At 42.0% G+C, this 50,960-nt stretch overlaps 1 protein-coding gene across 1 annotated transcript; it reads left to right on the top strand.

Annotated features, from left to right (window-relative positions):
- Positions 1 to 18,742: 18,742 nt before the first annotated feature.
- LOC104018684 (visual pigment-like receptor peropsin) lies at positions 18,743 to 49,818 on the top strand. Its single transcript, XM_009471847.2, has 6 exons — positions 18,743 to 19,321; positions 28,160 to 28,365; positions 43,146 to 43,245; positions 45,411 to 45,515; positions 48,488 to 48,711; positions 49,381 to 49,818. Exons 1-6 carry the CDS (start codon positions 19,201 to 19,203, stop codon positions 49,816 to 49,818), a joined length of 1,194 nt encoding a protein of 397 aa, XP_009470122.1. The 5' UTR covers positions 18,743 to 19,200.
- The last annotated feature ends 1,142 nt before the right edge of the window (positions 49,819 to 50,960 follow it).

Raw genomic sequence — 50,960 nt, 5'->3', positions numbered from 1 at the left:
TTTGCATTCGGTGCAGTGGGCGATTCCCCTGTGACCATTCTGGACATTGAAGCACAACGTGGCACTGCCGTTGCCTGTTACGCCGAACAGCACAAGAGCGAGCTGTGCTGCATAAGCACTTGGTACTGGAGGAGGCTCTTGCAGAACCACTGCACTTTCCGGTGGTGACAGCTTCACTACCTCAGAGCCCTTGACATCCTTAAGATTTCTATAGGGCATTTCAGCCATGAAGGATGGACAGGGAGGTCTTTTTTCCTGTTTCTGTAGACATTGCTTTTCCAGTGCTTTGTAAATTTTTGTACTGCTCTGAACTGACTTAAGTTGAAGTATGACTTTGCTGGCTTAGAACAGTATGTGCTGGAATTTGGGGTAAAAATCAAGTAAAATCCTATAGTCTCCAGGGTAATTTTAAGAGCCCAGTACTTAATACTGCATGCTTGGGTTAGCAAACTATTAATGATCATTCTTTGTCCTGTACCCTTTGACACAGAGAATAGTTACTGATAGTGACATTTTCTTTTGAAGTGTTAATAGCTCTGTTGGCTGCCTACAGACAATTCTGCACTGTCGTACAAATGGACAAAGTTCACCTATGTAACCAGAAATTTTTTCAAGAAAAGCTCGGTGTTTTGAAAAGCCTATTTAAACAAACAAGTATCTGAAGAACACAGAACGGATTTCAATGGACTTTACGTTAGTATTATCCCTAAACAATTCACAAGCGTGGTTCAGTAGCGAGAGCAGCACCAGGAACGTGAGATGAGAACATACCACACAGACCATACCTTTAGCATTGTCTTGTAGAAACGTAATTCCCTGGAACTGAGAATCAGTCCCCTTCTCACAGCTGAAAGCAATCACAGAGGTGCTGGAAGATCAGGAGACAGCCGTGTTCTTTGCCACCATGGAAGAGCCCAGGAGCAGGTGGAGATCAGCTGCAGATGGATGTACCTCAGAAGGTAAGACCAGGTACTCGGTGTTACCAAAAGCAGTGACTTACTGACTCGGGAGATGAAGCAGCTGGACCAGCTGGAAGGTTTTCACTGCTTCCTTCTGGCCTGTGTTCCCCGTGTTCCCACAACAGCCAGCTTTCCCTGCCTCTGCCCATGTTCCCTTCCAGGTGGCCCTTCCGCTCCTTCCCTTGTTTGTGCTCCTTCCTACACCTGCTGCTCCCCATTTGCCTGAGACCACCTTTCTGGTAACCCTTGCTCCGTGCCTCAGTAAGAGGAGCATGATGGGCCCACTGTCCTCCCCCTGCTACTCCAAACCAATGTTTTTCTATTCCTCCTTTCCCAGCCTGCTGGTGCTTCGTTTGTGTTACCAGCTGTAAGCCCCTTCGTGCTTTTAAATACCCCATGGAACATAAGTAGTTAAGATTCATATCTTTGAAGAGGGGGAAATTCACAAGGAGCTGGGTGTTGGGGAAATTGCCTCTGAGTAAGTAAAAAAGCATCTCAGAGACCGAGCAAGTATGTGTTGGGGGGTGGTGACAACACTGAGGGCAAAGATGGAGTTGCAGGGCTGGCTGGCTGTGGTGGGCTGCTAGCATAGAGAAGCACTGTCAGAGCCAGAGCCAGAACCAGCTGCTGATGCAGTGGGTGTGAAGCTGATGGGCACAAACACAGCCTGGCTGCTGCAGGCTATTGAGTACTGAGCCCAGAAGAAGGGAAGGGGCTGCTGAGAAGGAGAAGGTCTGGGTGAAAGAGAGGAGGTTGTCACTGAATGACACAGAGTAGGAAGGAGTGTGCTGGGAGACTGAAACTCCCATTTTGTCTGTGTGGGTATAAGTTGGTTTGTTTGTGGAGGCTGTTATGGTCTAGTTCTCAGTTAGCTGGGTATAGAGGGACTCCACTTTTTTTCTGCCTGCTCTGTCATTATGTGCTAAGGGGAAAACAAGGCTGGGCTGCATGTGCATCTGTGGGACGCTGTCCTGCAGTGGTCTGTAATGGCTTCTCATCATCTTTGCACAGACTCCACAGTTCACAGACAATGCACATCATATCAACCTTCCTAGTGTCTACCTGTCCTTTAGGTTTAACAATCTGGCTGAATGCCTGTCCTACTGAGATCTTGGGCAGCACAGGAGAAGTTAGCAGGAGGTAAGTGATATTTACTCTGCATGAATTGGACTTGGACCCCCACAGAACCTGGTATCTGCAAGGTGGAAGAGAATGTGCCCTCACTCTTTGAAATTGAAGCATTCATAATAGTTGCAGGATGTACAGGAGTCCTGCAAAAGTTGCTAAATAGTGGTGTGAATCCTTCAGCGTGTTGCTTCATGGCTTCTTCAACAAGTGGATGCAGTTTTGCCTGTGAGGGACACGTGAGTGTGGAGAGTGTCTTGCTGGAGGAGACTGGGGGTGACTAGGTGCAAAGTTTCCTGGGGTCCACTCTGTCCCAGGGCCCGTCCCAAGGATGCAGCACAGCCTGCTGTAGGACACAGCAGCCTTGCATAGGATACCAATTAGTTTTCGGTTCCTGTGAAGTCTTTGGCTCTCTAATAAGAATACAGTTCTAGAAATCTGGGTCTCGGTTGTGGCCATGTTTGTCAGGGCATGCAGAGTGTCAGGCCTCTTTAAGCCTCCCTGCTTCTCTCTGTTCCAGTCAGGTTTGGTGTCTTGGTCCCACGCCATGTTTAGTCTTGGCCAAGGGTGGGATTTAAGTGCCACACCTCAACAGTTCTGGTCTTTTCTGCAAACTGGTCCTTCTCCAGGATTGTGTGATCACCATACTGTTTCAGGGGGCTCCAGTTTTTTTTTCAGGCTGGGATTTCTTAAGCCTTCAGTATGTCCGTTTCTGGAGTCTCCAGCTCATCTGGAGTTAAAAAGCATGTTGCTGTCAGTCTGCAAGTTCTCACATGTGTTCCCAGGTGCCTGGGTCTCATAGCCATGTTATAGAAAATTATATTTCTCCCCCAAAAGACTAAAACTGGGGACAAGTTTTGAGAAATAGATTCTCAGAAAGTAACAGCCCATTGGTCATCCACTGATTTATTTGTATTCCCCCCTCTCCTTTAGATTCAGTGTTAGGAACAGTGCTATTGTGTTGTGTTTGGATGCGATCTTAGCAAAGGGCTCACATTATTTGAGCCCTCTGATGGCTTTTCCAGTTGAGGACACCATCAGAGTTACTACCAGAAACAGGGTGATCCTTGCATTTATGTGCATTCTGGAACTGGCAGTCTGATGTGGTTAGGGTTAGAGCTGGGTTAGGGTTCGTATCCTTCCTGGAGTTAGACTGCTAAATACTGCAATACCTCTCCATTTAAAAGGGGGACATCAGCCCCTTCTCACCTGGTCCTTATTTTCTGCTTAGGAGAGTCATTTCTGCTAGAATTGCTGTAATGGCCCATGGCTTTCGAAGATCTGAAGATGCCGTTTACAGGCGACTCGCTTTTCTTCTGTGGCATTTAAGAATAATATGAGTAAGAGTTCTTTCTAAAATGACGCCTTTAAAGGAATATCGTCTCTCTGGCAAGTGTCAGTCTGAAATACGTGTGCCTGCCACAGGATGGCAGCAATCGGTCACCTTTGAAGCATCCTCTTTCAGTTCGAGTATTCGGTTTCAAGGTGAAGTCCAAAGATAACTATTCACACTAGATCACTCTGTGGAGACGATATGACAAACACAGGAAAGCCTTTGTGTATTCTTATTCATTATTAATGAAAACCATGTTTTACGAAGTTTATTACAATATGATCATTTGCTTAGCTACAAACGCTGGCGCCGGGGATGAGCTCTGAATACCTTATCATACAGTAGTTTGTATGGGAGTTCATTCTTTGGGGACTTAAATACTGAGGGTGAGGTATGTAATCTCTTTTTACTGCTTCCCAGTGAGTACATATTTAATTCTTACCAAAATCTGAGGGGTTTCCAGTGCCTGAGGTCATTTAAACTAAACAATCCATCGCTGCAGTGTGATGCCCAGCTGTGAGGTACCTTCAGTTTCCCTGGAATTCGGTGCCTGTTTGAAGGAATTCAGTGCCTGGAGCCAGTCTTCAGCATTTTAATGTTCATGTACATTTACTTACAGCTAGTTTGCTGTCATCTCATCTGAAACAATAAATTAATTTTTTACTCCAAGGTTCTTTTAAGTCACTTGTAGTGGTCCCCAGTTGGTTCTGTGGTCAATGTCATCAGCTGGGATCAGTGACCTGCCCCAGCACTGAATGGTAAAAGCACTGTATTCAGTAAGACTCTGTGTGAAAGCTAAAGAGGTTTTATAGCCTTTACCGTGTAAAGGATTTGGTGAAATTAAATTGTTCTTTCAAAGTCCTACTTTGTGAAAGCTGAGCCTTTCCTTTAGAAAACACAATTCTAAAAATCAAAAAGTGCAGGGGTAAAAGCGGATTTGTAACCAGCGAGCTCTCCGCCCTGGCAGGCAGTATGTCCTGCTGCCTCCAGCCAGGGAGCTGCATCTCCAGCTCCACCACCGCAGGTGTGTGCCCCAGCACTGGAGTGCAGGGCCAGTCTCTTTTTCCCCCCAAGACTAATAAGGTTTAAAACGTGAGTCACACTAATCGGGACAGTGCTGCTGAAGAGGTGTTTGGGATGCTCGCAGAACCAGTGGGGGAAACAGCAAGAGCTTCAGCCTCTCTTCTTACCAGCTTGGGTGTCTCTGCTGCGAGTCACCGGTTAACTCAGTCTCTTCCCTCTTTTGGTCGAGGTGTTGTGTTTGTAAGTCTCCCTCTTTCCCTTTTTTTCTTTCCCTCCTTTAACTTGGAATATTTGGCAGGCACCCCAGGTGCAGCCCTTCCCCGTGGGGTCAGAAGGGCAGGACGCGTGTCGGTGGGGCAGGGCACAGGAGGCGGGAGCGTGCAGCACGCACGGTGGCACGCCTGAGGTGAGCGAGCCACAGCTGGGAACCACAAAACAGTGGGAGACATGTCCTCTGGCGGGGAGGAGGCTTACCTGATGCCTAGGGAGCACCAGAGACCAGAAACTCTCCCAAGAGGGCATAAAACCAGGGGTGAGGCAGTCATTGTGGTGGCAGATGTGAATGAAGGGGGGTGTGAGGGAAGGCGGCAGAGAGAAAGCCCTGGACTTCAGGAGAGCAGACTTGGGCTCCTTCAGGCAGCTTGTAGATGGGGTCCTCAGCTTCACAGTGACAGAGGTAGCAAAGTAGAAGAGTAACATGAAGGAAAACCTCAGCCTTACAACGAGCAAAAAAAAAAGGGTGCTATAAATTTCAAGTGTCTTGCTAAAATAATAAGCTGCTATGACTCAGTATTGGAGAGCCTAGTACCAGACAAGACACGAGACTCTCTCAAAGCTGTTAATAGCACTCTGGCAGGTAGACTTTCCTGGCTGCCTCTGCTAGCCCACATAGCAATGTATTAATTGCTCTTCTGGAGCAGTCTGCCAAAAAATATGCTTGTTTTTGTCCATTCTTTTCCCTGCGCAAATGATGGAAAGTGTCCTGCGTGTCTTTGCCCAGCAGTTTGACATCATGTCCCTTTGGAGTCTGAGAAGTCATTTTCGGTATTTGAAGGAAAATATCCTGAGCCAGTATAATACTGTGATGACACATTTTTATACCAGAGGTGGATAATCTGAGGCTGTGCCAGAAAGAGTACTTGGAGATGAAGCACTTCTGCTCCTCTTTGCTGCAGAATTGTTTTTGCCATGGTGTGGGAGACAGCCTCCTTCCCAGCACTGGCTGTGTGTGATGGGGTAGGCTGGGGCACATCCACATCTGAGGTGGGGGAAAGCATACTCTCTGATGCCTGGTGCGGAGGGGCTTGGCATCAGGAAACAAACCCGCATGTGGAAAGCCCTGAGCGGGCGAGAAAAAGACACAGCCCAGATCTACCATCATTGAAGGCGTCAGACCAGAGGCAGGATCAAGAACCTATTTATCAAAGCATATCTCCTCCTTACCCCTGGGATTTTAGCAAGTGTATGTAAGCAGAGGGAACAGTGAGCTGTTGGCAGGATCTGTATGACCTCATATGGGACACAGATTTAGGTTACAGATTTACAGATTTAGGAGGATAATTCTGAATTAGATGTGTCAGTCAAACTCTCTTCCCATCATTTCCGCAGTGCCCGTGCAGACTCATGAGCGGCGTACTGCATCACGGGAACAGCGTCCAGAAAGAGTCTGAAAGATGTTTTCCCTCTGCTGTTCATGCAGGTCAGAAGATTTTCATTCTTGTCTAACAGCTGGGTATGGTCTTCGTATTCATTCATTCTCCGTCTCCTGCTGACAGCAGCTTTTCCTCCCAGAAATCCCAAACAGGGTGAAAAATCTAGCATTTCTGCAGAGAAGCATCTCAGCTGCTGTGCTGTAAATGACGTGGCTGGCTGTTTTGCTGTGGGGAGAGAAGGAACCTCTCAGAGAAGGGAGGCACGACCTTGTGTCTATGACCGATTGCTATCACTTTTCTGAGTTTGTCTCTGTCACTTGGAATAACCTGGATGTCTTTCAATGTGGCTTTGTCTTGCCCTAAGTGGAAGTGAACATTGGTTTATCAACAGCGTTTTCAAATCAAGAATTCTGCTATCAGGAAAAGCATGTCACCAACTCTTTTAAAGATTCCCTGTGCTGGTGTATTTTCTTTTTATAACTAATCCAGCTAAAACCAACAGCAGGCCTGTGAGTGGCCATAGTGTGATGGCATGACATGATAGGCAAAGTTTAATATTTTCTTTATGGAGACAGAATGTAAATTTGAAGGTGAAATAAATTCTTCAGTCCTGTCTTATAGGCTACTGGGTTTTTGGCATCCTGAGCCAGCTCTTACAGCTGTATCACCCTATCTCCCCACATACAGGGCTGTATAGGTGTATAAAGGCACAGTTTTTATAATCCAGTTTATATCTCTAAAACACTGTCCTGACTCATGGTTAATTCCTTGCTTAAAGATGACTTTGAGATATCTAACGCATGCCCCAAGTGCAGTGAATGCCAGTATGCTCTTTCTGGGGAGCACAGCAATGGGGCACAGCTGGCTGTCCACGTTTTTCAACTTCTAAATAGAGGAGATACTGAATTTCATGCACAAACACAGATCTGGTGAGCAGTGCCTGCAGATGTGTTTTGAAGGGGTATGGTGACAGAAGAACAGCTATGAAAAGCTGTGGAAAGATGGAGAGGGCTACATGTCTTTTATTCAAGGAATAAAAACTTTCCATTAATGTTTGGGAGAAGAATAGTAGTAGTACTGCTACAGTATGGATAGCTTTACCGGCTCCTCTTTCCAGCCACACTGTTAAAGGATCAGTTTTTGTAGGCTTTTAGAGAAAACTCTCAGCAGCCTTGAGCTTTACAATTCTCCTTCTCAAGGAGATCTCATTTTATCTGTTGGGTTTGCCTGGGCAAATAAAATGTCCTTTGTGGAAAGCCTTGGCACCCTAATGGTGAAAAGTGCTTTTCAAATTTTAGGCTTTATTTTTCCAGTTTGCATTGGTAAAGTGACCCGAGGATTGGCTGACAGCATTTTGAAAGCTCACTTTTTGTGCATCTGTGAACAGTGATGGTCTCTGTCTTCCTCTCAGCAGATGCAGCCCTGGCTGACCTGCTCGAGGGATTATGAGCAAAAGTGGGCAGTGTGGTGCATTGCCCAGCTCCTCAGTCGTGTTGTCAAGCTGCACGATTTTGACGTAACTCCTCACCTCTTCTGACCTCACTTGGCAGCGTGTGCTCTTGCCCAAATAAGCAGCCCGTTTACTTATATACCAAGCAAACAGCCCTGAGAAGCCGATACTGCTCCTTTTGAAGTGCTGAAGAACTTTGCCATTCATTTGCAAGATCAGAGAGGCTGTATTTTTCAGGCAAGCCGCTCTGGAATCCCTAATGGAGTTGTTTGCTCCTGTTTCTTCTCTGAGAAGTCATCCGCTTCCGTCCTTTCCCTAAAGGGCTGTCAGAGCAGAGTCCCTGCAAACAGTACTGATGTTTTAAAACGTTCCAGGGAAAGAAGAGACGATGTTTTCTCTTCTCTAGGGCTTGCCTTGTGCTGAGTCTTATTCTCTTGTAGGAATGCTAACTTTATGCAGGCACTCAGTCACATGGAAAATCTGTTTGTAGCCCTGTATGGTTCTTCAGCAGAAGCTACTGATACCTATTACCTATCCTAAACAAGCCCTGACAAAGTAACACGAGAAATTCTCAGATGGCGTTGTTGTCAGCCTTTGGATTTGAAGTGGCAGTGTAAATATCCTTTTGTTAAGTAGATCAACTTAGGAATGTGAAATGCTTGAAAGTTTAAAAAATAAAAAATTAGGAATATTTTTATCTTTAGATATGTCTTGTATCAATGCTTACCATGAGAAAGGCTGGCATCTATAGCCTTTCTGTGTACCACTGCAGCATCTCGAAGATTGCCGAGGTGATGGTGTCTCTGTCTTCTGTAAAACTGTTGATCCGAACCTTGGGGTGAAGGACACAGACAGATATCACTATTGCCCTTTCTTAGTGTCCTTTTAACAGAAGAGGTTAGGAAAGCATGTTAGTACCTCTCAGATGGCATTATTAAAGGCTGAGAAAGCTTTTCCCGAAACCTTTTGCAATCCATACATCTGAAACAACTTGTTCTCTGTTGCAGGTGGTTGGGACTAGCACATAGCTTCAAATTTGCCAGGGAGGGGCAGGCTGATAGAGTGATGGCACGCATGCTTTTTCTCTAGGAAACGATGCTGAAAAGCAGCCAGCTTCAAAAAATCCAACGATGTGAGAGGATCTACTTTCTGGTTTTGTACAAGCCCTGGGTTTTGGATGGGAAAGAAAATAAATGAGCATTTCGACTCCATGAAATCCTTACAGAAGAGACCGTAAGGAGAATCAGCCTTTCCGTACAGGCAAAAGGCTCAGTAAGAGCGAGCGTGTGGCACAGGTGGTGATGATGGGGGGAGATACGGGCTGAAGTGCTATGACAGACAGAGACGTCTGCCTCTGTGCTCTCACCGTCCCCTACAGACTTCCTTGGCAAACATGTATGGCTGCATGCACACTTTATCCGTCTTTAAGGCAAAATCTGGAGCTCTTGCATTGCAAATTTGCAAGGCATGAGCTGTTCATTGCAGGTGCCAGGCGTGAAGCGTGGCTGGTGGTGTCGTTTACAGGGCTCAGGTATAGGAAAGTCAGTGGAGCAGCGATGCTGCCTCTCCTCACCTGACTCTGAGGTGCACTGGTTTGAAATCATCAGCTGGTTGTGTTTTATCTATAGGGTAATCTATAAGGTACCTATAGTGCTTCCAAAATATTCTTAGGCAGAGGCAGGGAAGCCTAAACCCTAACGTTTGACAGACCTTTCTGGCATTACAAAATATACAGGGATTGTGACATTTTTCTCTTTCTTTCGCCTGTCTTGTTGCAAATGAGCATGAGTCTTGTCTTTAGTAAATAAAAGTTTAATGGGATCAAAGTTTCTTCTGTAAAATCCCACTGCTTACATGGATATGCAGCTCTTTCCCCTCTAATAGAGTGAGTATACATTAATTTTGGTTATAAAATACTGTATATACTGTATATTGGCAGAAATCTGTCATAAAATGCCAACCTAAATTCTGAGCCAGAATGGAGTCCCTGCACAAAACACTTGTAGTCTGTGACATAATGATGCTTCTGTTAAAACCGTTCATGTGAGGAAATAACATCTGTGATAAAACTCATGTTCTTTACCACGTGGCCCAGATACCTGGGATTTATACAGAATTCATTTGGCAGTCACATAAAAGAGCCAATAGGTACCTAATAGTAGTCCAAACCTCAGTTTGCTTTTCCAGAAATTGCACTCCTGATTCCTTCCCCAAGTTTGGAAGAGAAACTGAAGTGGCTTGTCCAAAAATAGTGGTCCCACTAACTTTCCAGAATGTGGACATTAATGTTACATGTGTATATCCTGTTCAACAAGCGACCTTTACCATTGCTTAAGTAAGAGTATAATGTTTGGGTCTGTTTTTAACATATTTTTGATGTATGGAAAAGTACTATCCTGAAGTAAATTAATTCATGCAATGGGAAAGGGTTTTCTATTTTCCTCTTTTTTGGGAGCTTAGACATAAGGTTTGTGAGTGCTGATATTTTAATGTATGAATCAAAACCTGGCATAGGAGAAAAATAAAGGGGTAATATCTGATGGCAAGGAACAATGCGTAGGAGGTAAGGAGAAGTGTCTGGTTCTCCATAAAAACTTTATACTGCTGACTTGAGTATGTATTGTTATATAGCTTGTGGAGAGTTCTCTGACCGCTTGTAACTGTTTCCGACTCTAATCTCATTTGGGGAAGTGACATTCTTGGTACTCTGGAAATATCCTTTAGTCCTGTTAGTCCATGGGCTGTGCAGGAGCATCTTGCCTTTTCAGCATCCTGAGAAGATGTGTTCTTTCTGATTTCCAACTACAGAAAAACAATAGCGGTGTTACAGAAAGTTCAGAAAAGGTAAGAGCAGAAGAAACTAGCATGTCTAGAATTCCTCTGCTATCACAGTCTCTGGGACTGGTCCTTGTTATGAGACACTTCTATTATCGGCTCCCAAACCTGTTGGAATGCTAGTATTAAAGACTTCACAGGAGTCTATGGTACATAGTTTATAATAGCAACCAGCACCTGAAAACAAGTAAGTGGATTCAGCTGACAAGCATAATGCCAGGTTAAGATTATATGTGTTTTCAGTGATTTCCTCCTCCTGCATTGTATTCTCTTAATCCAGGATTAAATTCTAATTGTGTCTAAGTCCTTGGAAAGCTCATCAATTTGAATGGAAGTTTTAGGAAGCCAACGTATCTGAGGTTTGAATGGGAAGTTGTGGGGTGCGAATCTTACTACCTTGTAATTTCTGGACATTTTGTGCAAGGCAAGCACAAATTAAATAAAAGGAATGAAGAGGGAATCCTTCCATGCTCTGTTCTCGGACATGATGGCAAAGGCAATGGAATGAAAGCACAGTGCTTTGGGTTTTGCTCTCATTTATGCTGCCTGCACACAGTCTCATATGAACACATGAAGATAAAAGTCTCTGTTGTTTTGCTCGTTTGGATGTTGGAGCTGAGCATGTAAAGCAAAAGCATCGTCAAAAAAGGAAACCCACGCTTTTTTCAAAGTGGTCAGAATCAGTCTGTGCATAATTTGATGCAGGACAAGAATAGATGGAGTTAAGCAGGAGGTTTGCTTTGTTCTATAATTTTTATATGAATGAACAAAACTTCACTGAAGCCAACACAGCTCTATCCAGCTACTGCCTGATCTGTGTAACATGTAGCCCCGCAAATACAGTTATTGCTATTGCTAGTTATATGCCACAGGCTATGTACGCACATTGCAGTATTAAGGCATGTCAGGCTTGCTTTGCCTCAAATTGCCTTGGCCCACCTGGAACTTTGTTTTAGCTGGTTTAGCTGTGACAGCAATTTTTTTTAATTAGCAGGTGACTATTTCCTGATTTGTTTTACTTGTTTTTTTTTTTTTTATAATCATGGGATATAACCACAATTTTTGTACAGCTAGGAGTAGCAAGTAGTTATTCTGTGTAGAATGAAATATATATGACACCCTCTTAACGTAGCAATGCAGGAGAATATAGGCCTGGCCTGGCAGTGGAGGGCTTGCCCATGGCAACCCACGGGGCAGGGGAGAGGAGTGCAGACATGGGGGGATAAGGCGAGAGGGCACAGGGTGTCAGTTCAGGGCTATGAACAGCTCAGCAGCAAACAGTTACGTGTAAAAGTGGGAGCAGGGCAAAACTGGCTTACAGGTAGCAGAGAAAATAGATAAGAAGTATGCAATATATATGTAAGATACTTTTCGTATAGGACATTCAGGCATAATGTGGAGTTGCAGACCAAATAAAAAGAGCAAGGTGTAAAGCTTGAAAGAAAATGTAAAAAAATAGCCCCAAGTGGACCTTAGAAAGAGAAGGAAGAAATCAGCACCTTCAACATCATGCTCCTCCTGGCAAAGAAGAGAGAGAAACCTCCACCACTGCCATCATACTCCTCCCAGCAAAAACCTAGGAAAAACTGATGACTCCCTCTAACCATTCCCTTCCCCTGACTGAAGCCAACAACCCGAAGACTTCAAGAGAAGGAGTGGAAGGGTAAGTATAACACCAGGGGGAAGGGTAGATGCTAGGAAGTATGCGTTTTATTGAATTATTATTGAGACTTGTTAGTATACCATGTTAGTATTCTTTATTTATTTTCTTTTGTCATAAATGAAATACATTTTGAGATGCTTTATGTTTCCCTTTTTTTTTCCTCTATAATTCCCTAATTTGCCGAATTTGCAATAGCTTGCTTAGTACCTAGAATGCAACTTTAAGATTCTCCTGACATTAAAGTCCTGCTGATACATGAAATGCTGGAGTTTTTGTTCTGCCTTTTCTGCAGGGAGTGAGTTCTTCACATGAGTCGAAGTGACAGTTCATTCAAGTGCACCTGCCTCTTATAGTGTGCTTCAGAGTTTGGTAAGCAGGAAAAAAAAAAGTACATTTTGCTTTTTTGAACCAACACCTAAGGAATAAATTTCACATCCTCAAAAAAAAAATGTTTATTCACAATAATTTGTAATAAAATGTCATTTGCAATTAGCAGCCAGCAAGCATGCTCTGTACTGAACATATCTGACTGGGAAGGACAGCTTGGGTTTTGATCCTGTTTGTAAGTGCTAGTATCTTCTTCAGTTTTCATGGTTCACAATATTTGAAAAGTCCATAAATTCTACACGAGATTGCAGGCATATGATATGATGCAAGCCCATTTGGGGCAAAAATGATACTCTAGCTGGGCTCCCCTCTCAACCAGACCACTGAAGCGCTGCTGCAACAGACAGGAAAAGTGCCCCAGTGACAGAACACCAAGTCAGCCACTGCTTTGAAGTAGGTTTGTCTAAACTTGCTGCTATAATGAGCTCACCAAGGATGACTGGAAAGCTTTTAGAGCCAAAAAGCCAAGTTTTGCTAGAGCAGGGACTACAATAACATTTTTTTAATAAAAAAAAAAAAATCGGTGCAACTCATGAAGACAGGTTGGAAATAAAAGTGCTCAAATCTTGAACTCCCCCCTGCCACAGAGCAGCTCCTGCCTTCTGGCCAAATTTCCACTCTTTCTCCATGGTTGCCGAGCGTCCCTGGTCCCCTCTCTTCCTTAGGAAATTCTATCATCTCAGAAGCAGGACTTCCCGCTCTTCACTGTGATCTCTCATGAACAGATTCAGCTGCCCAGAGGGTTTTAGTTTTCTTTAGCATCCCCTAACCTACTCAGTCTAAGTTCAGCTCAGAGCAGGGAATTTAAATCATACAAAGCCTCAGCCACCTAATCTGCATAAGGCAGTTTTTCCTTCTCCTGAATCATCTTTCAGTATGAAAGTAGCATATATTTGAAGCTGCAAGACAGTCTGTTTTCATATTAGCATCAATCTAAACACAGTGTTCCCTGAGAAATTGTTCATTTTAAATTGTATATTGAAGTAATAAGCGCTAACCAAGCATTTTTTCTGACAGGTAATTTTCTAGATCTGTCACAAGCTACAGAACACAATTCCTCAGAGAAACTTAGCTTTCAAGATTTATGAGAATAAGAGTAAAGTATGAAGCAGAGTAGGCTAAACTCCATTAAAATCAGGGCAGAAGCATGGATTTTACAATATATTAATTATATTATGTAGTCATTTTCTTAACTGAATTTGGCAAGTAACCTAACACAGGAGCTGAAATGTGGTTTGGACATTCAACTAAAGAATGCATCGAGTGCATTTGTTTTCGTGCTAAAATGCCACAGCAAGGGAATAGCCTAGGGTTAAACAGGCATGTTTTGAAACATAAATGGTTAGGCATGTTTCACATTATGATCGCTCTTCAATTCAAATATTTCAGATCTGTTTTTCTGCTACAAAATCGGAGGTCACTCTGTTACCGCCAGCTGAACCCCAGCAACGAAAGAGCAGATTCAGGTCTGCTTTCTTACAGGTAAGCTATTCCAAGTGGCATACAGCTAGCACAGTCACTCCCATTCATCCATTGACATGTTTTAAGCATTACTGACCTGATCTGTTTATACGAGTTTTTTCTTTTAATTCAGTGGGTGTTAGAAAAGACGCTGTGCAAATCATTTCAACAAGTGAACAAATACGTGATCTGATCTTGGAAAAATCATCTGTTACTGATATGAAATGTATTTTCTGACTGCCTCAATGAAATCCATAGGCATAACTGATCATCGCATGATTGTTCTTTGCAAGACTAAGTGATGTCTTGTTGGATATTGACAGTTTTTTTCATTTTATAGTGAATAATCTAATGAAAAATGTGAAGTAGAAATTAAAATAATGTATTAAAAAAAAAAATCTGTGTAGAGATGTTCCTACTAATATACCATTGGATTTGCCTTGAAATCCCCCTGATTCATATTTCTGTAAATTTCCCAAAATTTTATGCCTTCCAGAGACAAAACTATTTTTATTCCACAGAGCCAATTTCTATCTGCTTATGGTTTATTTTAACCCATTCTTTCTGCATATTTTTCCTTTTGCCTCCTCCCTCTTTCGTCCCCTTCTTTAATCCATGTGTAACAGGTATAATGCAAAAACAGTGCTGTGAGAACCTGTGCTAGCTTTCTGACAAAATCATTTCTTTCGCAACTGCCAAATTCTCAGTGCTCCTCAGGGAAAAGAGGTGCTTGTTTGAAGCATACATCATATGTTTTCCATCACACACAAATTTTAATACTTACGATTTTTCTGTTACTGACAATTGTGCGACTGGAAACAGCCAGTAAACTGAACTCTAATGTAACTAGCCTGAGTATCTCAGGCCAGTTAATGCTGCTGTGATACTTGCCTTACCAAACTGGTATATATGTTACTTTGAAAGAGTTTAGAGAGGTGGGTAGGGATTAAAAGGCTGTTGCACATTTTTAGCAGCCCATACAGGGGCTACCTGCTGGCTTATATCCGCTCTAAATTGGCTTTGCCTGCCACCTCGGAGATCATTGGTTGGTTTGGAGTGGCCATAAAATGGGCTTTATTAACCTGTCGTGTCATAACCTCATCATTTCATCACTCGCTTTAATCAGGTATCCTGAGGTATCGGTGGTTTCAGAGGGTTTCTTCCTTCATTAACCTTGCAGTAACAGATGCATTAAACCCTCAAGCGCAGCCATGAGTATTAATTTCTTATATTCTTTTATACATAGCATAGAAGTTTCAGCTTCTGTTAGAGTTGGAAATGTGGCTTACTGATAGTCTTAAAATCCAAATTCTGCTTTTACTTGCATCAGTGAGGTCATCAGACTTCAGCTGGCAGGGTGGTGTGCAGGGTTGACCCCAGCCTGCTCGTGCCGGTTGTGCAGTCCCTTCCTCGAAGGCCTGTGGAGAGCAGCTCGTGGGAGGACTGAAACGTCCGGCTCAGACAGGCGCCGCTGCGCGCAGACAGGGCTCGCTCCTCCTGCTCCCACACCTGCACGTCGGCTGCGCAATGGGTGCCTGCCTGCTCCCCGCCCAACTTGGCAGGGGCTGGGTAAGATCATCTGCCAAGAGAAAGCCCTCACGGCCAGGTCTCTGGTACCGCCACAGCCTCTCTTCCCGCAGCTGACAGGAGATGGGTCTCACGGCTCTGCTATACCTGGCAGGCAGGTCACAGCGGGGAGAAACGCATGCGTGAGAGGTTTGGGTGAGCAGAGGAAGCGTCTAGCAGGAGCTGCAGCACCAGTCTCCCAAGGAACGTTTGCATTCTCGTGTCCCTTCTGTGGAGCCAGCCAGCTCCTACTCATTTAGGAAAGGGGCACTTCAGGGTCCTTTCACATCCAAATCAGGTTTTTTCACATGCCTTTCCACAGTCATAGCTATGTTGAACACTAGTTTCTCCATACCACCGCAGCGTTTTAGTTTCCTTCTCCTTTTTATAGAACCACCCACAGCGTATACTGCTCTAATCTTTTCAAAGCAATTTAAAAAGATAGTAGAGACACTCAAGGATAATCTCTGTGAGGCCCATAAATTGCTCACCACTGAAGGAAGCACTTGGAGACATGAAACGAGGGAACTGTAATCTGCAGAGAGGGAGCCTTCCTCTTGTTTGGAAGTACAGTGACCTGCAGACACATGAAACAAACCGCAGGAGTTTGCAAAGCCTCTGTCCTTTATTGAAGGATGCCACCGCAGGGATTAAGGAGAGAACTGCACACAGGCCAAGATATTAGTCACTCAGTGTAGTGTATGAAGACCGGGGGGGGGAAAAATCATCAAAAGGCATGCTTGACTGTGGAGAACAGTTCACCCTGCTTATTTTTTTTTCCTTGATATTAAAAGGCTCTTTTCTTTTTTCATATTATTATAGCAAGGTGCAAGGCTTGGCAAAAGACTTTCTCATTGAAATGGAAAGTTGAATTGAAGTGTCCATGGAGCTGTGGTATGTATATGAAACCAAAAGAAACTTGCAGCTGGGAAAAGTCAAGATTCAAGTTCAGGATATCAAGGCAAATAATGACTTGCCTTTTATTGTAGCAAAAGGGAAATAATGATCATTGTTACTTTATTACCACTTAAAATGCTTATGCCTAAAGAGGTTTCCTTTAATGGCTTACATGAAAAATACTCTCTGCAGGTTGTTCCTGTCCCTATTTAATCAAAGTCACAGGCACTGGCATTTGTGTGACAACAAATGCCAAACTCAGACTTGGAAGCCCAGGCCTGTGCCAAATGCCATGGAAAAACTGCTTGTGCATGAAGGGAAGTGGTTAGCAAGCATGCTCTGCTACCTCCCCACCACCTGTGGTGTAGGAGATCTGCAATCCCTGTACTTGCCGTGAGCGTGGCTTCCTGCGGGGTGGGGACCAACACCCAGTTCCAGGACACCAGGTCCTGGCTGCACAGCAGGAGTGACCTGCACAGGGCGAGCCGTGCCTCATTGCAGGAGGAAAATCGTCAAGGACCTGTTCTCTTCCCTCTCACAAGGCTGAGGGATCTTGCCCAGAGGCCTTGGACTTGTCCCACAAGCAGGCTGTTGGGTGCCTGATTCATTTTCGGTGAGAGAGTAGAGGGAGCATGGACCAGGTAGACAGTTTTTGCCCAGTGTGAAGTGTCATCCTTTTCCACATCTTTCTCTTGGTAGGTGATGAAATACACTCCAATGAAGACATGAGCATCCATGAGGCTTTGTGATGGGCTCTCAGCTGAGGACTTCTTCTTTGACCCAAGTTCCTTGTCCTGAAGAGTAGTTGATATTGCTGGGCTTTGTTGTGGGCCTTCATGAGCATTTTTGAATGTCCCTGAGCACTGCCTTCAGGCACAACTTTATCCCAGCCCTCCCTCTGAACAGTGATCCACTTACAGACAGGCAGATAACTCGCTAGAAATGGCTGCTGTAGCTCAATGTTGAAAAGCTGTGATTGCACACATATTCCCTGTGAAAGCTGATGCATGTCCAGGGCTTTGCTGGGGACCACAAGACGCTTGAATGGCAACCTCAGACAGCAGCACCATGGCAAAGAAAAGGCTGCACGTGCCGGGCGTGCCGGACAGCCTTGTGAGGGATGTGCGCATGGTCAAGCGATGCCCAAAGCTGGGGTGGTGGTGGGAATATCGGAGACAACCTGGGACTGTTGCAGGAGCACAGCAATGAAGGACTTTGGCCTTGAGAGTGCTGCTAGGGCCATTTTTAATCACTGAGCTGGTAAGTCCCAGGTCACTCTGTCACAGTCTGCTAAGCAGCATGCTTTAGCAGGCTTGTCAGGGTTAACCTCCAGCTGTCTATAGACAGACTTAGGAAGAGGTGTCTACAAAAAGTCAGCAGGAGGTGGGCTGTGGCTAGTGGTTGGGAAAATCAGGTCACTTGGCTGCTTAAATGGGATCTGTGGGAGCTGCCAGACCCATGCTGCAGACTTTAGGTTGGAGAAAGAGAGAGCAGCATGTCAGTGACCGGTACAGGAGCAAGATGGCTGGGGACAAATCAAGCCTAGCATCCTTGCAACAGACTTCAGTGAAGCGAGTGTGTGGGTCACTGTCCTCGCCATTAGCAGGCAGGTGACAGGCTTGCTGTATTTCACCACAACACAGCTATTTCTCCCTTCTTCTCGCTGTAAAGGGTTGCTCTACCCCCTTATTCTGGTCACATTGCCTTTATTCTCCTCTCTCACGGTGAGACTGTCATAACAAACACAGGGAAACCTTGACGGGAGGAATTAATCTGCCTCAGGAGGGACAAAACCAGCCTGTGGACACTGGAGGTTCCCAGTGAGGTGCTTTGCTTCCTTCAGCTGGGTGCCTCCACCGGGGCTGATTTTGCTGGGGGTGGGAAGGGACGAGCCAGTCGGGGCACAGGGATTTCAGTGCAGTAAGAATGTGTTGCTCACCAGGAAAACTTCTGCTCCGGATGAATTAATTCAGACTCAGATTTTTCAATTATGACTATAGCCTGATTGGTAAGAGAGGCTACATCTGAAATACAATCATCAATACCTCAGTAAAGACTAAAAATACTCCAGATTCACTCACTTAAATCACATGTAGCGTGGCTCCTCAACACGACGAGATCTTATTTTTCAGCAGTGCGGGAAAATCCAGCTGTGAGTGGAGGGTGATTAGCAGTCTAAAAATACAATTCAAAGGACCTAAAAAAATTTTTTTCAACCTGTACTGGAAATTATCTTCCCTTCTTTTTAAATTAGCAACTGTCCTGCTGGTAAAGTAACTTCATATCTGATTTCTTCTGCTATGTTGAAGTCACATTCTCAGGTGGTGACACCTCCCTGTTGTTTTTTACGGTTGGTTTTTTTTTTTAACCTGTGTGAGATTTTTCCTCAATTTCATTTGAACTAAAACTCCACTGGTCTTCAGTGAAGACAAAAGCACAAAAATACTGCTATTTTAGCAACTTATCAATATGCACTATGTTTGTGGGTGTGCCTGGGAGCCTGTAGGTTGTGGTTATCACCCTATTTTAAAGGAAGTCGTCTTTTTGTCAGATACATGCTCTTCATTAAAGATTTTTGCACACAGCAGTAATAAGGATACGAGGAAATCTGATGTCTTGGGCTGGCCACAGATTCACAGGCTGTATTAATAGATAGGATTAGTGAAGAAGAACAGGTCAGAAGGCTGCAAAGCTCCTGTCCCTTGAGATCTACTTCTTTAGTTCATTAGTCTCATTGAAAAGCTTCCTCGAATACAGGGAGCAGAAACTGAGGAAAAGGCTGAAACCATTTTATTTCACTGAGACATACTGGGGAAAGGGCAATTTCTGGGTCATAAGCTCCGCTGAAAATGTCTGTCCAGTTTTCTCCACAGGCACCCTGGAGGAACAACAACGTCAGTTTTCTGAGCAGAGAGGCGGCTGTAACAGAGCAAGGAGAGACCATCATAGGTTTCTACCTACTGGCTTTAGGTATGTACTCAGCTTGGATGTGAAAGGAAGCTCCTAAGTAGAGTTTGGTGTAAAGTTCAAAGTGATGCATTTGGGTTTCATCCCTAATGGAACAGGATTTTAGAAAATGCAACTTTTTTCTTCAGCTATTACAAGATCAAAGAAGTACAGCTTTCTGTTGTTAAAAAGAAATGAATAATCAATGCAGAAAAAAATAGTCAAGCCTGTAAACTTTTAACTAGTGTTCACTCAACTTAATCTCTGGGAAGATAAAAAAAGTACCTTATCAGAAGTGCATGACACTTTTGTGTCTTCTCATGTCTCAGCAGCACTGAATTAATGTTCTGTGATGTCCAGAGTTTTGACTGCTGCTGGTCAGTTGGCATCCTACGGTTACCTCCTGCAGAGACAGAAAATACAATTCCATTGTTTTAATTTTTTTTAACTATTTGTGCTGCTCTTGATTTAAACGTTTGATGCACAAAGAAATAAACTTCTTCAAACAGGATCTATGACAGATCTGAGTATTAGAACATCATCCTGTGTTAGCAGTCACAATACCGTGTGTTTATTTTGGTTCTGCTGCAAGGCAGTTATTGTAAGCGTATAATAAGGATTTGGAAATGGCACCCAATATGAACTCACTTTGATCCCAGTGCAATTTTGTTTTGTTTGTTTAAATATTGTCTATTTGGGGCAGACTCATTGCAGGATACAAGGAAACTTTATGAAATTTCAAAGAAAGCAGGGTTGCTAGGTAATCAAAATTTCCAACCATAAAACCTCACAGGAAAATACAAAAAACCATAACTTTTATTAAATCTGTTCTTCTAAACAGCATCCACAAAAATGTTTCTGTTTTTAAATGATTGATCTAAACAGATTTTTTCTTTTTCTAAGCTTATCACATATTGCAAGTAGCTTACCAGCCTTCAGCTTATGCTTGAGAAAGGTCTATGAAAGTTACAATGTAAAATGCTAAGTATTTTAATATGCTTACATGAGACTTTCTTTTTTTACCTATAGAAACTAGGGAGTTAAAAGTTGTGTTTAGAATAAAAACAGAGATTCTAGTAGAAAAATGTATGGCTTCTATCTTAGGAGGCTTAATTAGAAGAGTGGCCATAAGATAAATCAGAGTTGTTCCAATTTATCCCCAATCTGTTCACATCTGCGTACCCCTTCATGAATGGCTGGGAAATGGCTGCACCATCAGCTAATGAATTAATCAGTTGCGCTTAAGACTAGAAAGAACATCTTAGGTCAGCAAGGCCAGTCCCCTGCTGTGACAATATATAATCTCATTTACGAAGCTATCATGCTCCCTCATGTAACTGGCTAGGGTTTTTTTGGTGTTGCTACCACTCTTCCAGTTGACAGCCTGTTACTGATTGTAGGAGCCTTTCCCTAAGTTCTTAGCTAAAGTGATCACACCAACTTTATACCCTTTTTGTCACTCATTTTCATTGAAATAATTTTTTTGACTGCAATTAACGTCCTATGGCCAGTCTGCATTCCTGAAGGAACAATCATACCCTGTGGTCAACCTTTGTATTCCTATATTAAGCAAGTGAGGGGTGTTTTTTGTTTGATTGGTTTGATTTTGTTTTGGTTTGGTTTTTTAATTATAATTTATTTATCTCCGGTCATAATAGCCTTTCCCTTGTCATCCCAGCATATCATCCTAGCAGCCTTTTATGCTGTCTTTTCCAACCTGGACTCTTTTGGTTTTGGTTTTGGTTTTTTTGTTGGTTTTTTTTTTTTTAAAACTTATAGCCAGGACTGAATACAGCATCCAAGCAAGGTCTTGCCATCACCATTCACATTAATATTTACACTTCCCCAGCTCTACTGATCCCTCCTAGTGTTGCCTCTGCATCACAGTTAGTTCAAACGTCTTCCATCAATTGACCAACAAAGGAGAGGTGTTTTCCTCTGATGCTTCCTGGTGAGCCCACATCTTCTAGCAAATATTTTTTAAAGTACCTAAGTGCCTGAACTTTTAGGTTGTATGTCTATTGGTTTTTGATTGCTCCAGATCCTTCTGCCAAGCTTAAAAGTGCTTGGCATGTCATAGCTGCTATTCTTGAAACTTACCTCCAGATTCAAAACTCAAGTTGCATTTCTTGCAGAGTATATATAACCAGTAATAGCACTACTCCAAGTTAAGTGTAGTGTGGATCTGGTTAAAATGTGATGGAGATAGGTATACCTTTTTGCAGTAAGAACTTTTGAAAAAAAAAAAAATCTGTTAGTAATACATAAATCAGAAAAGTCCTCATGTCTTTTTCTCCTCAAAGGACTACTGCCACACTTCTGCAAGCACCAACCATAACAATTTACAGCTATTAGTTTTATGTACACCAATACCTCAGTCTATCTGGGGAGCAGTGATGTGGCAGAACAAAGTACTCTGTTACGCAGGCACCCTTTTGCGCTTCTGGCAGCAGAGGACAAAGGCCAGGCCATGCGTTACCTTCCCATACCTGCGTTTCTTTTGGGGTCTGGAAAGACGATCTGCATTTGCAGGAGTCTACGAGTGCTTCCTTACACAAAGTCCCAAAGATGTTCACATTTCATACTTTTGGGTTTTTTTATGTCTTGGAAAACAGCTTCAGTGATTACACTTCTGTAACTCCTACATGTTTTCTTCTCTTGTGAATCTAAGTATGACAGTGCAGCTTTTTGCAAATTCTGACATACATTTCTGACACCAAAAGGATACGTGTGATTGGTGTTAGCACTTACCCAGAAGATGGGGTTTCTCTGAATCTCTTCACCTTCACCAGATAAAGTCCAAAAAACCAAATCTTTAGCTAAGTCTTCCCACAGTCACACATCTTGACAGAGGATGTGAATATCCAAGAACCATGATCTAACACCTTTTGCTGAGATGAGGCCTCTTTGCGTGTCCCCTTCTGGAAATTCTCACGTCACAGGTAGCGTGGATGTCATATGTGACAGACAGGACACTCATGTATGTGTTGTACATCATACACCAGCCAGACTGTATCAGATCCAGACAGAGGGGTCCTCAGCATACTGCATGGAAACCTGAGCTCAAAGCCTGCGCTGAATAGGTATCTCACATTAACGTCACAAGCAAACCAGCATCGAAGTGCATGAGTGCATTTTGCAAATGCCGATGGATTTTAAGATGACTGCACAGCTTCTTGGCATCCAAGTCACTGTTCCATCATTCTCCTTGCTAATGCTTTGGCCAGGGGACCAGCAAAGTGGGGGAAAAATGCAATGCCAATCCCATAGTGGTGAGCCATCGTAGCGTGCTTAGAGGGAGCATCTGCAGGTGATAGCAGCCACTGTGTTATCCTTTGTTAAGGCAGCGCTCTGTTTCCATCCTTCCTTCCATCAGCTCAGAACTGTCTTTGACAGAAAGGTGGGAGCTTGTCCTGTCAGCATTACGTCTGACCCCTTTTTGCCTATGCCCTAAGTGGTATAGTACTGTGGAAAATCCTTGTATAGTTTAAATTACTAGGAGCAATTTAAAAGTACTGTCCACAGCTGCTAGATAAGTCAAACTTAGACCTGGAGGAAAAAAATGAAGCATTTTTTTCTTCATAATTATTAATTGGAATTCTTAAGTAAATTGTTCTTTTCTGCATTTATACACAATTTGTTCTGTGCTCGTTTTCCCTAGTTTCACAGTTAACTGGGACTGTTAGAGTGAATGCTTGGCCTAAAAGGAAATTTTAAGTCAGTAGGAAAGAATATTTATTAGAGAACAAATTCTGACTTTTTGTGAGTGTTTCTATCAGAAGGACGTGCTGAGAGCATTACCAATCCCATCAGAAAACCAGACCAGACCACAGGACCCAAACATGCCTTTAAATGGCACATGTTTCCAAATGGTAATAGTAAACAGTTATTTGACAAGTGACAGAATGAGTGTTGTTTTGAGACATTGTTTGACAGATAAATCTGAGAAGGTAGGAAAGGCAACAAGCTATTCAAAAAATATTCATCCACAAAAATATCACATTTATTGAACAAATAATCTCTCCACGCTTTGTCAAGTCTAAAACATGATGACGCTTCTCCTTCCTGCCACAATTGGCAATCTGCCCTAGCTAGGATACCGTGTATGTATAATTAGCAGTGAAGACTAAAAACAGAGCAGGGTCACTTCACAGTTGCAATAGTTAATGACAGCTTTGCAAATTCTCTAGATTTTATCACTGTTTTAAATAAAATTTTCTAGTCTGAAAATCTTCTACAGCAAACTTCTTCAGATAGACTTTTATGCTTGTGTATAGGTAATTCAATCAGTAATTGACTTCATTCATGCCTGCTCTATATCTAGATGCTCAATCCAATTCCTGTCCTGGAGATAAGGTTATTTGCTGAGGGAAAAGCGTAGCTTGTATTGTGACACTGAGTCTTCGCCTTTTGCTCTCATTTCTTGAATTCTTCTACTTAAGACTCCCTTTTTTATATTTTAAACTGCAGATGGGTGAGTTGTAACACCCATTTTTCTAATTCATTCTTGTCAGATTTTACAAGTAAAGGCCATGCAACAATGTCTAATAAGAACAAATCTAAGTACAAAGCATAATAACCTATCTTAGCTGGGCATGGATGCAGTCATCTGTTGGAAATGTGGATGACCAGCTCGGAGCTATCGATTCCCTTGTACCAAATTTAACTCTGCAAAAACATAAATAGAATGTTAACAATGAAATTTCATGCAGCCTCAGGTGTTTATTTCTTGTTCAAAGACCATCTCAGGTACATGAGTGAAAAATAGTGTGTGTCTGGATGCTCAGGCTTGAGTGATTTGGCAGAAATCTTTGTAAAATTATTGTGTTCCCTCTTAGCTATTCCCAGAGTTAAACAATCTCACTGTTCTCAGTCTCAATTGCAGAAAGATTTTCAATATCCTTAGTCACTCTTTCTGGCTACTTTTTCAGTGCTTTCTTTGCATGGGCTGGCAGACAGCATGCTGATGCAGGACTTTGTCGATAGGGTTTCAGTTCCTGACTACCACCAGCTTGCTTCGCAGCCTTCCTGTGCCTCCCCCAGAAATCATGGATAACAGCACCAGCCTCCTTTGTGGAGCATTTTTGACATCTGTGGATTAAAATGCTCTGTTAGGGGGTATGGTTCCAGGGGAAGGATTACTACTGAATTATATAAGGGCAATATTTTTAATATTGCTGTCCATCCTATTCCTCCTACCTCCCAGTGTTTGCAAATGTGGTACCAAGTACTTTCCTGTGGGTGTCTGAGGAGAAAAGATGACTCCTTAGCTATTCAATATTTAGCATTTATCAACACTTATTTAACCTATTCTGCTGATACTGACAGTCTCACAGCAGCTGCTCTCAGTCCTGCCCTGTGTTAATGAACTTCTGTAATTGTGTGTTATCTGTGTATTTTGTCACTTCAGAAGGGCCAGCATCTCTCGTTGATGAGCAGCCCATATCAGACAGCATTACAGTTTATGGGGGAAATGCAGTGATTCCTCTCTGAACCTTATGTTGGGTGGAAGTGCTCAGTTTCTTCTGCTATTTTTCTCTCTCTCTCAGCCACCTTTTGACCTGTCCTTTCTCACCAGGATTACCTTAGGATGATGGGCTTGGATTATGGGTTTGGTTTGGGGTTGTTTTTTTTTTTTTCATATAGTCTTGTGAGTGACTATTACTGCCAGCCTGCAAAAAAATGAAACTAGTTCCCTTGGTTGTTTCCTTTCTACCCTCTGTTTTATTGAGATGCCACCTAGTGACACCAAGGCCTTATAGCACCTCGAAGTTCAGAGGTTTCTTTCTGAGCTCTTGATTTGCCTGTGATCTACCCTGAGGCACATAACTGCCTGCAAAGCAGTTGAGGAGATCCCTACCCTCACTGAGAGTGTCAGCTGTGCTACTGCTGTGCTTCCTCCGCGTTGCATTTTCAACCTTTTTCCCTGTGGCGCTGTCAGGGTTTGGGGGAGGGAGGTTGTTTGGTTTGAGGTGTTCTTTTGGTTGGGGTTGGTTCGTTTTTGGGGGGGGGGGGTTGTTGTTCTAAAAAAAAAAAAAAAAAATCAGTCAGTCAATATTGTCAGCAACCCCAGAGCAGCACATCTCTCTGATGGTACAGAGATCTGGTGTCCCATAGTCACTGCTCTAGTTGATACCACTTTCATGTGACCACTGTTTTTGTTACTCCACGGTTTACTGAGAATTGAGTTCCTCCAGATTTTTTTATCACACTATTAATATGGTCTACTACCCAGACAGACCAGACATTTTAGGGACTGGATATGCCAGTGCAGGTTCTCCATCTGCTTTGGTTAAAGGGATTGTGCCTACCTGCAGAAGTCATACTCGCTCTGTAACCTTACCTCCCTCAATGCCTCCCTCATCCCCACCCTCCGTGTGTGAATGTAGTTCCAAAAAATGATCACAAATACTGTGTCTCTGTCACCTCCATCTAAAATATGTATTGTTGTTTTACATGACATTTTGCTCAATATTTTCCTTCTGATAGTTTAACTGAAAACTCCCTTACCCTCCAGGCTAGGGGGAATTTGCTCTGCATATTCCCAGGGAGTACACAAGTCTGACACTTTAAGGGTAGCCCTCCTATCCATTACACTGCGTTGACGAAATTTTGCTATTTACAAAGGAGGTGCCATTTTCTTTTGTCTGCCATTTTAGCACTATGTCTTCATATTGACAGGGAAAATATTTCCATGCCTACTGCCTTGAAAACTATCTCACCTTACAGAAGGTAGAGCTGATGTACACAAACAACACAACTACCTTGTTTGCATTGCAGACTGTCCTGATGCATTCCCAAAGCCGTCCTCCAGTGCCCTGCTGTGCCTATTTATAATACCTAGACTCAGACAAAAGTCAGAAACGATTCCTGACTTAAAGTGCATGCAGCTGTTGCAAACGAGACTCGATTAAGAAACATTGTCACCTAGTGGCCAGAATAAGATGTATTTATTGTTGTTGATCTTATCCTTATAACAAGATCTATATAAAATATATGTATGTATCTCAGCATATCATTGCACCAGTGACTATTTCTGGTTAATACCATATGCCCACATCAGCTCTTCCCAGTTCAAAAGCTCTTTCGTAAACCATGTACATTTGCTAATCAAGCCAGAGCAGCAGCAGCTTGGCAATTTTGCAAAGAGAAGTTATGACAAGGAAACTGCTCCTCAGAAAAAGCAGTTCATAATGCCATACAGAGATTGTCCCATCAACCACCTCCCCTCTCGCTCCAGACTACCCAGAGCACCTCACCAGGAGGTAAGTACCCAGTCTCTCTGTTTGGAGAACAAGCGCCTTGCTCTTTGGCATTTCGGCTCATGATGCTCCCAGATGGCCTGCAGATTCGGAGGCAATTTCCTCCCCTCCCTTCCTAGACGAGGCAGCCTGGCAGCGAAGTGCTGAGTTCCTGACATTGGGGTTGTTGATGCCTCCTGAAGGAAGGCAGCTGCCCTCTGGCTACAACATTAAACCTATCAATCAGCCATCTTTCATCTCGTGAACTCCTTTGAATAGCCAAAGATGCTGTGCAATGCCATCATGTCACATCCCTCTTCGGCGCATATAGTCACATCTTGCTGTGTCAATATACAGCACCCTTATTCTGGGATATCCACTGCTTGTGCCTGGGTAGAGGGCTATGGATCAACTCGTTTCTCCCTCACCTGGTAGTTAATTTTGTACCCTGGAATCAACTGTGGGGAACAAAACCACCAGCTGCTGGATTCCTAAGCCTGTCCTAGGCCGCAGGCACTCAAAAGAGGTGGTGTTTTGCTCCACATTGCCAAGGTGAAGTGAGGCCGCCGATGTCAGCAGTGGCAGAGCTGGTTTGGGGGGTGGAAACGGGAGCCAACAGGGACCTGGGGGCTGCCCAGCCTGCTGCTCAGCCCCACTCCAGCAGCCGCCCTGGAGCCATCCCCTTCACTGGCTAAGCCCCATTTTCAGCACTGAGCCTGACACTTAGGAGTAAACACTTTGTTAAAAGTCATTCATTTCTACATGACTATATCATTCCAAAAAGTGGGATGCAAACTACGAAGGTCTTGTACTGATGGGTGGAGGAATAGCCATGCACATTCAGAAACTCTAGGCCTCTCCAACTGAATAAGTGGCTGACTTTCACCAGATTTACAGTCATCTCCTTTGCATTTTCCTCTAGACATGTACAAGTCAGGCATCTCTGTTCCTGGAGAGCAAGAGAGAACACAACTTTCTTTAAAAATAAATAAAAAAAATTTTAAAGCTTCTGAAAGATCTGTTCTGAATATTCTCTTCATATAGATTATCAGGTGTATTACTGAAAAATATTCCCATGCGGGACAGGCTTTGCTGCAAGGAGATCCTAGACTGTTCTAAGAGAAGAAACTTAATTGTATTAGCTGCACTTCTCGAGAGAGGACTGGTTAAGTGGCTCTCTGGCTCTGTGCATGAACTTGCAATATCCATTATTGTATACAACATACCTAAATAGCTGCAGCTTTTGGCAGATTGTTTGTAGTCTCTGCTCCACTCTACCAAACTTTCCTCCTTCCTTTTTTTCCCAGGTGTTACATTTCATGAGTTTCATCTGTCCACTTAGGAAAAAAAACTTCTCTAGGCCCTTAAATGGTGGAGCTTTGACAGACGCTCTTTGTGTTTGTTCTGTTTTATTGCCAGAGTTATTCACTTGTTCCTGCTTCTGAAATGTACCCAGCTACTTAAAAAGGCTTCATGCATAGATTTTCCAATGGATAATCTGGTTTAATTTGTTTCTAATGGAACAAAAGGGTAATTTCAGAAGAGATTTTGCACGTTTACACACTGAACTGCTGCTTGTTTTATTTGCTTTTTGATTTCATGGATTTATTTTTTTTTCCAGGTTGGCTGTCTTGGTTTGGAAACAGCATTGTGATTTTTGTCCTGTATAAACAAAGACATCTTCTGCAGCCCACTGACTACCTCACATTTAACTTGGCAGTATCAGATGCTAGTATCTCTGTGTTTGGTTATTCACGGGGGATCATTGAAATCTTCAATGTCTTCAGAGATGATGGATTCATTATCACATCGATATGGACTTGCCAGGTAAGAGTGGATTACACTTAATTAGACAAAATAGGTGCGGCTATTTCTGTGTATATGGTGTATATAAATAACTAGACAGGCACAAAAGAGTGAAAAGAAATACTGACTGACCTTTCAAATGGACAGTGTTCTCTGTTGTTACACCCATAAATCTATGCATTTGATCAGTGTTTGCCCAGTTTTCAGTGATTTTTTTTCTATCTATTCACAATAGTTCCTACTAGTTTGGGTTTTTTACTTCATGTCATAGCTCCCACTCACGTTGGAAAGCTAAGGTGTAGGCTGTGCTTGTCTTCAGCTCCCCTGAAGTCAACCTGGTTGTTGGCACTTCAACATTTGCCTTAAACCAATGTAGACTCGTACTTGACAAGGCATGTAGAGCAAAGCCTCTACACAGCACTTGGGTATACCCATATATTTTAGCACACAACTTCTTGTACTAAATCAGTCATAACTCTTCAATCTTACCCCTAAATTCTTGGTTGGTTTGTTGCCTGTGGTAGGATGAGTGACTTTTAACTTTATGGCACAGTCATCCCTGAACGTGGAGGCAGCTTTTTGTTGCAGAACTCAGAAAATGTTGTTATTGTTAATTCTGAAACATACCTGTGTAGACAGAATATAAATACATCCTATGGATAGACAGACACAGCCTGACTCCCTGGTGCTTTCAGTAACATCTGTGAGAAAAATTATACTTAATGTGTTTGTTTCATGAGGGAATCAAAAATCTGAAAACGACAGCATAGCCTACGGCAAGGTGTAAGAAAGATCATGATGAAGGAAGAGAGAAAGAGAAATAATCCTCTTTTCTTGTTTTTTTTTGTTGTTGTTTTTTTTAATTTTTTTTTAAAAGAGGAAGTTGAACTATTGTGCAACATAGATGAAAGAACTTTAACAGCTCATGTCCCCTCCCTTTCAATACAAAGGTTCAGTTTACTCAGAAAGGAAGACTTCCCACAGAAGACTGATTAACCTAGGAGCTGTAGCTTGATCTAAAACATGATTATTTGCTTGTTTAAAATGTATGTCCATAGCTGTTTAGCAGAAAAAGATTTATCAAAATTAAGCTAATTGTTTCCTCAGCAAAATCCCACTATTTCTCTAATGAGAACACCTACAATTGCAATCTAAGGACTGTTGAGGAGAAATTTTGAGGACACCTCTTTTATTTTTTTTATTAATGGAAACCTTTGGAGTCATCAGATGAACAAAGATATACCTGGAAACTGTAAAATTCACACCCACACTCAGAATTAAACAGATTCCCGTTTTTCCCAGTTTCAAGGAAGGCTGGAGCTACGATTAAGACAGGAAAGGTGAAATCTGGATCTCCGGGTTCAGTTCTAGCTTTGCTGCAGACTTCCTATGTAAGACAGGGTAAGGCATCCAGTGTGAAATCCTGAGCCAAGACCTGTGGCATAACTTGACATTTACAAGCCAGCAGGCTGAAAGAGGTAACATTAAATGACACTTCTGCCTCCCCAGTTCAAGCTCTTCCAGAACCTCATCTATGCTGTGGCTCCTTTTTTGGGATGTAAAAACCAGCACACACAGGAAACAATGCAGCATGGCACACTGTGTCTGTACCTCTTGATTTGCATGGGAGTCTTTCTTCCACGATGCCTCTGCCTGGGAGTCTGTCTTTGGCTGACTTTGAGGTATTTCAAGTCTTGTTATGATGATCTGGCTTTTTTTTTTTCGATGTAAAGAGACTGGGATGGAGGTGTGCTTAATCTTGCTGTGCTTGAACTGCCTTTACAAGATGAGAAGTGGTCCATAACATTTTTAGGGTATCCAGATAGTTTGTTGGTCAGGGCGTGTTAAGTAATCTTATTTGGATCTCCTGGTTTTAAACAGCATTCATTTGTAAAATATGGATATCAAGCAAAGTTTTAAGGTATTGGGTGGGATTCAAAGATTTTTTTCAGGATATTAATAATGCATTGGCTTTTCTAAACACTCTGATTTGCAAAATATTAAAGTTTCTGCTTTGGTAATCTTCTGTCGGCTCTAAAAGTTAACATTTCTCATCATTTCAAATAGGAACTGATACTGTACCAATGCTAACTAAAAATTCATGGTAACCTGGAGAAGTCACTTTGTACTCTGAATGAATAGTTTGAATTGGTTGTGACTTGTTGAGTAGTTGAGCTGGTTGTGGCTTGTTGAAAGCAAATCATGTAGGATTCCTGTTTGCATCAAGATTTTGTTCTGTGTTGGGGGGGTCTCAAAAACATGCTTAAACCCTGACATGCATCTTCTTGATTATTAAGCTTGACAAAACAGAAGCCAGTGACGAAAGAGTAACTTATGGAAGTAGAGAGGCTGTTTTTAGGAAGAATATTGTGCAGAAATAGTGGGAAGATTCTGTGCATGAAAAAGATGTGAATGTTTCTGTGTGTTTTTGTGTGGAGAGCCAGCACAAAAGTCATTCTAAAAATGTTCAACGTTGAACAGCGTTAGGGTTTTGATTGATTTTTTTTTTTGGTATTTATAAAACGTGATGCATTCATAGTCCGACCAGAATGGGTCTCACATCTGGAACATGAGGAGTGAGGAGCTTGTTGCCAGGAAGGTAAAGCCCATGCTTTCTGTCATGGCTCTCTGAAGTCGGTGTTTCTTGTTGTCCTCACCGCACTCAAGCTCCTCTGCAAGTAGCTGGGATGACAATTTGGACTGTTTTGCACATGAACACGGCTCTTTCCTTAGCATGGCCCGTGTGTTTTCCCTGATTTGGTTTGTTTTGCTGAGTCCAGAGCACAGCCTTACTTGGCTTTCTGTTGTTGCCTGTTTCACTACACATTTGCTCCTACTTGATCAGTCAGCTTCTGCTGTCAGGTATGCTTAGGAAAACTTTATTTTCCCAAGCTAGCCTGTCATTTCTGTTTATGAAGAAATTTCATGAGCTCACCTTACTTAACCCACCTAACTATTCTTCCTGCCTCTGGCTCGGGCCTCCTTCTGTGCCCTCGGATAATATTTTTCAAAATTAAGGTTCACCATTCTTGGCTGCCCCAGTTAGAGGGATTGGGGAGAAGACAGACAGATGCTACTTCTCTTTCAAAACAGCCTAGTCTGTGAAAACTCTCTGTAACAAAAGATGCATCTCCAGCTAAAAAGACCATCTTGCGGCATACCTGCTGAATGGGACAGATACGTGTGCTCCTCCTCTGTATGGAAGAAACACCACTATTCTTCTCTATGCCAAACATTATTTTTCTTTTTGGAGGTCTGACAGAGCTCTTCTCTCAGGAATGAGGTCGCATGGTAGGTCTGCATCTAAATGCTGCCCCTGCTGAATGCTGTGTATGGATATGGTTTTCCAAGGGTGGCTTTTGGACTCTGCTTTCACTTCATGTTTATCCCTTCCCTGCTCTACCACTGTGTCTTAGTCCTGATCTGGACAGAGAGAGGACAGTCAGTCTCTAGCACATTCATTTTTTAGCCTCTGGTAATATTATCAGTAAGTAAACTAGTTCATATAGTAAAGTTCAGGTCAGGGAATGTAAGCCAGTGACTAAGAGCCATCTGCTCCCCCGTTGCCCATATTTCTAGTGAAAAGCTACCTCAGGATATATTTTTGTCCTTCCCATATGTTTTTTATTTGCATGTTCTGTTAAATTCTAAGTTGCACTGAAACCTGTAAATAACATTGTGTGCCAATGTTCTTACATGTAGGGAGTAGAGAAATATTAATTCTCTGCAGGTAAACACCACAGTTTCTTCTAAACCTTATTAATCAACCAGCAGAAAGTTTTTCTTTTATCTGTTAATCATGTGGTGAACACCAAAGATGCAGGCTTCAGGAAGCCTCTAAATATAGGGGAAGGATTATAACCTATCTGATCCCCATAGGTGCCTTGCAGTCATGTCAGAAGCCAAGGATGGGCTGTGGGGTGCCTTAGAATTTGAAATCCTTCATAATCCTTGTACTTCAGTTTAAACTTTTTTCCACTAATTCACTCTTCTAATCTCTTTTTTTTTTTTTTTTTTGAGAATACAGTTTGGTTATTTTGACATTAATTTTATAATTAAAAATTTTACTACGAGGGTCAAGAAAATTGACTGTTCTTATCATGTGTTCATTCTGTTGATATAGGCTTCTTTTAAAAAACATTACTTAATTTTGACTGTTTCTTATGTATAAGAAGTATCTCGGCTGTGCGCAACAGAGCACGAGGTAGTTATCTCCAGGTCACGGTACCGTCACAGACACACCCATTGCCACCGCCGTGCTGACTGACGCTATTATCACAGATGCACTCACCTCAGTATCAGTCTAGGTATCCCCGGTCCATCTGGACAGCCAGGTGGTGCCAGAGCATCCCCAGCAGATCCAGCTCTACACAGAAACAGCCTCAGGAGGAACAAAAAAAAAAATACGTTCAGCATTGAGGTATTAGTGAGCATGACAGTAGCCTGCCTGACAGGATTCAGCCCACAGTACCTCTGTCCCTGCAGCCTGCTCTCGCCGTCCCACCAAGGGCCAGCCTGGAAGGGCCTGCCCTCACCCTTTTTTCTTTGCTGAAGCTTCTTTGTGTTGTGTGGAATAATAAAGGCACAAAGGGGAGCTGGAGAGAGAGAGATAACTGTCTCACCCTCTGGTTGGGTTTGCTACATAGTAGTGAGGAAACCTGGTTTTGAGTCCTGCACTGCTTAATGCCTTGATGTTTTATACATTATTTCTGACGGGCATACCCTGGACAGAAACAACTGGCAATGGAGTGAGCAGCAGTGAGCCCCACATTGCATGCAGGTATTGTTTTACTCTGTTATCCCTAATTCATCTGTGCACAGTTTGCCTGACAGCACCAGACCTGTGGTATAGGTACATCCTGAAAGGCCATGGTGTGACCGGGAAGTCCAAAATTTTCTAGAAGTGCCAGATTTAGTGTGCGTGCATTGAGGAGGACGTGACCCATGGAAATGTCTGGGGTTTCTTGCACTTCAACGGGCTTTTCCGAATTGTGGTGGTGTAGCTGATCAAGTTGCCAGCTGAAATCCTGGTCAAATGAGGATCTCTAAGAAAAGCTGGACATGCAATAGCCCTGCTTTAACAATGCTCCTGTTGGACAAGGAGGGTTCCCCTCCTTCCAATGAGTGTCTGACCACTCAGGTAGGGAGTTTCTCTTTGTCTGTTGTCCTGGTATTTGTTTGCTCTAAGGACACTGGATCATCCCCATATGATGAATAGTCTTAGCGATTATGTTCCTAGGCAGGGGGTGTGGATCTGAGCACCTTTGGACAGGGAAAAGTGAATGCAGCTCTCCCACATCCTGCATGGGGAAAAAGGGAGAATGGATCAGCAATCCCTCTGCTTTTCACAGTAACACTGCTTAATTTTTGAAAGGTCTTTCACAGTTAAGGGAAGGATATGGCTGTGAATACAAAGCAATGCTAATTGTGGCCTGGAGTAAGGCATTAAAAATCAAAAGGGAGGTGAGATATGCCCCTCACCTTGTTCTGTTGGCTACTTTAGGAGCCTCATTTGCCCACTAGCTTTTGCCACATCCAATCTAGGAGTCAAGCTTGGAGCCACAGCCACCATTACACCAGGCAAGCAACCAGAGCTGCAGCCCTGCAAAGCTGAGCATGGTGGCCGTTACTCCCTCTTGTAGATTCAGCTTCCAGTCAGTGCCTTTTGCTGACACTTAAAAAATACAGCATTTTTGGTGTTATTAAATGTTTAGAGGTCTAGTATGACATTTCTGAGAAGTAATAATGTCCATCTTTTGTAAAAAATAGAGGTGGGGATCTGAACCACCAAAGGGAAAATTGCAACAGTAGGAAATTCTGAGATCAATAAAGATGAAAAGATATGGGGTCTTTTCAGAATTTTTGAGGGGAGGACTTGTAATCTTGAATAAACTATTTTATATTTTATTGATGATGGCGTTTGCTTTCTCAGCATATGCATTTATCTCTTTTCCTATACACAGATTGTAAAATATTGCTAAAACTTTTCTGACGAGGAAACAGAGGAAGGTATTACTTCTTCTTTTAACAAAATGTTCTGTAAATTGTCTGATAAATCAAAAACCCTAAAGGCATTTATGTTGTTTTATAAATAGAGTAGATTTGAAGGACATCAATTTCTGTCCATTTAATATAACTGGTAAAACCAACCAATTGTTGACTTAGCTAGACTGTTGACTCTGTTTGTGATTTTATGCACTTGTAAATGCCAAGACAGTGTTTATGTGTTACCATGTGTGGTATGGTATTCCCTCACATTCTGGGTGAGATGACTGACCAGTGGTAGCTCAGCAGTCAGCAAGAACAGGTAATAAAAGCAATGGCAGATGGAAAGGGCTGAAATGAAAGCTCGCAGGCTTCCTTTCGCATTCCTTCCCAATACTTGGAAGATTACTGAGGTATCTGTATGCATTCTTCATCAAACTTCTTCCAGCACAACTACCCATTCACGTTGCTCCATCATCCATTCATCTTTTCCTTCACAAAATCATCCCACTTTCAAGTCACCCCATATGTAACAAGTACCCTTTGCATATATGTCTCACCCCCACCTCTGCCTCTCATTCTCCCCAGCAGCTGTCCACGTGAGTACCCTACTTACCGCAGAGCTCTCTCTCATAAAACCCAGACAAATCCGCAAGCTGTTCATCTTTACGCCTAGCAACGTCCGTCAAGGTGGATAAAGGTTTGCTCCCGCTCACCCTCCCTCCCAGCTGGCTACGGGGAGATGTAGAGATGGTTGCTGTTACTGTCCTTGCCCATGTGTGAGAGCACTCAAGTGTTTTCCCACGTTTTTCCTCCTCTCTCTCCCTGTGGGGAACTGTCTGTGCAGACACACCTCGAGTTCACTGGGCTTGTGCACAGTGGAGCAGAACACATGCTGCAGGAGTACCTTCATCCTCAGCACAGCTTTCTGCAGTGTCTAACTTTGGCAGAAGTTTCCCATCCAAAGACTGAGATAGCTCAGTCTTGCTTCATGTAAAGCATCTTGCAAAATCACTGTATATCCCAGTGTCCAAGCATGTAGCTCTAAGATTGAGGCTAGGACAGAAGAAATTTTTTTTTTTTCTAAAATCGTAATAGCGCAGGAATGTGGTCTGATGTCTGCTTAGTTGAAAAACATTCAGCTATCTACCTAGAAGATGTTAAAAGAAATTAAACCAAATGTAAAAAGGGAGTGAAAAATAGTTATTGACTATCCTAGCACAGTACTGTGGCGTTATATCACTGGGATTTTACTTATATATAGTTTATCATTCCTGACATTTCAGTAAGATGAAAATAACCTAAAGTGAAATCATGGAACTGGTACTAAGAGCATTAACAGATAAAACAGGTGTTAAAGGTGCTGAAGAAAAGCTGTGTAACATTAGCTCTGTATCAGCTCACCTTAACACGCTGATTCACTGTGAAAGGTAGGATGTGGAGACTGATCTATAAAGCAAATTCAAAAAAAAGAGTGCCCTTTACTTTGCCTGTGCTGTGCTACACAAATCTTCCTCTCCCAGGTATGTTTTTCTGAGCAATTTTAATACCTCAGATACTATGAACACTAGAATGTATCCTCATTCTTGTTTCCTTGAATAACTGAGATTTGGATACTAAGAAAAAAAGTTGCAGAGGTATTAGTCTTCCCCATTTCTTTATTTCTGGTCCTCTCTGATATAATCTGAAGAGTGTGCGCATTGCAGTCAAAGAGGGAAAAGTAACTCATGTAGACATCTGTGAGCTAAATTTTAATGAGAAAAATACTTCATCTGCAGGGAAGGGGGGAAAAACTGTGCCTTTGCACAAACAGAATCGTTAGCAACATAGAAGATCATTTCAGTGTAACTAATGCTACTGCAGGGAAGTTACGCCAGTTTTCATTAGCCATGAATTCTCCCTCATTTTCCTGTGAATGATTATTTCTGCAGCCAACTGCGACAAATTAGGGAAGTTATATATTTGGTACTTGAAAAATTGTGAATGCTCAAGCTATCTGTTTCCTTGTTTAACAAGGCTGACGTAGCCCATCCCATGCCACCCAAGCACTGCATCAAACCACACACTGCTGCCTGGAAAGGGCATTCGTTGTCTGATAGTGCTCCTACAGAACCAGGAATTTCCAAAGCCTAAATTTTGATTCCTGCATTAGCTTTTTCTCTCAGAGGGCTTTGAAACATCCTTTTCTTGTTTCCTTATGTGGAAAAGAGTACCCTTTCTCATTCTTCTGTGCTGATGTGTGTTTCTAAGAGATGAAATGTCCTCCCAAAAAATGCTGTCCATCACTTACCTTCATTGTCCAAGATCTTCTCACCACGGGGCTGAAAAATTTGTGTTCTTCTGGCTCCTCCCTGTGTGCCACATCCTCTCACTGACTTTTAAGCAAAATTTCATCTGAAACTTAAAAACCACTCTGATAACATCTGTGAGTATCTTAAATAGTCCTACCTCACATTTACTCATCTTCTACTTCATAAATATATATTCCATTAAGTCAGTGCACCGCTAGTGTGAAGGAAGCAATTTCTGTTCTGTTCCTGACCCTGATCCTGTCCTGACTGAATCAATGACAAGATGACCATTGCTTGCAATGGGCTGTATATGACACAACATCCAGTATTTCCACACCACTGTCCCTGCAGAAGGGATGACATTGCACCTGGTGGCTTTCCAGATAGCTCTTTAAGGCCAAGAATAACCTGGATATTTTACACTTCCTTCCAGGCTCTCTCTGGGCTACTAGGACTCCTTGGCAATGCATATGGCTCTCCTGTTAGGAGCTCTCAGGTCCAGCTTATCATACACAGTTGTGATGTGAAGACCCTTACAGTCCATACCCATTTTAGGACTATAAGCATTTTCTTGGGATAAATTGGTTATCTTCTGTTTCTCTGGTTATTTTGGTACAGGATCCAGAGGAGCCAAGAGTATCAACCTAAGACGAGATCTCCTAGCAGGCATGCAGCTTTTTCAGGCTTTCAGGGACATAGCATGCTCTTGTCTTGGCCACTTAATGGCCGAACTGGTACCATCACTAACCTGCCCTGCCTTGTGCCTAGGATTTTTATGAGCAGAAGAATAACTCCACTGGTAGGCATTCAGCCAGCAATCAGAGATGACCTTGCATTAACCTGATGGTGGCTACATAAACAGATTCCTTCTTGCTGGGAAACAGCACAGATGATTGTACTTTGGAGAACATGGAGGGTCACTTGTAATCTCTGGGATGTCTTGGCAGAGCCTGTGAACAGTCTGTGTAAGCCTCCAGAAACATTTACCATGATATTCTGAAAAGGCAAAGATAGTACTTCTTTACTTTGACAATAAAAGTGTGACTTTAATCTGATGTCAATGGATCTCAGTTATTGGGGTAGGATCACCACAGGCCACAAAGCCAAGCCTTGCTTTCCGTGGAAATGTAAAGATGAGACAGGTGACTCATGAGGCTGTTTTCTTCTTTTATCTGTCTGTGTATTTGTTTGTTTATATTAACGGTGCTGCTAGCAATAAACAAGTAGGCTCTGAATTAACATCACTGAAGTGGAGAGGAGTTTTGCCTCAGGCCCACTGAAAAGAGTTTTACACAGTGTAGCACGGATGTTCCCAGAGGGCAATGCTAGAGTTTCCCATCTAGTGCTTCTTAATTTCCCTGTACGGTAATTCACAGAAGGACAATGGCAATACAGCATTTAACCTGAAGATGGGAATCTTTCCACTGTATCTGGATCATCGAGTGGTACGAGCTACATGCTTGGTTGCTTCCTCCCCATTCCTTCTCCATGGGTGGATGGGAGAAACATGAAACCTGCCATGGTCCCATGGCATCAACCCAGAGCAGGTGCTCCCAAGCATGTGGAGATGGGGTACTTGAAGTAAGGTTATAATCTGATGAGGCTGTGTAAGGAAATTCTGAAAGAAATTTCTGTCTATTTGTTCAATGATGTGCACTTGGTGGGGCTGTTACATTCATAACTGTGCTCCTTGAGAGGGGCATGTACTACTATGAGTATAAATTGTGACCTGAGAGGGCTACAACTCCAATAGCTAAAAGTCAGCCCAAAGTAAGTATATGTTGAATCTCATTTTGTTAACCCAGTATATAAACCTAAAATAACTACAAGCAAACAAGTAGATTTATTCTGGATTCCCTAACATTACTAAAGCAAAAACCTGACCTGCATATATTAATCTCTGACACTAAATGTACATTTAACTATATACTATAGTTAGTATAATTACATATTTGTGCACATAATTGTGTAGCCTAAATATTGCATTCATATTTTTCCTATCTTTAAAATATATATCATCAACAGAAAGGCTTAATCACTTGGTGAATGCAAAATACTGAGTGTCTGATGCTCTCACTTAATGGTTTAAACTACCTAATCCTGTAGCATATCAGTTCTCATTGTTTATTAGTAAATGAAGTGCTGTTTGTGTCAGAGGTCTATAATGGCTTGGGTTAATGCGATCACCTCTAAGAAGAGCTACCCTTGAAGCCTGCTGAGACATTTTAAAAAACAGAATGCAACCATCGCAGAGAAATGTTGCATGAGCAACAGACGTTGTGGAAACTCTGGTAAATAAGTCTCTTTGCCTTCCTGTATTGTAGTAAATCTTAAAGAAACAATTTGAGTGCTTTAGGAACACTGTGCATTGGGAGTTTTAAGTAGTCACCTGTGAAGACTGGTTTTGATTACGAACCTTGGTAGTTCCTCCATTTGACAGAAGAGTTACTATAGTCCAGTTCACACTTTATTGATACATTGGAGGGATGGTGACATTATGTTGTCATCAGACTGGAGTGGAATATTTTCTCACTTACTGCAAACTTTAAGAACTTGTTAAATTTTAAAACATACTCTGTTCAAAGGTACCTACAATTGTTTTTCCAAATGTATTTCTTAAAGAATGATTTAGGTGCTTTTTTGTCTCTTGAGGTTGAAGGAGATTTATTGCCATTATCTATTTACACTATGATCTTGGAATAATCTGATCTGCATTCAAAAAAAATATTCTGAGCTTATTGTGACGACTTTAAATATATGCAATGGACAAATAATCCCTGTTTAAAGTTTATCTTTTTCCTTACATATTAATTATCTCATATTTAATAGAAGAGAAATTGTGCTTCTGAAGGGAAAACAAATGGACTTCAGGAAATTGCAACAGATTCACCAGTTGGCCAGAGGAGGGAGCGATGCAGCCTTTCTGGCTGGTGAGATCAATGTTTCGGCCTAAATTGAAATTGAATTTTGGCAATTTGCTTTTGTGCCATTAAACCCTGATTAATCCAAAAATAAGAACAATAGGTTATATTTTATTCTGCTTTAAATGAAGACAACCCTTATGAAGTAGTATGAATTCATAAGTATTAAAGGTAGTAAAAGTGGGGCACACCCAAGCTCATAGCTAAAAATTTGATAGTGCATTGGGGATTCCTGACTCTCCCCGTGTGGAAACAAAGCTTAAGAAACAGATTTGCATGCAGTAGGAGCTTTATGTATTGTGGGTTGTAAATAGTACACCAAGAACATTAGTGAGATTTAAAATCAGGCATAAGTACAAAGCAGAAAAAACACAGCCTTTTCTTCAGTTGTGTCTTAGCTTCCAGGCAACATAAAGATAATGAGCAAGTTCTGTGAGTATCTATGTAGCCAAGGGACTAATATTGGTATAGCACTGAGGGAAAAGCTTTTAAAACTGCTAATCTACTCCTGTTTCTTAATGGGTAAAAAGGAAAGGTGGTGGATCAAAATTACCATGCAATCAACTTCATGTTTATGTCAGAATTCACTGTTGCCTATTAGCACTGCTGCTATTTGATCGTAATTAATAATAGGAAGGACAAAATTGCATTACACAAAAATGGAGGAAATATTATGATTGTGGAAGGAAGGAGCTGGCTGAGGGGGGTAGGATAAAAGAAAAAGAAAACCAGAACCCAAGAAGGGGAAGAGCATCAATCTTCCAAAGCAATTAAATGTTATCTACTATTCTAGTATTTCCTTGGCTGTCATTCCATGTATCTTCAAAGATGCAGAAAACTGAGAATATCATACATTTTTGTTACCTACATATATTAATATCTCTGCCTATAGAAGTCAGGATTATGCTAAAGCAGTTTTTCTGTTGCTGACTACTTTGGGTTCCAAACAGTCACTTTGGTTGTGTGAACTACAGTCAGTGTTGTCTGTTCAGGAGCAGAAAAAGTAGCAGTGATCTTTCTTCCATATCCAGTAGGTGTATGCTTGAAGTAGGTTGGCTACAGCTAGAGTAAGATCCCTCGTTTTCTTCCGAAGACATATGGCTAAGTGACAGGAATATAAAAGTATTGCAGAACTGATAGACTTGCTGGGAAATGGCGTATGCACAGCTAGGCTCAAGAGCTAACTTGTCGCCAATAGAAGTTTGGCAGGGCCAATACTAGTTTGCCAAAGCAGCCCTAACCCTGTTGGATGCTCTCTTGTGTTTTAATGTTCCAGATGCCGTGGCCTCTGCATGGGCTGTTCTGCCGCTTGAGAGCGACCTCATTTATCTCCTTCATTCGTTTCATCCTGGCACTCTTGTCATCCCCAGAGCTCCCTCTCCTCCTTGGCATTTCAGCCTGTTCTTAAACCGCTGAGCCTGTGGCTAGCACAGGGACAGTTAGCACAGCCGCCCCTGGGAGACTGCTGCCGCTTTAGCCACTTACTAACCATATGATCCTGGTCAAATCTCTGATAACAGCCCCCACACTAGCAGAAGCAACAGTGTTTTGATCTGCTGAAATGATGTTATGAAATAGTACAAAAACGAGACATGGCGCTGACAATGGTTCAGTCCTATGCACTATGTTGATTTAGGTAAAACTGCATTTTTTTTTAGCAAGGCACCACTCCAAAGAAAACATTCTAGCTTTCTTTGGTATGTATTTCTAGTTCTTTTGTATGGTGACAGAGTTTCATCTTAAATGGTAAAGGGCAAGGGTGTATTTTTAGACACACTTTCATCCCTTGTAAGTGTGCTCAAGGGCTGTTTGAACTGATCACTTAATATAATTGTGTCTCTCTGGTCTGACGTCAGGGAAGGGGGATGGGAGAATAATAGTCACATCTGCAGGTGATAAAACATGCACCAATGTATTTCAGGAAAAACAGTTTCAGCACAGGAGGGCTATGATACACACTGAGAAGCTTGTCCTACTATTTTAGTGTTCAATCTCATAGGTCTTTAGACTTAAATTCAAATTGTTTATTTGCATCATTGCTGAAATACTGCTTCCTTTGTAATCTTATAACTAAAGCAATTGCTTAAGCTTATGCAGCCAGATTTCTCCGTAGTCCTTGGCCACGCTGTTTTCCACACCTATGAAGCTTTGTTAGAGCAAATGGAGAAGTGGCAGCTGTTTGCATCAATAAGGCTAATGAAATGAGGAGCACATTTGCACATCCAGGTATTTCACCAGTTGCCACAGCACACAGCGAGCCAAATTCAGCCAAGTGCAGCTTCTAGCAAGTAGCTGAGACATCCAAGGAAGTTTGTTTTCTGGTGTAAACATGGCTGCATTTATACACCAAGCATGAGCTGATTGTAAGTGGAGCACAGGTGGATGTAAATTGTTGTAGTAGCAAGTCTTGCATGCATTTAAAATGTGGTGGGTCTGTAAAAGTTGGCATTAAGAAGTATAGAGAGTCAATATAAGGGTGTTGGTAGCAAGAAAAAACACCAGTGAAAAAAATGATGAAGCAGTCCTTTCCTAACCCTTCACCCAATTTAATTTATACAATCTGCCATGGTCTCAGCTTTAAGCCTGGATTAAAGCCCCAGATTCAGTGCTGGGATAAACTGAATTCCACAGGAGTTGTGCCCATTCACACAAAGACAGAGTTTGTTCCTGTAAAATAATGATGTGCCTTTCCGCCAATAATTTTACCACTTGAATGCCAAGTTACAGTCCAGAGACGCTTAATAATCCTGCTCCACTCGGTGTAAAACTGGCACCTTCAAGAGCTCCTCTGCTCTGGCCGGTTTGGTGTATCATTGCAAGCTTTCAAAAAAAAGCCTGCCTTCAGCATTTTGCCTGGACCATTTCCCAGTCATATAGTGCTCCCTAGCAGATGGCCACAGCCATCTCCACTACCGTCAGCAGCAACTTCCTTCCTATACCCATAAGTGAAGCTAGCAGAGTTGCAACCGTCCTGTGCGTATATCACTGAGACCCTGACGTCAGCAGGAGCCTACGCAGCCATACGCCTCTGCCTGCGTCAGTCAGAGGTGGTGAGGATCAGGGCTTAATAAACAGCAGGCAATCAGTAGCACCAACATTGAGGACTCGATCTATTGGAACGATTTAGCTTTGGATAGTTTTATTTAATTTTTTAAAAAACTTTTCTCACTCAGCCAAGACCATTACCTCCTATGTTCTTCCCTCTTTGGCCTAAATTTCATGGGTTGAATTTGCCTGTTTTTTCTGCTTAAGGGTGCAGCTGCATCCAGTGCATTTTTGCCTATTCAGGGCTTTTCTTCTTTTCAGTTCAATCTTTTTCTCCTTCATTTGGCAAGTCATTTCAGGGAAGCATAGATGTAAGGGTGTGTTTGCTTGTTTATTTTATGTACATGATGGAGCACTTTTATATAATTTTTGAACATTTACTTGCTCACTGATCCTATAGAAGATAACTGCACCTGACATTTTAGATTTCCCTGCTAGTTGGGTTTCTGGAAAAACTTTTGAGAGCATTAACATGAAAACGACAGGAGCAATCCCTGTGGTTCTTTTCCCCTTCAGCTGTCTGCAGTAAAAGAACATCCTGCACTGCTTTGTTTTCCAGGTTGATGGCTTCCTGACGCTTCTCTTTGGCCTCGCTAGCATTAATACCCTTACAGTAATCAGTGTGACTCGCTACATCAAGGGCTGCCATCCTGAGAGAGGTAAGGAATAAAGGCAAGTCCAGTTCTGCCTTCATTGAACCTGGTGCAAATCTGCATTTTTTTCAGTCACAGGCTGTATCAAATATAAATTACATGCATTGGAAACCAGAACATAATGCAGTCACTTGCATTACAAACATGTTTACATAGAATCCTTCAGGGTTAACCTCAATAAAAGCCAAATTATTACTAGTACACTTTGGTCACCATGGGTTAAATCCACCCTTCTGCCAAAGATACCACAGGTCCTGCTGACCCTCTGTATTCTCCAAAATGCAACTAAGTGATGCACACGTTGTCTGGATCTCACTGTAAGCAACAAATTTCATCTTCTATGAGATGATGTCAGGGAAGTTTCCAATTGTTGATAAGATCCTTGGTTCGGAAGGCTGTCCTACATGCAAACATTTTCACTCTTCAGGGTGTTTTGCCAGGGTTTGTGCGCAGCAGGCATCATGGACTGCTTTAGATGGCGCTGGGAGCATTCAGTCTGCACATCTTTCTTACCTCCAGCTTTTGTAGCACTGCACAGGCTGCCATCCCCACATGCCTCTCCAGCCTCCCCTCAGTGGACAGTTTCACACCACAGGAGATGAAAATTACTCCTACCATCCCCAGAACTGACCATAACCCAACTCTGGCCAGACAATCCCCTTCTCCTGCCTGTCTCCCAGATCTGCAAAGCATCATCACTACAGCCTCGCACCTACAGTTCTTCCTTCTCTAGTGCCCATTTGATCTGTAACCTGAATATCTCAAACAACCACTGCTCGTTACTCTCTCCAGTGCTAGAACCCTTTTACTAACCACTCTGTTTTTTTGAATTTCATTTTATTTATTAACCTTTGGTATAAATGCCTCCGTAAAGGCATATAAGTGTCCCACTGTACAAATCTGGTCTGAAATCCTTCACACGTTTCCTGCCCTGTGAAGCCCTCATCAGCCAGTCTATATAAATATGCCATCATCTACCTCTTTCTCTTTATGCCTCTTTACATCCCTACACTAACCCCAGGCATTCCCTTTCACAGGATCAGTAGAAATCTTTCCTTGCTCCAGAAATCATCCTGGACCTCCTGCCTGCTGAAAACTTTGACTTGCACTGAGACCCTTATGTAATTTCTGTTCTTTACACCTACACCTTCCACAAATTCTTCCTTGTCTTCCTTTCACCCATATTTAGATAATGTATTATGAAGTTTCATGCCTTTGTTATGACTGGCTTGCACCATCTTTCAGGCAAGAGCCTATTAACGTCTGCAGATAAAGCATGCATAAATACACTGGATGCATCATATGAGTTTTTCTCCCTAATAGCATGAGTAGTATTAGCCGTGAAAAGAACTTCTGCAGGGAAGTCTTTTTTCCACAGGAAGTTCTTCTGCAGTTTGTTGTAATGATAGACTTGTTGAAGTTAATTTTCAACACAAACTGCTGTTGGAGCTGCTACAATTTGGCTGTGATGTATTCTACATCTTATATTCATTGCATATTATGAAGTCATATTTAAAACCCACACTTCTCTTTTGCAAAACCGTATCACATGTTCATCTGAAGGTGTGCATAATTTATGTTTGCCTCTTGAGGAAATCTGAGCAAGTACCCAGTATAACATTACAGAAGTGTTGAGGAACAGAGATTGGTCGATGTATAAGTATGTCCCATGTAAACGAAGAAATAACCACAATGTATGGCAACAGCAGGACAGATTGTATTGAATGTGTTGAACGGCTAAAGTAGTTTGAGCATCTAATGCATTTTCTCCTTTTTAACAGGGAAAACCTTGAAGTGAATAAGTCTAAATTCAGAGGATTTTCTTATCTTATTTGTTTCTATGTAAACCTTAGCATACAACTGTTTCCTGCTTTTTACAAAATTGTAAAACATAAGTCTAATGTAGAATTTGCTAATTCTGCAGCACTCAACAAACACATTGTCTCCTGCTTAAAAGCCATTCATTTCCACTGTTCACAAATAGTCTTGAACACAAGCCTGACAGATGCTTTCAAATTTAAGCTTTTTCTCTGAATACGCATTTTTTATCTTACTATTTTTTTAAATAGCTCTATTGTCCTTATTATCTGTTGGTATAGGAGTGCATTTAGATTTCAGACATATGTTTGCCTTTCTAGATATTATTTTCTGACTAAACCATGCCATTGCAGGTCACTGCATCAGCAACAGCAGTATGACGGTGGCTCTGGTTCTCATTTGGGTAGCAGCTTTCTTCTGGTCAGCAGCTCCATTACTTGGCTGGGGCAGCTATACAGGTAACAGGTATCTTTCAGTTGTACTTATTTGGCGCCTCTCCTCTTAACTGAGCAAAGATACTTACCTTTCTTTCTTGCTGTTCGTGATAAACCAGACCAAGTATCAGTGGAACTGAGAAAATCATTCATCGTGCATGGCGTATGGGTAGAGCGTTGCCTGCTTTGGTATCAGCTATAAAGAGATTTTTTTTTTTAAGATATCACAGGGAAGACTTGGACCAAGTGCATATTACCTATGAAAAAAGAGAGGCCAGAAATATTTGGCATGATTAAGCAATGAGATAAAGGAAACTATCAAAAGACATCCTTCAAAAACTGTCAAGATTAGGAAGCTAGAAAAGAACACAAGTTCGAGCAAGTTAAACTTGAAACTATAATAAGACAAGCCAGAAAGATCTGGTGAAACAGTTTGATGGAAATATGAAAACTAACACAGCAGAAGAAGAAAAAGATGTCAGAAAGTTTGTCAGTCCAAGAAGTGATTAGGGTGCAAGATAAGGCCATAGCAAAAGAGGAGGGGGAAAAATAGGAAAAATTTTGAATAGTGAACACTGCGGTAATTCAATGGCTGAGGGATATCCCCACACCAGAAAATTTCTTCATGGGGAAAAGCTGGAGAAATTGTCTCAAATTAAGTCTCTAAAAATTCAACAAAACAAATATCTAGGAACAAATAGTAATGATACAGGAGTCCTAAAAACTGAAATCATGTGACTGAAATTGTCCAGCAGTTTTCTGCCTGGATCTTGTAGGAATCTGCATCCTTTGAGAAGTCATGAAATCTGTGAAGACTTATTAAAGCAGCTATGTGAATATATCCTCTTACTTATTAAATACATAAGCTTTGAAGTGTCTCTGGACCCTTGAAGTATGGGTGTCAGAAAAGCATCCATTTCTATGATTGGTTAAGTCTTCCATCCTTCCCAAACCAAAATGTTACCAGGATATTAGGCTCAATGGATCTTTTGTTTGAGACAAAACCAAACTGTTTATTAGACTGTTCTAATTTTATGTCTGTATTTGCACTCTGGATATGTCATAAACTTGGGGCTTTGGACTGGTCATTTTCTGTGTATCTTCTGGTGATCTGTGTTTTCTTTTTACGTTAATCTTATTAGGTCTTCATTTGTCCCTTTTTGGCCTTAAACTGGAGCCAGGGACTTCTTGGACATCACTGCCTTGTCAGAGCATCCGAGTGCCCCCATGGATACTGTTTGTATTTCGGATTCAATTCCTTGACACTGGTCTCCAAGACCACTTCTAGGAGCACTTTTCCCTACTGAGAATCGCAGCAGTTTCAGGTTTCTGGGCTATCTGACTCTAAACACATTTCTATTGAGGGCAGCGATGGAGATGTGGGAGCCCAGCAATGGCAAGTCCTGCAGCAGGCAGCAGAGCAGGCAGCAGGTGCCAGCAGACCACAGCACGTTACACCCAGCTGCCTCGGACCTCTCACTTCTACACAGCAGCTGCAGGGGTCCCCAGGACCCTACCGATTTTTGGAAATGCCACTTGCCAGTGTCTGCAGAGCGGGGAAACACATCTCTGAATTCTGGCTCGCAGAAAATCTGCAGGATTTGCTTTTCATGTCATCTGGAGGCTGCTTTCTTTTTGCAGTCAAAAGTTTTCACAAACCAGAAACCTGAAATTAAGCCAGATTTTATGGCTATCTTTTTGAATCTTAGGGTCTACTGATGAAAAAAGCAAAGGAGACAAAAATCTATTTCTATTACTGAACACATCCAGACAGCAACACCTAGAGCTTTTGGTGTTAAAAATACTGAGTGCTTTTTGATGAGAATCATAAAAGAGATTTTAATCTTTTGCTCCTTTAATTCATCCTGTCTAAACCTATCACCTGTGAGGAATTAAGGGATTTTTTTTTTTCTTCTTCAGAATTATCACTGGATGTCAGGGAGAGATCTGTTGCTAAATCATGCAGGCTTCACCTGTATTGTATCTCCAGGACTTGTTAATACTTGACTTACATAATTTTAGTTCATGCTTCATTTATTTATAATTCAATTTGCTGCCGTAGCTGCCAGGGGAAAAAAAAAAAAAAAAAAAAAAAAGCTTTTTCCACTTAAAAAGAAAAATCCACAATTCACAATCTATAGAAAAACTCTAATGCTATTGAATTCAAGTTTTATATCAGGACACATTTGCAAACACATCAGAGGGTCCAAAGAAGTCAACCGTTATCCATAGAAGTGTTTAAGCAGAGACCACACTTTATTCCCACTGCCTTTCCCTGAAGTACCTGATTGGCTAGTGTCCTTTTGTAAATCCCACTAGCTGCAGATCCTGCAAACTGCCTAACTTCATTTTTGAGAGCCTGCAGCTCCTTTGTAGTTGCAGAACTGTATGCTTCCCATTTAGCAAAAGGTCTGGTATCTTTCTAGGTATTTATTTTTCATCTTCCCATAATCTTTATCATTAGCTGTATCAATTTGTTTTCATGGCTCTCACTACAGTAAAAATTTCATTGCCTTTTTGTTTCTATTAAAAAAACCCGATATTTTTATTTCCTACTTTTCTTTGTAAGTAGTAACTTTTTACATTTGGCATATTGTCTCTTTGCAATCACTTGTTATGCTGTTACAGTGCTCATCTTAGGAAGTTACTATGTAGAAGATCATGACAAATAAGAGTAGATAACACTCAAAAATATCAAACCTAGTGAACGAGTATCCATTTTATTTTCTAATAAAGTATCACAATTTCCTATTCTGGATTTATACTGGAAATCTAAACTGGACAGTATGATAATACGCATTAAAACTTGTTACAGTCTAACCGGTCTTGAAAAATTGTTTACGTAAGAAATTATGTCACAGCTTATTAAATCAGAAAGATCAATCCATTCTTTAGTTCTTAAAAGAAGAAAAATACAGCATTTGAACTGATAAATTAACTGCTCAAAAGCAGATAAATATTCTAAAAATGCTAACCAACTTATTTTTGCTTTGCAGATCGCATGTATGGCACATGTGAGATAGACTGGGCAAAAGCCAACTTCTCTACAATCTACAAGTCCTACATTGTCTCCATTTTTATCTGCTGTTTTTTCCTACCTGTAACAGTCATGGTCTTCTCATATGTGTCAATTATCAATACTGTCAAGCTAAGCCATGCGTTAACAGGACTGGGTGATCCCACAGACAGACAGAGGAGAATGGAGCGGGACGTCACCAGGGTGAGTTGGGGTTTCATGTTGTGTGGGATTTATCTCAATGAAATCTGTCTTTCCAAAAATTTGACCCAACTAGAACGGAAGAGAACAAATGGAATCAGTCACATTTCATTTCTCTATAATCTCTAGTGACAGAGTCTGAACTCAGTGAAGAATATGAGGATTGTTTAAAACTCCTACCCTGTCAGTTGGCTAAAATATTGGTGCTACGTCACATGTGAAAAATAATATAAATAGAATTGGAGTGGGTTATACCACACAAAAAACAAAAGTTTGGTTTGGCATATGCTCTTTTCTTTCAGACGTTACATTACTTCTGAGCATACACAGAAGTTACAGTGGAGCTTTCAATTTACTTACCATTGACTTAAGTCTACCCGAAACCCTCTTAATTCATATAAACATACAGGGGACTGCGGCTATTTTCATTCCATTAGATGAGACATTGCTCAAGCACACCACCATGCCAGAATTAGATATATAGCTTCTAGGTCTGCTTGGCTCCATCAAAGCTAACATTTTGCTTGCTCGTACTCTCCCGTGAGCCATACCCTCAGGACAATCTGAATGTTTCCCTTCCAGCCAAGGGTCCAAGCTACTATTCCCAGTGTATTGCTTCCCTGATGTAGTCTTCCAGAATAGATTTAAGACTATTCTCCTTCTGTCTTTTAGGTTTCTATTGTCATTTGCACAGCCTTCATTATTGCGTGGTCACCATACGCTGTCATCTCTATATGGTCTGCCTATGGTCACCCTGTACCCAATCTTACCAGCATCCTTGCCAGTTTGTTTGCTAAGTCTGCCAGCTTCTACAATCCCATTATCTACTTTGGAATGAGCTCCAAATTCCGGAGGGACATTTTCATCTTGTTCCATTGTGCCAAGGAAGTCAAGGACCCTGTGAAGCTCAAACGTTTCAAAAACCTCAAGCAAAAACAAGAGCCTTCTCAGAAAGAAGAGAAGTATGCAGCAGAAGTGAACCCTGCACCAAGCCCTGATTCTGGGGTGGGAAGTCCAACCAATAGCCCACCTCCAGTAAACAGGGAAGTGTATTTTGGTATTCTTGACACACCTTCTAATAACCCTGATATTGAATGTGATAGACTGTAAGTTTTGTGGCCACTTAACATTATGCACCCACTTTGTGTTCAGGAAGACCCTCTTCAGATCAGCACTTGAGTGATTTCCTAATTCCCAGTCCATCTCTTTCTTGCTAGAGCACTGATGACTATACAACTCAAGCAAATCAGATCGTAAAGCGATATTTTCCTTCTATGTAGGTACAAAAAGCTACGAAGCATGTTACAATGTGGGCAGCACACCCAGTGCCAGAAACATTTGATTTTCACATGCGTGCAGGAAAAGAGATTGACTTGTGAAGAGCAGGCATTAGCTAGCAAAAATAACTGGTGTGTTCCTATCCAAATTTTATTAATTAGGCGACTGAGTTTCCAAATACGTTTTTTGCTCTTCAACAGTCCCAGCCATAGAGGATCATTGTAGCTCTGTGGAGCTGCTGCAGCTCCAATGGCTGTGAGCTGGTAGGCAAAGCCGCGGGCTCCCTGCGGGGCAGCGAGGCGTGCCCACCGCGGGGCTCCCAGGCCGTGTGCGCACATGGCCGTGTGTCTGATCGTCTGTGCCTGACTCTGTGCGCGTCTATGCGGATGCTAGGATTTGTAGATCTTGGCATTTTCTGGTCGCTGTAGTCTGAACAGTGGCTTCATACTTTTCCTCGTTGGTCTGCAGAATTATTTCCACCCTCCCTGACCTTCCCAGTGAGCAGGGCCTGGCTGTAGCATTCAGATTCAGGAAAGCTGGCCTTTAATTTTACTGATCCTTCTCCAAACTGGTTGTTTTTCTACCTGACTATTAAGGTGGAGCAGGAGATGTTGTACAGGCAATGAAACCAAAAATGACACTAAGGTTTTAAGAGTGCTGATGAAGTGTGCCATCAGAGCTATTTACAAAATATAATCCAACACTTCACTGCTGCTTCTAAAGAAAGTTTTTGTACCTGCCTATGGGTAAAAAATTGACTTTTAGGTAAATGTAATTAAGTAGCAATTAAGGATAGTGATTTAAATAGCTAAGCGGTAGGCTTAAATCAGTAGCAAGACTATCAGATGTTACAATATCCAATTATTCCACCAAGTTTATTTTACATTCAAAATGAGGAGGTATATCTTCATAATTCCCCATCTTGGAAACTAACTGCATGCTCAGAGACTTCTGTAAAAATGTCTTTGTATTAG

This window comes from Nipponia nippon, unplaced genomic scaffold (assembly GCF_047370975.1).
Source record: "Nipponia nippon isolate SJK-2023a ecotype South Korea unplaced genomic scaffold, ASM4737097v1 scaffold_4, whole genome shotgun sequence".
NCBI lineage: Eukaryota > Metazoa > Chordata > Aves > Pelecaniformes > Threskiornithidae > Nipponia > Nipponia nippon.
Note: the sequence above shows the minus strand (reverse complement) of the source record. Positions and strands in the feature narration are given on the sequence as shown.

Bases quoted from the DNA above. Each gene is read 5' to 3' on its own strand.
- LOC104018684 (XM_009471847.2), top strand. From the start codon at position 19,201: ATGTCTGTCCAGTTTTCTCCACAGGCACCCTGGAGGAACAACAACGTC. The intron at 19,322-28,159 runs GTATGTACTCAG...TTTTTTTTCCAG, and splicing joins TTTCTACCTACTGGCTTTAG to GTTGGCTGTCTTGGTTTGGA. The intron at 45,516-48,487 runs GTAACAGGTATC...TTTGCTTTGCAG, and splicing joins TGGCTGGGGCAGCTATACAG to ATCGCATGTATGGCACATGT.